The sequence below is a fragment of the Strongylocentrotus purpuratus genome, unplaced genomic scaffold, assembly GCF_000002235.5.
Source record: "Strongylocentrotus purpuratus isolate Spur 01 unplaced genomic scaffold, Spur_5.0 spur5_scaffold_4, whole genome shotgun sequence".
In the NCBI taxonomy this organism is placed as follows: domain Eukaryota; kingdom Metazoa; phylum Echinodermata; class Echinoidea; order Camarodonta; family Strongylocentrotidae; genus Strongylocentrotus; species Strongylocentrotus purpuratus.
In genome coordinates, this window is record NW_022145610.1 from 17,582,853 (window position 1) to 17,644,341 (window position 61,489).

The 61,489-nt window shown below is 37.1% G+C and overlaps 2 protein-coding genes across 5 annotated transcripts; one reads left to right on the forward strand and one right to left on the reverse strand.

The window, feature by feature from the left end:
- Positions 1-22,556: 22,556 nt before the first annotated feature.
- Positions 22,557-36,202, forward strand: LOC105439932. Of its 4 annotated transcripts, none has more exons than XM_030997445.1 (6): positions 22,557-22,969; positions 26,450-26,546; positions 27,897-28,050; positions 30,409-33,578; positions 34,066-34,176; positions 35,062-36,202. In XM_030997445.1, the coding sequence occupies exons 1-6, from the start codon at positions 22,937-22,939 to the stop codon at positions 35,337-35,339; spliced, it is 3,843 nt and encodes a 1,280-aa protein (XP_030853305.1). In that variant the 5' UTR covers positions 22,557-22,936; the 3' UTR covers positions 35,340-36,202. The 4 variants fall into 4 exon arrangements, with proteins under 4 accessions (XP_030853305.1, XP_030853306.1, XP_030853307.1 ...); XM_030997446.1 differs by having other exon boundaries at positions 30,412-33,578; XM_030997447.1 differs by lacking the exons at positions 22,557-22,969; positions 26,450-26,546; positions 27,897-28,050 and adding an exon at positions 28,912-29,245.
- A 7,798-nt stretch (positions 36,203-44,000) lies between these two features.
- LOC754955 (proteasome subunit beta type-1) lies at positions 44,001-52,736 on the reverse strand. Its single transcript, XM_030997844.1, has 6 exons — positions 52,454-52,736; positions 50,667-50,774; positions 48,901-48,982; positions 48,186-48,315; positions 46,932-47,038; positions 44,001-45,641 (listed from the first exon to the last, which is right to left on the reverse strand). The coding sequence occupies exons 1-6, from the start codon at positions 52,540-52,542 to the stop codon at positions 45,456-45,458; spliced, it is 702 nt and encodes a 233-aa protein (XP_030853704.1). The 5' UTR covers positions 52,543-52,736; the 3' UTR covers positions 44,001-45,455.
- Between the last annotated feature and the right edge of the window lie 8,753 nt (positions 52,737-61,489).

Consider the following 61,489-nt stretch of genomic DNA (forward strand, 5'->3'; position numbering starts at 1 on the left):
GGTGCCATTTTGTGAGGAACGTCTTTATTACGTCATCGTAGTTACAGGTCATATCACACGTAATGTTCACTACATTTTTAACAAAAAGAGACTTAGAGTGAAAGAGAGAGAGAGAGAGAAGAGTGACTTTGCCTGGTAACCACACAAATCTATATCCGATCCCCATTAGTCATACCACGACATACGGACTGGAACACTCTTTATATATGTCACGGTTTCGAAGGTGAATGATATATTCGGTGAATGATTCGGCTCCATGGGCTTGTAACAAAGGTAACAGAAGAAAGAAAAAACACATTTGAAAGGAACTTTGTAAAAAGAAACGTACCTTGATTGATACTATTCGTTATGATGTTAATGCTGGTAAGATTTACATAATAACAAAATCATTTTATGGTTATGCACTGATTGTAACCTGATGAGCAAGGGTGCTTAGAAGCTCAAAAACGTGTTTTTCGAATAGGTTCTTTAGAGTAAATTCACAATGGAAAAAATATTTGAAGTGTAAGCATGTACAAATGTGGGTACTACTTCGTTCCTCTTTGATACAAATACTCATCGCCAACAGGGGCGTACGCAGGATTTTTTCAAGGGGGGTTTTAAACAAAACAAAGGGGGGTTTTAGGGGGTTTTCTTAAAAATACACACATAAAAAATGCCAAAGGGGGGGTTTAACCCCCAAAACACCCCCCTGCGTACGCGCCTGATCGCCAATATAATACACGAGAAAACTCAGACAGACATAATAACTGAAGTGAAAAATGGAAAGAATATTTTGTAAAAAACACATTTGAAAGGAACTTTCTGAAAGGAAACGTACCTTGATTGAAATCATTTGTTATGATGTTCATGCTGGTAGGTTTTACATAATAACAAAATCATTTTATGGTTATGCACTGATTGTAACCTGATGAGCGTGGGTGCTTAGAAGCTCAAAAACGTGATTTCGAATAGATTCTAGTAAATTTACAATGGAAAAAATATTTAAAGTGTAAGCATGTACAAATGTGGGTACTACTTCGTTCCTCTTTGATACAAATAGTCCTCGCCAATAGAATATACGAGAAAACTCAGACAGACATAATAACTGAAGTGAAAAATGGAAAGAATATTTTGGCTTCTATTTATGACACTTACCTGATAACAAGATTTCACATATATATATGTATCATAATGTAATTCAGGAAACAAGTGAAAACCCTAAAACGTAAATACCTAACTCCATTTATGCTAAGGAATGCTATACTTGAATCTAAGATATAATAGGGCTTTTAACCGTTAAGCGGTGTTGGGTAGATTGAAGAAAAAAACAGAATTTGACAGACACATTTATTTTTGGAGCGTTATAACATTAGTAAAAGAATATCAGAACTAGACAAAGTATATCTAACACGTAAATAATGTATATGGTGAAAGACACGTCGGGTCCGTATTTTAACACTTCACTTGTTGGCACTTCAAATGATCACATTAGATTCCTCCGTCCCCGGTACAAAATAATACAGATATGTGTGCTTATTAATCAATTTTTATGAAATTTATTTATGCTCTGGCATACTCAAAAATAAAATACCAACGACATTCAAGCTACACTGTCGCTCATAAAGTTGGAATATTTTTGTTTTACCCCAATTTATGGAATTATTTTAAAAATAATTTAAAAATAATAGATCTAGATAATAGTATACATTCTCAGATTTTATTGTATAATAATTTGCCAATGTGTGTTTTGCGTGATTGCTAAAGCACGTGAAGGCTACTATGCTTATTAACTAGGGGACCTACGCCCTTAAGTCATAAATGACAGTAATGAGGATTGAATGCCCCACAAAAGGGCACTAATATAGCACATCGATACGGTTTTGATCCTGGGGCCTCACAGTTACGAGGCCATTGCTTTGTCACTGAACCATGACTGTACGCAGCGGGGGCTAGGGTAGGGGGCAGTTGCCATAAATTAAAAGAAACAAAGAAAATGCAATAATTTTTCAATAATTTATTGCATTTACACCGGTTCCCAACATAAACAAATCCTCAGTGTGCCCATGCCTTGAGCCATAATGCATGGCCGTCCAGAGGATTTTGTTATGTTGGGGACCGGGGTAAAATGCAATAAATTATTGAAAACTTATTGCATTTTCTGGCGTTTGAAGATAAAGGTGAGTTCTGGTCATCCGATAGGATCGTGAAAGAAAAGGTGTGGAATGAATCAGAAAAAGTTGATCGTGTAGCATGTAAGTATTAGTGTGTACTGCACAGTTCTGGAGTCATCAAAATCATAATAAGTTTGGCCCAGTCTTGGTAAAGTAACAAGCACTGTACACAGACAGATTTATATGACACTACACAAATGGTGTCGAGGCTACTAATCTTGATTTCCGAATCTGTCTATGCTTATTACTCAGCCAGTATACATTATCTACCAAAATTATTTGGCAAATGACATTTATTTGTTATCTTGAACATTCAGTGTAAGTTTCGTTTGATTCTGTGAGAATTAATTTTCTTTCTTTTTTAACCAGAACTCACCTTTATCTTTAATTACTATTTTGTCAATATTGGCCCAAATCTTGCCCGTGATCTTTCCTAGTCTGATATTGAATTTCACTCAGTTTTTAAAAGAAACACATGGTCGATCAATGTTTTCTTCTCCAGTTACTCCCAACGAAATTATTAAAGGGACTTGTAACATTGTTCAGATGAGAGAAACTGGTTCTAAGGTAGTGACTTCAATGCTAAATGTAGGATATTCAAAAAGGGTTGGGATATTTCTATTTTACTGTTAGAGGGTGTCGCACAGCCCCCTTTCAAAGAAAACCATAAATATCTTTCTGGTTTGAGAGTTTTTTAAAGGATTTTTAGCATGTTTAGAGGATTAGCACAATGGAAGGAATATAATAACTAACATTTCATACAAAAATTACACAGTTTTTTCGTCAACCTTCAACAATGTTACCGAGTCACTTTAATATTGCTAATAGTATGTAAACCAAAGTCCCGGCTACAACGGTATTTCGAATCTTCTATTGAAAAAAATATCATCGAAATTGCAAGTCCTATCACTTATAATTATATACAATTTATCTCTGACGAACGGAAATTTGCTTGAAAATTCCATTTCAGTAGCTTTGTGTAGTGTCTGTAACACCTACCACCCCTGTTGTGTTGCTGTTCATAAAATGATACCCAAGATAGTTTCCTCCAGGATATTGCAGGGTATTAACCCTAGGGTATGGATGAACAATTTGGGGTTGATGAAACTGCTGTTCTGCACACTTCATTTTTGGACCCAAGTGCAAATGGTTTTGCACCCTGACTGTGGCTATACCGAATAACTTATAATTCTAAATTTAAAAAACGAAGAAAGATATTGGAAATTATCATCTTTCTAATAAAATCTTTAAAAACATTGTATATTCTTGTACTGTCTTTTGTCAAAATAAATTTAATATTTTGTCTAGGTCCCAATTTGGTTTTCGGATTTTTTTTTTAAATTATCCATGCTTTACTGATGTTTATCAACAGAGTAGCCAAAGCCACATATGATTTATCCTATAGAGTCGGTATCTTCCTGGGCTTCTCCAAGACCTTCGACACGATTGATCACGATGTTCTTCTCTATAAATTATCTCATTAAAATACGGAACATATGGGAACATCTTAAAGTGGTTCAGCTACCTTACTGGCCGTCAACAATGTGTTTATATCAATGGCCATGAATCTCAAATAATATCGTTTCATGCAGAGTGTGGCAACTATATTTACTTGGCCTGTTTAATTTTATGAAAACGAATCAAGAAATATTGGAATTTTAGGCACTAATATTATGATTTCAATATTTTTCGATCAAAGTTCAAAGTACCTTGAGGTTTCATGTGTAATTTTTAGTGAACATCAGTCTAAGAAACGACTGCTGAATTTAGCGACATTCCTTCGCCATTGCTGCTCATTAATGCCACTTTGAGAAGCAGAAGCAAATTAATATCTCGGGACTTATGATAAACAGTTCTCTCCACTCTGGTTATTCTATTGTTCGGATTCTTTAGTAGAGACAGGCGCGCCGGAAGCAGTTTGGGACTGGGGGGGCAAACATTCCAGGGGGCTCACTTTCAAGGGGCAGTGACGTAATGAGACAAAAAGTTCGGAAGGGGGGGGGGCACACGAAAAATCTGCATCACCACCAGTCTTACACGTTACATGCAGGTCCCGCGGAACGTTTTTCAAAGTGAAGTATTATCGATCAGGTAGAGCGTAAATTGGCGTGGGGTCCAGGGAATGAGCCTCGGCAGGGGGTCAAGGGGCTGAGCCCCCGGAAGCTCAGGGGTTTTAGGTATTTATTTACGGTTAGATGAGCATCCAGGGGCCCTCTGTAAGGCTATTGACGTGTTCCAAGGGGGGGGGGGGAGAGCCCCCAGAAGCTCAGAGGTTTTGATATTTAACTACGGTCAGATGAGCATCCAGGGGCCGTCTTAGGGCCCTTGGTGAGGTCCAGGGGGCAGAGCCCCCGGAAGCTCAGAGGTTTTAGGTATTTATTAAGGTCAGATGAGCATCCAGGGGGCCGCCTTAGGGCACTTGGTGGGGTCCAGGGGGCAGAGCCCCCGGAAGCTCAGAGGTTTTAGGTATTTAATTAAGGTCAGATGAGCATCCAGGGGGCCGCCTTAGGGCCCTTGGTGGGGTCCAGGGGGCAGAGCCCCCGGAAGCTCAGGGGTTTTAGGTATTTAATTACGGTCAGATGAGCATCCAGGGGCCCGCCTTAGGGCCCTTGGTGAGGTCCAGGGGGCAGAGCCCCCGGAAGCTCAGAGGTTTTAGGTATTTAATTAAGGTCAGATGAGCATCCAGGGGGCCGCCTTAGGGCACTTGGTGGGGTCCAGGGGGCAGAGCCCCCGGAAGCTCAGAGGTTTTAGGTATTTAATTTAGGTCAGATGAGCATCCAGGGGGCCGCCTTAGGGCCCTTGGTGGGGTCCAGGGGGCAGAGCCCCCGGAAGCTCAGGGGTTTTAGGTATTTAATTACGGTCAGATGAGCATCCAGGGGCCCGCCTTAGGGCCCTTGGTGAGGTCCAGGGGGCAGAGCCCCCGGAAGCTCAGAGGTTTTAGGTATTTAATTAAGGTCAGATGAGCATCCAGGGGGCCGCCTTAGGGCCCTTGGTGGGGTCCAGGGGGTTTTAGGTATTTAATTACGGTCAGATGAGCATCCAGGGGCCCGCCTTAGGTCCCTTGGTGGCGTCCGGGGGCGGAGCCCCCGTAAGCTCTGGGGTTTTAAGCATTTAATTACGGTCAGATGAGCATTTTTTATACCTTATTTGTGACATTGGCAGGTCACTTATTTTTTTCTCCGTCTTTCTTTCTTTTTTTCTTTAACATACTTTTTCAAAAAGGAGGGGGGGGGGGGGGGCTCGAGCCCAGCCACTTTGCAGACCATGACATAAAGGCTTCTAAATTAGCGTATTTCGCCTGACTGTAATTTGGGAATTTCTTATTTTCCAACAAACGCATAAAAAGGTATGACTTACAAAAGAAATGGAGAAAAAATGCCGGAAAATCATGTCACAACATCAACATTTGTAAATCAATTGTTTCGAATAAGAAATACATCACCCCCCCCCCCCCCATCAGTACGCCAGCGTTCAAGGGCTCATGTCTTCTCACCCCTATAACAAAAAAACGGACACGCTTTCCCATTCTCGCACAATATGTCCACGATATGCGCGTATCGCTATTATAGACACCTCCATTGATAAATACCGTATAGGTGGCATGCGCAATGTTTATGAAATATAATTCCTGTGAACTTTCCGTTTCTTTGAATGGAATTGTATATGTGATTTAATTCAGGTTTTTATTGTTGTTACGTTCTTTTGGATTAAAAATACAAGCCATGTTTACTCCTTTACTGTTTTTTTTTTTTTTTTTGGAGGGGGGGGGGGGCGTTTTGGGGGGGCAAAAATGCGTTTTGCCCCCCCACTTTTTTGACTGGGGGGGCAACTGCCCCCCCCTGCCCCCCCACTTCCGGCGCCTATGAGTAGAGAGATATAGAAGTGAGCGTTCTCACGCTTAAAGCCCCTCTCAGTGTTGGGAGCCCCAAATTCGCCTAAGATGTGAGGTCCTTTAAGACACATTTCTGTGAAGATCCCCCTCCCCAATGTGTTTGAAGACAAATATAGATAAAAGAATGCATAATTTTGGTTTTTGTTGAACGCAGAAAACCTAAATAAATTTTGTATTCCTTAATCAATATCCGACTTCAAACACATCTGTTTTGAAAATCCTTGCAGAAATGTGTTTTGAATGACATTCTCTTTCACATTATTATAAAATATATGAGGAGTTTTAACGACGTTGTATTATTATTCTTATTTGTTCATCGTCTCTACAATGCTATTTGAACAATTTGTTAACATTAAACAACGCAGTGGTTCTATTTTTATGTAGCGTCACATGGCCATAACATTGCAGATAAAGATTATCAGTACCATTTTTATTTTTCTATGTCAAAATGCCGTTCATTCAAATCAGCGTCTGAGCATTCTTAGATTCATTTTAAAGCCCATCTGTACTAGTTTACAGGAGGGATAAGACCACCCTGCAAGGTCACTGCACAGGTGGTTATCTCATCAAATCAGCTCTCAGTTGTTATAAGATAATGAGGATAATGGGGGACCAATGGTCACCGATTAGGCATTGTTTGCTACATAGAGGGCGCAAGTAGCTATAAGTAGTACAATGGGGATTTAAAAGGTGCTGTATTTCAAAGCCCAAAATACTTTCTGTGTTTGTCTTGATATTCATTGTACATTAAACTTGTCTTTTACCATATTAAAGTATTTTATAGACTTTAGTTGTTTAAATGCTTGACAATCCCAATTATTATTAAAAAGAATTTTAAAAAATGGGGAAAAAAATCTATAAAAAAAAAAAAAAAAAAAAAAAAATGACACACAAAAAATGAAGTTAAAAAAAAATAAAAAAATAAAAAATCCGCCCGCCCGCCCCAACCAAACAATTTTTTTTTTTTTTTTGGGGGGGGGGGGGGGCCTTATGGGAACACCTTAAAGTGGTTCAGGAACTACCTTACTGGCCGTCAACAATATGTTTATATCAATGGCCATGAATCTCAAATAAAATCGTTTCATGCAGAGTGTGGCAACGATATTTACTTGGCCTGTTTAATTTAATGAAAACGAATCAAGAAATATTGGAATTTTAGGCAATATTATGATTTCAATATTTTTCGATCAAAGTTCAAAGTAGCTTGAGGTTTCATGTGTAATTGTTATTGAAAATCAGTCTAAGCAACGACTGCTGAATTTAGCGACATTCCTTCGCCATTGCTACTCATTGATGCCACTATGAGAAGCAGAAGCAAATTAATATCTCGGGACTTATGATAAACAGTTCTTTCCACTCTGTTTATTCTATTGTTCGGATTCTTTAGTAGAGGGATATAGAAGTGAGCGTTCTCACGCTTAAAGCCGGCCCTCTCAGTGTTGGGAGGGCTCGGTGTAAAAATGTCAGAGGAAAAAATGTCAGAGGTAAAAATGTCAGAGGTAAAATGTCAGAGGTAAAAATGTCAGAGGTAAAAATGTCAGAGGAAAAAATGTCAGAGGTAAAAATGTCAGAGGTAAAAATGTCAGAGGTAAAAATGTCAGAGGTAAAAATGTCAGAGGAAAAAATGTCAGAGGTAAAAATGTCAGAGGAAAAAATGTCAGAGGTAAAAATGTCAGAGGAAAAAATGTCAGAGGTAAAAATGTCAGAGGTAAAAATGTCAGAGGTATAAATGTTAGAGGTATACAATAAAAACAAAAGCATGTGACAAGCTTGTTATAATTACACCCGGGTTATATATTTAATTAGGCTTATCGAAAAAGAACAGCGAGGGATATTCTGCAGTCGGTATTTCACCGCTGCTTTATTTTCCACTTTCCCAGTTTAAATTTATTTACCTTTCGGCCCAAAATTGTGACTTTTTGCCCGATTATGGCCGAAGGAAGACGGGGGGGGGGGGGGGGGGGGAGGGTATTCTTCTTCTGGGGCACGGTGACCCGGCTGCTCTCCCCTTCCTCTTATATATACCCATAGGAAAGAAATGAGCCTGCCGCATACTCCTGCGGCAGACTTGCCGCAGATCTGCAGCAGACCTGCCGCAGACAGTCATCTTTTTCACATGCAAATTAGTTTTGCCGCAGACTTGCCGCAGACTTGCCGCATACTCTTTCAGTATGATGAAGAGTCTGCGGCAGGTCTGCCGCAGACTTGCCGCAGACTTGCCGCATACTCTTTCAGTATGATGAAGAGTCTGCGGCAGGTCTGCCGCAGACTTGCCGCAGACTTGCCGCATACTCTTTCAGTATGATGAAGAGTCTGCGGCAGGTCTGCCGCAGACTTGCTGCAGACTTGCCGCATACTCTTTCAGTATGATGAAGAGTCTGCAGCAGGTCTGCCGCAGACTTGCTGCAGACTTGCCGCATACTCTTTCAGTATGATGAAGAGTCTGCGGCAGGTCTGCCGCAGACTTGCTGCAGACCTGCCGCAGACTCTTCGTCATGAATATTCATATCTCATATAGACCTGCTGCAGATCTGCCGCACACTCTTTCATATCCAGTACGTGGCAATAAAGTATGCATGTAGAAGAACCAGTGATAAACTGATTGATACTTCATAATCGATATTACCAATTAGGTAATACCAATATATACCAATTAAGTATATTCTATTCTCAATTGTATTAACTTCATCACATTGATCATATGAAGTGTATTCAAGAGTAACATTTAAAGTGACACAGGCTCGTACACATATAGGGTATTCTTCTTCTGGGGCACGGTGACCCGGCTGCTCTCCCCTTCCTCTTATATATACCCATAGGAAAGAAATGAGCCTGCCGCATACTCCTGCGGCAGACTTGCCGCAGATCTGCAGCAGACCTGCCGCAGACAGTCATCTTTTTCACATGTAAATTAGTTTTGCCGCAGACTTGCCGCAGACTTGCCGCATACTCTTTCAGTATGATGAAGAGTCTGCGGCAGGTCTGCCGCAGACTTGCTGCAGACTTGCCGCATACTCTTTCAGTATGATGAAGAGTCTGCAGCAGGTCTGCAGCAGACTTGCTGCAGACTTGCCGCATACTCTTTCAGTATGATGAAGAGTCTGCGGCAGGTCTGCCGCAGACTTGCTGCAGACCTGCCGCAGACTCTTCGTCATGAATATTCATATCTCATATAGACCTGCTGCAGATCTGCCGCACACTCTTTCATATCCAGTACGTGGCAATAAAGTATGCATGTAGAAGAACCAGTGATAAACTGATTGATACTTCATAATCGATATTACCAATTAGGTAATACCAATATATACCAATTAAGTATATTCTATTCTCAATTGTATTAACTTCATCACATTGATCATATGAAGTGTATTCAAGAGTAACATTTAAAGTGACACAGGCTCGTACACATATATATACTAAATATGTATATTGTTTCTTGGTTAGTAATCATAATTTCTTGGTTAGTAATCTATATATCTATTCTATTGCTTAAACGTGAATGTAATAGTAACATGATCAGACAAAATAATCTATTGGTTAATAATGGCAAAAGGAAAATAGAAATCACAAAAATGATGTGCATTGTCTTAATTTGCTTAACAAATCATGATAAATGTATTTTTCTGTCACACGTGTAAAGTAATAATGAATATGCATGAGATGATTGTTTTCAATTGGCCCTATTAGACTTTAATGGGATTTCCTGTGGCAGACCTGCCGCAGACTGTTCCTGTGGCGTACTGGTATGCGGCAAGTCTGGAGCAAAGTTTCGCCCTGCCGCAGATCTGCCGCAGACTGTTCCTGTGGCATACTAGTATGCGGCAAGTCTGGAGCAAAGTTTCATCCTGCCGCAGATCTGCCGCAGACTGTTCCTGTGGCATACTAGTATGCGGCAAGTCTGCAGCAAAATTTCATCCTGCCGCAGATCTGCCGCAGACTGTTCCTGTGGCATACTAGTATGCGGCAAGTCTGGAGCAAAGTTTCATCCTGCCGCAGATCTGCAGCAGACTGTTCCTGTGGCATACTAGTATGCGGCAAGTCTGCAGCAAAATTTCATCCTGCCGCAGATCTGCCGCAGACTGTTCCTGTGGCATACTAGTATGCGGCAAGTCTGCAGCAAAATTTCATCCTGCCGCAGATCTGCCGCAGACTGTTCCTGTGGCATACTAGTATGCGGCAAGTCTGCAGCAAAATTTCATCCTGCCGCAGATCTGCCACAGACTGTTCCTGTGGCATACTGGTATGCGGCAAGTCTGCAGCAAAATTTCTTTCTGCCGCATACTTCGGCATACTCTTTGCCGCAGACTAAAAGTCTGCGGCAGGTCTGCTGCAGATCTGCGGCAGGTCTGCGGCAGGTCTGCGGCATACTTTTCACTTTCCTATGGGTATGCTTTGCTTTATATATCCTTCCGAACAGTGGTCAATGCCTAGGCAGAGCAGGCAGACTAATGGGACATGGTTTCTACTCCGAGTTTCGCGCCTTGCAAGCAGTCATCAGGCAACTGATAGCATTCTTAAAAGTACATGATTATCCTACAACCTTGGTACAAATACCTCTAAAAGACTAAAGACTTAACTAATAAAAATACAATTGGTATTACTCATGAGTATTCTTATTGCATTGTATTCAGGTATTGTAGTCTTATTTTTCATTTCATTTCATTTATTTTCATATTTCTCATAAACATACATTTATTTCAAATGAAGTACAAAATTGTTTTTATTTTAATAACAAATAATAATAACAAAGATAAGTGGTCAATATGAATTTGTGATTTAACTAAGAGAAATATGATGGGACCTACATGAAAGCAAGCTTGTAAGGCTGTAGGCCCCAGTAAAGTAATTGTGGTAATAAATGGAGGACGGATATACATGTATTGTATATATAGCTCTTATTTTGAGCGTATTTGTACCAAGGTTGTAGAGGAATCATGTACTTTGATGAATGCTATCAGTAATTTGTCTGATGATCGCTTGCAAGGCATGAAACTCGGAGTAGCAACCATGCATGTCCCATTATTCTGCCTAGTTCAATATTGATATACCGGTATATTATGCTTTTGTATAAGCAAATGGTACTGGTACACTGAGCAAACTTCCGGGGGGAAGATTTCTAAAATCGAGAAGTTTGGCCATGTTTTATAGGCTGAGTTGTCGCTCCATGGTGTAATCATTAAATAAAAAGAAAAGTCAGTACAGCCCACTAAATAGGATCAGATAAAGTACAAAATTGTTTTTATTTTAATAACAAATAATAATAACAAAGATAAGTGGTCAATATGAATTTGTGATTTAACTAAGAGAAATATGATGGGACCTACATGAAAGCAAGCTTGTAAGGCTGTAGGCCCCAGTAAAGTAATTGTGGTAATAAATGGAGGACGGATATACATGTATTGTATAGCTCTTATTTTGAGCGTATTTGTACCAAGGTTGTAGAGGAATCATGTACTTTGATGAATGCTATCAGTAATTTGTCTGATGATCGCTTGCAAGGCATGAAACTCGGAGTAGCAACCATGCATGTCCCATTATTCTGCCTAGTTCAATATTTATTTACCGGTATATTATGCTTTTGTATAAGCAAATGGTACTGGTACACTGAGCAAACTTCCGGGGGGAAAGATTTCTAAAATCGAGAAGTTTGGCCATGTTTTATAGGCTGAGTTGTCGCTCCATGGTGTAATCATTAAATAAAAAGAAAAGTCAGTACAGCCCACAAAATAGGATCAGATATCTATGAACCCCCCCCCCCCCCACTTCTCCTTCACTTTTGAAGATTGTTGGACATTTCAACTGCGTGGCAATGACTACTATTATATGTAATTTCCAATAAATGCATATTTCCGACAATTCCACTTTCTTGTGGGCTTGGTATTTTGATACTCTGAAAGTAGGGTCCATGCTGAAACAAAACAGAAAGCCATGTTATCAGTGCTAACCGCACCATCACATTCCCGAAGTGCGCACGTTGCAATAAAATATTGTCGATTACTATATTGCGGTATAAAATAGTCTGGGAAAAATCAATAAGCAGCTTTGTTACTCCGATACAAAGCAGAAAGCCGCCCACGTTACATCAATTAAAGAGAAAGTTGAGTTCTGGGGAAAAGTGAACAATAATGTGAGCGTTTGTTATCATTCTTATTATGCAAGTGTGGAAGAACATCAAAGAAAAAAGTTATTCCTTGAAAATCTATTTCAAATGACTTCATATCCCAGATAAGACAAGTAACAGCTTTAAAATGAGGCCCGATTTGTATGCCATATGTTTGTGTAGTCCCATATCAATATCTTTCTGTGTACAGTGCTTGTTGCTTTACCAAGACTGAGCCAAAGATTTTATCATTTTGATGACTCCAAAACCTTGCACTACACACCAATACTTACATGTTTATGCTAGATGATCAACCTTTTCTGATTGCTTCCACACCGTTTCTTTCACAATGCAACTTCGCAAGACCAGAACTCAACTTTATCTTTAAATGCCAACCGCACCATCACATTTTAGAGAAGTGCGCGCTTTGCAGAGGTTCGGTTTAAATGACATCGTTATTTATAATTGTCGGAGAGTTTAAAATGGGGATGAGCTTCTGAATCGAGATAGTCTTTTACTTTTTGGAGCGGGTTTTTAGTTTTCGGAGCGACTTTTTACTTTTCGGAGCGACTTCTTGATTTTCTTATTCTTACTCCACTTCCTTTGCCGCCATTAGGTGCTAAAGCTTTAGCAGAGTTCGGGGCGCCCAGCCCTTATATGTAACTTTTCGTGATTCCTCGGGATTATGTAACTATTTTGTACTAAATGCACTACTCACTTTAACACTTGACTTTTGTCGAGAATTTTCATTTCTTCGTTTGGACTTTGTTCGTCTCTGGAACGTTACACGGGCTATGTTGCAGGCTGCCACCGGCTAAACCGGTCCGTTTCACAAACATTAACACATCAACCAAATCAAAATATCAAAAAATGTTAGACATTCATTATATGCAAGCCTGATCACAACAAAATAAATTTCAAAATCTATTTTCCACATTGTATTATCCTCAGGACATGTACGAAACACTTTGCTAATTTTTTTGCTTGTACCTCTGACATTTTTACGACTGACATTTTTTCCTCTGACATTTTTACGACTGACATATTTACCTCTGACATTTTTACCTCTGACATTTTTACCTCTGACATTTTTACCTCTGACATTTTTACCTCTGACATTTTTTTCCTCTGACAATTTTACCTCTGACATTTTTACCTCTGACATTTCTACCTCTGACATTTTTTCCTCTGACATTTTTTCCTCTGACATTTTTACCTCTGACATTTTTACCTGGCACCGTTGGGAGCCCCAAATTCGCCAAAGATGTGAGGTCAAAATGTAACTTATATTGTATCATAATGTGAAAGATGATGTCCTTTAAGACACATTTCTGTGAAGATCCCCCTCCCCAATGTGTTTGAAGACAAATATAGATAAAAGAATGCATAATGTTGGTTTTTGTTGAACGCAGAAAACCTAAATAAATTTTGTATTCTTTAATCAATATCCGACTTCAAACACATCTGTTTTGAAAATCCTTGCAGAAATGTGTCTTGAATGACATTCTCTTTCACATTATTATAAAATATATGAGAAATTTTGCCATCAAATGTTTTGGGGCTCCAAACACCTTAGAAGAGTTTTAACGACGTTGTATTATTATTATTCTTATTTGTTCATCGTCTCTTCAATGCTATTTGAACAATTTGTTAACATTAAACAACACAGTGGTTCTATTCTTATGTAGCATCACATGGCAATAACATTGCAGATAAAGATTTCCAGTACCAGGTTTAATAGTTCAAAGAAAACTGAATTCGAACCCAGGCCACACTCTCTTTCTCTCTCCCTCTCTCTCCCTCTCTCTCCCCTCTCTCTTTCTCTCTCTCTCCTTTGTCACAACCTTCATTTTCCCTCACTTACTTCCTTATTAACACGGAGCATGTAATTTGAATGCGCATGCCTCAATCATAGATAATATAATCACTAATATCGCTAAAATGATTCTTCTCCTTACCCCTTCTTCTACCTAGTACACTGTCGCTCATAACGATGGAATATTTTTTTTAACCCTAATTTATGGAATTATTTTGACAATTATTTATTCCTAATAGACCTAGATAATAGTATACATTCTTTTATTTAATTGAACAATAATTTGCCAGTGTTTGTTTTACGTGACTGCTAAAGCATGTGTATGCTAATACTTGATAAGCATATTAAAAACAAAATGTTCAACTTCGCTTTATGCCCATGGTATCCCTGAACAGCAAAGTCTTTATGGAATTTTGTGACAAAATTGACAAACCATTTTGGTTGGAGCTGAAAATATATTTAGCCACACGCAATATGTCTTTTTTTTTACCCTAATTTATGGAATTATTTTGACAATGATTTATTCCTAATAGACCTAGATAATAGTATACATTCTTTTATTTAATTGAACAATAATTTGCCAGTGTTTGTTTTACGTGACTGCTAAAGCATGTGTATGCTAATACTTGATAAGCATATTAAAAACAAAATGTTCAACTTCGCTTTATGCCCATGGTATCCCTGAACAGCAAAGTCTTTATGGAATTTTGTGACAAAATTGACAAACCATTTTGGTTGGAGCTGAAAATATATTTAGCCACACGCAATATGTCTTTTTCTATTGATGATTAATAAGCATGGGTGGATCTTAAGTAAAGCTAACAGTTATCTGAATCATCTCCTGTATTTTGAATGAACAGTGCAATTGAAAACGGTGTTTCTGTAAACAATGGAGACCCTCGTATAACCCACTAGAACAATAAATTTATAAGATTGTAAATGGTTTGAATACGCTTTTTGGTTACTCCAATTGAAAAAGAAAATATAATTAAACTATAGTAGTGGTAATATAAGAAATATACTCAAAGTTGAAAAAGATGTCTCATTTTCCGTAAACACTTTTGTAACGTCCTAAACAATTTCCATTTTAAAGTAGCAGAAAATATATGAACTGCAGGACCTATCTTTCATTAACAAAAATTAACATCTCAAGGCAGCTACCCAACAAAACAAATAAATTTGCAATACATTATTTCATTACTATATCATAGTAGAAACCAATTTTCCGTTAACAGTTATAACGTCCAAAACCAATATAAAACATCCGAAACAAAAAATACCAATCTAATGGTGATAATTCATATTTTATGGTATCTGGAGTGAATAAATCATTATGAAATCAGTTATTGTAAGTCTTCACACAATTCAAAACGCAAATCAGGTCTTTCAAATCCAATAATTCTCTGTCAGCAAAACAAGGGTGTTTCAGACGCTACACAATTTCCTGTTAACACATAGTTTGCAAAATTGAATTAAATTGTGATCATATCTCCAAGTTACAATTTCACAATGTACACTCCTGTTAAGAAAGCTATGTTGATAATGCTATGATTTTTATCATATTCAAACGGTTTGAATATGAAAAAAAATCAAGGAATATGATGTTAGAAATCAATTTTTCTGTAAAATATCTAAACTTTCTGCAAAATTGACTAACAACACATACAATATTGAAGCCATATCTTGTGATGCAAAGCACTGCTGGCTGCTTCAGTATATCCTTAACTCTATTTTTTCTGAAAAAGTCTTTCAAAAAGTGACTTATACAAAATATTTGGCCATTTTAACAGCACTTTCTGGTAGCTGTTAGCACATTTCGGACGTCACATTATACTGTTAACAGACATTTTCATACTTTAATATATGAAATGGGAGGAGGGCAAAGATAGATGTAAGAATAGCAGATTTCAATTTTCGACCTCTCCTCTCCATGCTATTTACATTGTTGTGTTTTTGCAAATCATCAGGTTGTCATTTTTATAGAGGGTATTCCAGATGATGTCATATAACTAAAGATTGTATGGTCAATTCAAACTATTTGGTAAGTTATACAAACTCAAAATCACCTAGTTAAACAATACCCAGTGTATATTTACATGAAATGAATATGCTAAAGGCTTAAAAAGTTGATAAAATCAAGCAAATTAAATTGTTTATCTCAAAATATGGATTTTTCTCTGAGAACAAAAGAATAAAGGGCAGTAAATAAAAAAATCTGTGTAAAAAAAAGTATTCCTACTGATATTATTCAATACTTGAATTGGCATTTATTATTAATGAAAAAAAATGTATCAAGTGATTTTATGAAACGGGCTTTCGCGCTACAAGACATATTGGTTGCATACGTGTACCATTGATGAAGACGAGGGTTTCCAGTATTTATTTATAACACAATAATCAGTATCCTATTCGAGAGACTTGTAAAACATATGTTTAAATGGCTGTAAATCTGCCAAATCCACTTTAAAAGGATGAGTATTTATATAGTATAGTATTGAAAGAGAATAATTATTATGATAGGAAGTGAGATTCTTACCTGAAAATGTGAAAACAAAAAAGATTTGTTGAGAAGATCTTGAGTACGTGTTAACACCTCGAGATGAAGGAACGAAAAGAATATCCCTGGCCAAAATGACGGAGAAGATCATACCATTTCTTGCACCGGGAGGTAAAAGCTATGTTATTATCACCTATTTTGGGTAAGATTGCTAATAATTTTTAAGATACAATTGAGGCAAAGTTGTAAAACATAAAAGAACAACGATTTCTTAATCCAGAAAAGATAATCATATAAAGTAACAAAAAATATACATTTTCATTATTCAATAACGGCATTCCCCTTCTAAAATAATGGGATATGCCAAAATCATGTTGCAATAATGCTTTTCCCAATAAGTCCAGGTGTGGGAAGGGCCAGTTTGGGGGGGGGGTGATGAGGAGAAACATTTGCTCGGAAACGTTTTATATCAAAAAACATTAGTGAGTTAGACTATTACTGTTTCGTATTATGCATCTCTGCTCAAAATGCCGTCATCTCTGATGTATATCCGGATTTGCCCAACAAATATCAAATACTAACAGTGATAGTGATATCATGTGCCAATATATTTTAGGGTGCTGCTTATCTCTTTGAGAACAGGGTTTTATTTTATAGCTAAAGTGATTAATGAATTTTAGGTTTTGCATGGTGTTTTGCGGTTTCATTATATTTTGTTAGTCGTGAAAAGAAATGTTGGGTTTAAACGGGAATAGAAGATAAAAGAGAGAATTAAAGAGGGGTGTCCTATTTTATGCGACGCTGTTAAAAAGGTGCAACCATAAAATGTCAATTGTAATATACATAAATTACTTGACGTTAATAGAAAGAAAGAAGATAAGAAAGAAAAGAAAAGAATGAAATGTAGAGACATCTATTCAACTGTTCAATACGGGGTCGGGGGACGCCTCTCCTTTGAAAATGTCTGAAATGATCTTTATAAATGTTGCAAGATATCGAAGCGACCGAGGAAGAGAGACATTTTATTATCCTTAAAATTGTAGATCCTACAGAAATTAAATTTAATAATGGTTTTAACTCGATCGGGGTAAATCAGATTTTTTTTTTCATAAATAAATTTATATCACGGCACCCCAAAGGTGTAATGCGACATCCCAGTGTGCAGCGGCACCAACAGACGCTGACCTAGGCAACGAGCGAATATGACGTTATTTGTTAATTTACCACTTGAACGGCATGGGAGCGATAGGGGGATCTGAGAGGGAAAACCCGCCCGGCTTTGTAATATGTTATGTCGAAGTGAAATACAAAGGGCTCGGTGTAAAAATGTCAGAGGAAAAAATGTCAGAGGTAAAAATGTCAGAGGAAAAAATGTCAGAGGTAAAAATGTCAGAGGTAAAAATGTCAGAGGTAAAAATGTCAGAGGTAAAAATGTCAGAGGTAAAAATGTCAGAGGTAAAAATGTCAGAGGTAAAAATGTCAGAGGAAAAAATGTCAGAGGTAAAAATGTCAGAGGTAAAAATGTTAGAGGTATAAAATAAAAACAAAAGCATGTGACAAGTTTGTTATGGTTACACCCGGGTTATATATTAGGCTTATCGAAAAAGAACAGCGAGGGATATTCTGCAGTCGTTATTTCACCGCTGCTTTATTCTCCACTTTCCCAGTTTAAATTTATTTACCTTTCGGCCCCAAAATGTGACTTTTTGCTCGATTATTGTCGAAGGAAGACGGGGGGGGGGGGGGGATTCTTCTTCTGGGGCACGGTAACCCGGCTGCTCTCCCCCTTCCTCTTATATGCTTTGCTATATATCCTTCCGAACAGTGGTCAATGCCTAGGCAGAGCAGGCAGACTAATGGGACATGGTTTCTACTCCGAGTTTCGCGCCTTGCACGCAGTCATCAGGCAACTGATAGCATTCTTAAAAGTACATGGTTATCCTACAACCTTAAAGGGAAAGTCCATCCCCAAAATTAGTTTGTTTCGATAGATGCAGAATAATAAGAAAATCAGGTGAGTGAAAGTTTGAGCAAATTCTGAATGAAAATAAGAAAGTTATGAATTATTGAAGTTGTGATCAATCAAATACAAATTGGCAACTCTGTGACTTATTATACGAGCTCTCCTTCATTTGCTTTGTGCATAATATTCCATAAAATCATGTTTTCTTTGTTATTGATGACGGAATATATATTTGTTCCTTGCAGGGGGGTATAGAAACATATTTGCAATTATTATATTTAGGGTGCATGCATGGTTGAAATTTTTCTTGAGGGAAAATGAAAATTTTAGATTTTTTTAGTACTGAGCAAATGGAAGTTGAGCTCGCATGATACGTCATAGAGTTGCCAATTTGTGTTTGATTGATCACAACTTCAAAAATCCTAACTTCCTTATTTTTAATCGGAATTTGCTCAAACTTTCACTGACTTGTTTCTCTCATTTTTCTACTCCTATTAAAACTAACTTAATTTCAGGGTGGACTTCCCCTTTAAATCGGTACAAATACCCCTAAAATAAGACTTAACTAATAAAATACAATTGGAATTACTCATGAGTATTCTTATTGTATTGTATTCAGGTATTGTAGTCTTATTGTATTGTATAGCTCTTATTTTGTGCGTATTTGTACCAAGGTTGTAGAGGAATCATGTACTTTGACGAAAGCTATCAGTTGTCTGATGATCGCTTGCGAGGCGTGAAACTCGGAGTAGCAACCATGCATGTCCCATTAGTCTGCCTTATTCAATATTGATATACCGGTATATTATGCTTTTGTATAAGCAAATGGTACTGGTACACTGAGCAAACTTCCGGGGGGAAAGATTTCTAAAATCGAGAAGTTTGGCCATGTTTTATAGGCTGAGTTGTCGCTCCATGGTGTAATCATTAAATAAAAAGAAAAGTCAGTACAGCCCACAAAATAGGAACAGATATCTATGACCCCCCCCCCCCCCCACTTCTCCTTCACTTTTGAAGATTGTTGGACATTTCAACTGCGTGGCAATGACTACTATTATATGTAATTTCCAATAAATGCATATTTCCGACAATTCCACTTTCTTGTGGGCTTGGTATTTTGATACTCTGAAAGTAGGGTCCATGCTGAAACAAAGCAGAAAGCCATGTTATCAGTGCTAACCGCACCATCACATTCCCGAAGTGCTCACGTTGCAATAAAATATTGTCGATTACTATTGCGGTATAGAGTAGTCTGGGAAAAATCAATAAGCAGCTTTGTTACTCCGATACAAAGCAGCAAGCCGCCCATGTTACATCAATTAAAGAGAAGGTTGAGTTCTGGGGAAAGGTGAACAATAATGTGTGAGCGTTTGTTATCATTCTTATTATGCAAGTGTGGAAGAACATTAAAGAAAAAAGTTATTCCCTGAAAATCTATTTCATATGACTTCATATCCCAGATATGACAAGTAACAGCTTTAAAATGAGGCCCGATAATAATGTATGCCATATGTTTGTGTAGTCCCATATCAATATCTTTCTGTGTACCAAAGATTTTATCATTTTGATGACTCCAAAACCTTGCACTACACACCAATACTTACATGTTTATGCTAGATGATCAACCTTTTCTGATTGCTTCCACACCGTTTCTTTCACAATGCAATCGCAAGACCAGAACTCAACTTTATCTTTAAATGCCAACCGCACTATCACATTTTAGAGAAGCGCGCGCTTTGCAGAGGTTCGGTTTAAATTACATCGTTATTTATAATTGTCGGAGAGTTTAAAATGGGGATGAGCTGCTGAATCGAGACGGTCTTTTACTTTTTGGAGTGGGTTTTTAGTTTTCGGAGCGACTTTTTACTTTTCGGGCGACTTCTTGTTTTTTCTCATTCTTACTCCACTTCCTTTGCCGCCATGAGGTGCTAAAAGCTTTAGCAGAGTTCGGGGCGCCCAGCCCTTATATGTCACTTTTCGTGATTCCTCGTGATTATGTAACTATTTTGTACTAAATGCACTACTCACTTTAACACTTGACTTTTGTCGAGAATTTTCATTTCTTCGTTTGGTCTTTGTTCGTCTCTGGAATGTTACACGGGCTATGTTGCAGGCTGCCACCGGCCAAACCGGTCCGTTTCACAAACATTAACACATCAACCAATTCAAAATATCAAAAAATGTTAGACATTCATTATATGCAAGCCTGATCACAACAAAATAAATTTCAAAATCTATTTTCCACATTGTATTATCCTCGGGACATGTACGAAATACAACACACAGCCATTTATAAAATTTACATTATGGAAGAAAGGAATATAATAGACTAGCCCATGCAGTAGCAGTACGTCTCAACATTCTGTGTGATAAAAGTGTTGAGATATTATGACGGCACTCATTTTTTTGCTTGTACCTCTGACATTTTTACAACTGACATTTTTTCCTCTGACATTTTTACCTCTGACATTTTTACCTCTGACATTTTTACCTCTGACATTTTTACCTCTGACATTTTTTCCTCTGACATTTTTACCTCACACATTTTTACCTCTGACATTTTTACCTCTGACATTTTTACCTCTGACATTTTTACCTCTGACATTTTTACCTCTGACATTTTTACCTCTGACATTTTTACCTCTGACATTTTTTCCTCTGACATTTTTACCTCTGACATTTTTACCTCTGACATTTTTACCTGGCACCATACAAAGAGATATTTTCCACGATCCACTTAACCCTAGGTAATTTACACAAAGAAGGGTGTAACATCAAAAATTCCTCGCATTCATGAAAAAACATTTGGTTTACGCCGTTTTCATTTCTAAATTTTTACACACAAAAGAACACTGGTGGAAACAGAGCGAAACAGATTAACATGCACGCACAGTAGACTTATATTGAATCAATACTGTAGCTGAAACAAAAACAAGTTTCATATCCAAGTTTACAATTCTACCAATTGTGATCATTTCAAAATTACAGGATAAATCTGTGCTTTTACCTAACTAACTAGTAAATCTCTCTGTTATAGTTACGCACGTTCCCATGTACATTATATCTCTTTACATATTTCAGGTTTTTGCGCATATATTCTGTTATAATCTTAGTCATGTATAATTGGTAAATTGTACTGTTTGTCCCTGTAAAGGAAACTTTGTAATTTAGTCTGAAATTTATAATCGCTTTCCCTTTGTCGTCTTACATTAATCATCATTCTTCTTCTCCACGTCTTCACAGTTCCATCTGATCCATTCTTCCCCTACTGCACTACCTCTCTATCTCTTCTATCTGCATTTCTTCCTTCTTCTTTTTTTCTAACTTAACCCTCTCTCTTCAAAGTTTTATCTCCCTAACGCTTTCTCTTTCTTTCAGTATTGTTTAATTATGTTTCTATGATAAATCCTCATATATTGTGTGTGACTGTTGAATTACATTATGTTGTAGCATTATAGATAGGCATCCAATTTGCATTTTATTTTGGTCCAAAATCAAACAAATCTTCAGGTATTTACTTTTCATAAACTCAATTGATCAGCCTCAATTTTTAAAATATGAATATTCCTCACTTAACAATAATAACAAAAATAATAATAATGACGAATCTATTCTATTTGTATCATCAATTTGTTTGTGAGTAAGAAATATGTAATAAGCTGTGATAATAATAATAATAATAATAGTTCGTCCTTATCAGCGCATTTCAGGCCCTCTCACTGCGCTTTACAAATATATATTATTACCCCGGTCATCGGATTCATGCTTACCCGCACACAGGGTATGCTCGTTCTCCACTCCCTGGGGAGCATTCAAGCTAGTCGCCATTTTACAAGCGCCATTGCTAATAAAACCACATTAGCTTTCGCATTCTATTTTACTGTGTATTATTTGTACTTGTCTATATCTAAGTTTTGTTGAATTGCTTTTTTAAACTGGACTTGTAAAACTTGCAATGAAATTTAACTCTCGGGCTACCATTTTCCAGTTGTTCTAATAAAACCATTTTACCTAGCTATCTAGCTACATGTACCTACTATCTTCAAAACGTCTCACCTGCTCACAAACTTTTCCAATGTCCATCACTCCTTTTTATCACTACCGTACCCAATGGAGGCGCGGTGGTGTGTGTGTGTGTGTGTGCGTGCACTTGTAATGACCGTCAATCGGGGAGGTTCATATGAATACACAACTTCCAACTGTGGAGACACAGCAAACCGTGGAGCTCCACAGTTGCAGAATCATTAAAACGAGATTTAAATCAGCTTTGGGACATCTCAGTAGTACCCCATCAACGTTCGGCTGCGATTTAACTCCATCCCCGGTTTCCCACTTTGGAGTCATAGCTTGCAGCCTGAATATGTGTATTATTTTCCGATCTCAAGAATAATATCAAGTGAAGAGCGCCAGCATGAGGATACACACTGCACAGTCTGTATCTTATTAGATGCAGCGCATGCGCAGTGCTGGTGCAGTGCACCTTGCGACGTGCCTGTTAACGTATATGGACATGTCATGGCGGGATTAGTACAGCCACAACTGGCAAAAGTAAGTAGAACTAGTCTAGATCTAGAAAGTTTACTTTCATTTTTAATCCAGTCTAGGCCCATTAATATTCTATCAACTTTTTAAAGAATTCCTTAGGCCTATAGATCTAGTTCTATTCATGATATTGGGTACAAAAAACTCATACATAGTCTAGATCTAATCTAGATCTAAGTATGTAGATCTAGGCCTAACGTTAGGCCTAGAACCTAGACTAGTACTACTAGTCTAGGCTACTAGTAGTAGTAGATCTAGGTCTAGTATAAGTTCTTCTTAGGCCTAACTTTAGAGTTAAACTAAAGGAATATCTAGTAACGTTAGATTCGAAGGTCTATTTCACATCAGCCAGATTTAGCCTAAGTGTGTGCATGGGAAATGTGGAGCCATAGGTCTAGGCCTATATGTAAATAACTCACATGGGCCAGATGTGTATAAATGTGTGCATGGGAAATGTGGAGCCATAATAATCTGGGTCAGATGTGTATAAATGTGTGCACGGGAAATGTGGAGCCATAACTAGATATAGATCTACATGGGCAATATGTGTTTAAATGTGTGCATGGGAAATGTGGAGCCATATATATATATATAGATCTATATTACACATGGGCCAGATGTGTATAAATGTGTGCATGGGAAATGTGGAGCCATATATATATATATATATATACACATGGGCCAGATGTGTATAATTGTGTGCATGGGAAATGTGGTCCCATGTTTATCTCAACTATTTAAGGTGGATTGAAGATTTATAAATGTGTGCATGGGAACTGTGGAGCTATTATACATGGGCCAGATTTGTATAAATGTGTGCATTGGAAATGTGGAGCCATATCTATATATTTTATACATAGGCCAGATGTGTATAAATGTGTGCATGGGAAATGTGGAGCCATATCTCTATATACATATATATATATTACACATGACCCAGATATGTATAAATGTGTGCATGGAAAATGTGGAGCCATGTTTAACTGAACTATTTAAGGTGGATTGAAGATTTATAAATGTGTGCATGGGAACTGTGGAGCCATTATACATGGGCCAGATTTGTATAAATGTGTGCATTGGAAATGTGGAGCCATATCTATATATTTTATACATAGGCCAGATGTGTATAAATGTGTGCACGGGAAATGTGGAGCCATATATATATAGATCTACATGGGCAATATGTGTTTAAATGTGTGCATGGGAAATGTGGAGCCATATATATATATATATTACACATGGGCCAGATGTGTATAAATGTGTGCATGGGAAATGTGGAGCCATATATATATATATATATATACACATGGGCCAGATGTGTATAAATGTGTGCATGGGAAATGTGGAGCCATATATATATATATATATATAATGGGACAGACGTGTATAAATGTGTGCATGGGAAATGTGGAGCCATATCTATATATATATATATATATATTACATATGACCCAGATATGTATAAATGTGTGCTTGGAAAATGTGGAGCCATGTTTAACTGAACTGTTTAAGGTGGATTGAAGACTTATAAATGTGTGCATGGGAACTGTGGAGCCATTATACATGGGCCAGATTTGTATAACTGTGTGCATGGGAAATGTGGAGCCATATATATATATATATATATATATAATGGGCCAGACGTGTATAAACGTGTGCATGGGAAATGTGGAGCCATATCTATATATATATTACACATGACCCAGATATGTATAAATGTGTGCATGGAAAATGTGGAACCATGTTTATCTGAACTATTTAAGGTGGATTGAAGATGTATAAATGTGTGCATGGGAAATGTGGAGCCATATATATATATATTACACATGGGCCAGATGTGTATAAATGTGTGCATGGGAAATGTGGAGCCATATATATATTACACATGGGCCAGATGTATAAATGTGTGCATGGGAAATGTGGAGCCACATATATATATTACACATGGGCCAGATGTGTATAAATGTGTGCATGGGAAATGTGGAGCCATATATATATTACACATGGGCCAGATGTGTATAAATGTGTGCATGGGAAATGTGGAGCCATATATATATATATATATATTACACATGGGCCAGATGTGTATAAATGTGTGCATGGGAAATGTGGAGCCATATATATATATATATTATACATGGGCCAGATTTGTATAAATGTGTGCATGGGAAATGTGGAGCCATATCTATATATATTATACATGGGCCAGATGTGTATAAATGTGTGCATGGAAAATGTGGAGCCATATATATATATATTACAAATGGGCCAGATGTGTATAAATGTGTGCATGGGAAATGTGGAGCCATATATATATTACACATGGGCCAGATGTGTATAAATGTGTGCATGGGAAATGTGGAGCCATATATATATTACACATGGACCAGATGTATAAATGTGTGCATGGGAAATGTGGAGCCATATATATATTACACATGGGCCAGATGTGTATAAATGTGTGCATGGGAAATGTGGAGCCATATATATATTACACATGGGCCAGATGTGTATAAATGTGTGCATGGGAAATGTGGAGCCATATATATATATATATTACACATAGACCAGATGTGTATAAATGTGTGCATGGGAAATGTGGAGCCATATATATATATATATATATTATACATGGGCCAGATTTGTATAAATGTGTGCATGGGAAATGTGGAGCCATATCTATATATATTATACATGGGCCAGATGTGTATAAATGTGTGCATGGAAAATGTGGAGCCATATATATATATTACAAATGGGCCAGATGTGTATAAATGTGTGCATGGGAAATGTGGAGCCATATCTATATATATATTACACATGACCCAGATATGTATAAATTTATGCATGGGAAATGTGGAGCCATATATATATATATATATATATTACACATGGGCCAGATGTCTATACATTTGTGCATGGGAAATGTGGAGCCATTTATATATTACATATAGGCCAGATGTGTATAAATGGGTGCATGGGAAATGTGGAGCCATGTTTATCTCAACTTTTTAAGGTGGATTGAAGATGTATAAATGTGTGCATGGGAAATGTGGAGCCATATCTATATATATTACACATCAGCCAGATATGTATAAATGTGTGCATGGGAAATGTGAAGCCACATTTATTATTGCATATGGGCTAGATATGTATAAATGTGTGCATAGGAAATGTGGAGCAATCTATATCTATTGCAAATGAGTCAAATATGATAAGATGTGTGCATGGGAAATGTGGAGCCATGTATTTACATGACCCCCTTGATGTACATCATAATGGATGTGTTTCATAATACCTCATGATTTTAACAAATAATATAATAAAATTGAGCATGGATATGAGTAGCAATATTTTGGCAAATTCCAGTATGATAAGGGGGAGGATGTGGGGGGGGGGGGGGTGTAATATTTAGATATTTTCTTCCAGCTTGCTCACAGCTGTGTTTCTGCATAATATTACTAATATTTACTTGACCTGTTTCAGAATCGGATTCTCAGAAGTCAAACCAGACAGACAGTTCCAGATATTTTTAGTGAAGTTGATCCTGAAGGATTTACAGTGAAACAGCTGCCTGACAAAGGTGAGTGAGGTTACATACATGTACATGTAGATTGTATTAATAGTGAAAATTCACTGTAGCATAGATATCTAACATTAATATGCTCAATAAAATATTGATTCAGAGCTAGACTATGCAAGGAACGCCTGGTATGGTTCTTTGATCACACCTCATCGCCTATTGTCTGAAAATCACCAGCTCTTTTCAGAGTAACTTTGATACCCTTCGCAGTTAAACAGGTCAACTTCTTTAGTAAAATCTATACCCTTTCTGTATATTTTATTAATTTCATGCAGTAGAATATTTGATATGCTTTCCCTCATATTTTTCTGTTTTTATAATCTTAATTCAACACTTAATTGCGTGAAGCAGTCTTCAATGGCAAAGTGTTGAAAATAGAATCAATTACCACTATTGCATTTTCGTCTACAAAATACTCAATAATCTAGCCCCTTATTTAGAATCTTTTGGTCATAATCGTCCAGTTTACTTTGTTACTTGTCATTCTACCTTAAATCCCTTATTTATCCTGAAACCAAAGACTGAATTTAAAAAACGTTCTTTTTCTTTCACTGCTCCAAGCATCTATAACAATCTACCGACTCATATTCGCACGGCAACTTCACTCCAAATGTTAAAAAACCAAATTAAGTCACTCCCTCTATCACTTTAATGCATGCACTGGTACCTAATGTTATATCATGACTTTTACCATAAGTTAGTTTTGTTTGTTTGTCTGTTTGCAGTTGTGTAGTCTATTTTTACGGCATGTGTATTTTTTAAAATATTTTTTTGGTCATTTTTCTTTGTATCAATAATATCTTAAATGTTTAATATTTAAGGCCTTCTGTTCATTTTGATCTAGTTTTTATTTTTTTAAAGCTTTTTTTAAAATGTTTTCTACAATGTATTCTATTTTTTTGTAAATACTTGTATGTACAGGGCTCTTTTATAAAGCAGGAGGTATTAAACTTGATTTGGTTAAGTGTTTAAAGGTTAGACCTTGAAATGAATTTTAATGCCTCCTCATGGGGTTGAATGTCAAAAAGTTTTTAGAAAATCTAGAGAAAACGTCATGTTCATCATGACATGCATGACATTGTAATTTAATATCTGCAGCATACTAATATTAAATACAATGTGTTGCTTACAAGTCTGCTTGATGGCAATGTGACCAAAAAGACACACAAATGTTATTTAAAACTCAACCAATTTTGAAAATAAGTGCCTTCTTACAAGTACGAGTCCGAGTTACTTATCACACCTGAGCATTATCTTAAATGACAGACAAATATACTTGTAACATCATATTCTCAATGTTCAAACTCGCATGATTGATCTCATGAAGATTATGTATTTCTTCAATCACAGGTAGAGCAGTCTTTACCACCAAAACGTTTGAAGAGGGAGAATTCCTTTTGTGGTACAGAGGAGATCTGGTAACCAGAGATGTGGGGGAACAAAGAGATGCAGACTGTGAAACTTGCTTCAGATACTTTTTCACATGGAAAGGGACGAAATGGTGGTAAGTCTACATACTATGACGACTTGATTTATTGAAAAGTATATTTTGTAATGATAGGTGTTGAAAACAAACCTAAGGGTATATGCTTATGACGTAGTCGTAAACATGTGGGTTGACAGGGCAACATATTTTCTACCAGTGGTTTTTGTTTTTTCCCTAGAGAAAGATCGAAAGCTAGTCATATCTGTCAAATTCTATTCCGTGCTTTTGAATAAACCCGTGGACTGACCACATACAGTACACATACATTTTTCTGCAGAAAGTATCAATACGGCAAGGACAGCATAGAACAAATATGCAACTTATATTCTTCTCTATCTATTCAAACCTGTTTTAGCTATCATACAAAAAAAAAACAATCTTACCAATGACAATTATTCAACCTTGTCAGTCCAACAGATCATATTCCATTTTGGAGAGCATAAAATGAGAATATAAAACAATATTTGGTACAAATATTGGATATAAAAGAAAGGTGCATTACACTGAAAAGTCCATGTTTTTTTTTTGTACACTCCACATTTCATCTTACAGATGAAACAGATTCGGAAATTTCTATGCAACTTGCACCACCTCCCTCTCCCTCCAGTGAAGTTTTAAATGATGAAACAGATTCGGAAATTTCTACGCAGCTTGCACCACCTCCCTCTCCCTCCAGTGAAGTTTTAAATGATGCTGGTTCATCAGTTCCCTGCAATATGTCATCGGAAGACTCTTTTTCTACTCCCCCTTTCTTCTACACCTCATCTTCACTTCAGTCTGATATTACTTCATCTGTTCATTCATTACTTCCCCTAACACCTCCCCGCACCCCCCAATCAACCCCTCACACAACCCCTCCCTCAACCCCTCTCCTAACCCCTCTCCCAACCCCTCTCCCAACCCCTCCCTCAACCCCTCTCCTAACCCCTCGCTCATCAACTCCTCATTCAACTTCTTCATCTGCTTTGTCTCCTCCTCTCCCTTCCCATCCTCCTAATTCATTTCTTTCAATGTCTGTTGTCCAGCGTCATCCTCGCATTGTAGCTGGATTTCTCATTTCGCTACTCCTGCTTGTTGTCTTTATACATCTTCTGCTTTTAATTTCTGTTATCCTTCTTTGTTAAATGTTCATCATTCATTTTGTAATTTCCCAAATTTCCTCTTCTTTATAATCTGGGAAGATGATCTGAGATGGGCCAACATATGTCAAATGGTAAGATTTATTGAAAAATCATTTGAAAACTTGAGAACAAAAATCATACAGTTGGTAAACATAATCTTCATTGAGGATGTAGTTTTCAATGCACAATTCAAACCCTGCATTGGATTTCCTGCTTTCTTTGCTCATTCTAGAATAATATAACACTGCATACATGTTTGGTCCGTTTGATATGAATTCAGGTTTGTGCTAGTAGCCACTTTTTATATTGTATTCTTTATTTGCTTTTTGGAGCTACGTTCCACTTTTAAAGATTAGATAGATTATTTTCTTCTTTCCCCCCTCATTCTACACGTCTGTTCTTGTTTATCATAATGCTTTTTTTCCTTTTTCCCATGCTATTTTTTAATCTTTCCTCATCTCTCCCTCCCTTCTTCTCCTTGGACTCATCTTTCTTCTCCGCATGTTCCTTCTCCCCTGCCGAAGCCTTCTTCCATCTCTCCCACCCGGTGTAAACATCTTGTGGATAGATATGTCCGAAATTGTACATTTTCCCTTTAGTCTGTTGCCTCTCCTTGCCCTTTCCCCAATTTGGTCGCTTCTCTCTCTTTTTTGTTATTTTTGTTATACCATGTAATGTCTTTGGCTCTCGTATTTCAGAGGGTCTTGAGAGGATATATTTTGTTCGCAATGCTGTTGCCCGTGGCTTGTAGGGCGTGTCGTTATTCGACCTTTGTGTTTTTTTTTTGTTTTTTTGTTATTTGTATTTATATTGAAAAAATCTTCCACGGTTAGTTCGTCGTCTTTTTTCGCCTCGGTACTCTTGTCTGATGCACGGTGACATTTTGTAGCATTACAATTTTAAGGCAAATCTTGTTTTATGAAAAGTAAACATATGCATGTTTAATGTTCATGATATTGGTTATGATTTCCAATGCCTACATGTAATGTTACCTATTTGTTTCCTATGTTACTTGTATTTCAAATTTCCTCCTAAAATTAACCATGCGTTAACAAAAATCATGACTGTAACGATTCTTCTTTGAGTGATACCCTACTTGAAAAGTAACAGTTAATCAAATAATATCTGACAACAGAGAAAACCTAAAGTGAAATCACAAATTGTAACCCACATATACTTGTATGTTTCAGTGATTCATTGTAATTTTAAACATTGATGAATCTAATGTTTTCATTTTTTTCAATTTCATTTCCAGTAGGGATGCATCAGTCGAACCAACTAAACAACAACTGGGACGACTCGTCAACCATGGTTGGAGGGGTGAAGTCAACAGCAGAATGAAGATTAGAGAGAACCCTCACAATGAACCAGAACTGGTTCTCTTCTCATTGAAGAAAATCAAAGAAGGTGAAGAAGTGTTATATGATTATGGGGTGGGAGATAATTTTGTATTCCCAAGTCCTACTCAATTACACAGTGGAGTCCAAGATGAAAAACCTGAAATTCTGCAAAATTCTGCAAACCTCCCACCAGACCCAGAAAAAGTTTGTTCACCATTCTCCGAGCCTGCCACACAAGAACTAGTGGAACCAGATGGAAACTTTTCACAGTCCAATGTTCGAGCTGATGATGATGAAACATCTGAAGATCGATGCAGAAACCCCCCTAATAACGAAACAAATTGGGAACCATCCCCTAAGCCTGCCACACAAGCTTTAATGGAATCAGATGGTAAGATTTCACAGTTCAGTGTTTCAGCTGATAATGATGACACATGTGATGATCCATGCCGGAACCCCTCTAATAACCAAGAACATTGGGAACCATCCCCTGAGCCTGCCACACAAGCGTTAATGGAATCAGATGGAAAGCTCTCCCAGTTTGATGTTCCAGTTGATAATGATGACACATGTGATGATCCATGCATAAACCCCCATAATAACCAAGTGCATTGGGAATCATTTACTGAGCTTGCCACACAACCTTTAATAGAACCAGATGGAAACCTTCCACTCTCCAATGTTCTAACTGATGATGCTGAAACATCTGATGATCTATGCAGAAACCCCCCTAATAACGAAACAAATTGGGAACCATCCCCTGAGCCTGCCACACAAGCTTTAATGGAATCAGATGGAAAGATTTCACAGTTTAATGTTTCAGCTGATAATGATGACACATGTGATGATCCATGCATAAACCCCCCTAATAACCAAGTGCATTGGGAACCATTTACTGAGCTTGCCACACAACCTTTAATGGAACCAGATAGAAACCTTTCACTGTCCAATTTTCTTGCTGATAATGATGACACATCTGATGATCTATGCAGAAACCCCCCTAATAACCGAGAGCACTGGGAACCATTCCCTGAGCCTGCCACACAAGCATTGATGGTACCAGATGGAACCCTTTCACAAAATATTTTTTCAAGTGATAATGAGGACACATTATCTGACCATAATGATGATAGTGATGATGATCCAGACTATGTCTGTGATTCTCAAGGAGATTCTGACTCTTCAGGGAAGACTTCATTAAATAATTCTCAAGCATCATTGCCTAAGGCTAAATGTACATCAATAAATGGCATCACTCGATCACTGAAATCTCTGTCATCAGATCAGTCATTGGAGGCATCATCAAGATATGGAGGCATTGATGCTGACCATGAGGGGATAACTGTGATGAAGACCAACAATCAAGGAGGGCGAAAATATGACAAGGTAGCTTATTGCATGATGTGTGAGAAGCCCCACAAAAAACTTCCTGATCACCTGCGGTCACAACATTCCAATGAAATAAAGGTGGCTCAATACATGGCAGCAACGAATCGAAAAGAAAAGGATAAGCTATTGACATTGATAAGAAATAAAGGAAATCACATGCACAACTACAGGGTCTTCGAAAAGGGTCATGGAGAGCTTGTGGTCGTATATAGACCTTCTTGTGAAGCAAAGCCCCGTGATTATCAGCCTTGCAAAGATTGTTTGGGATGGTTTGCGAAAGCCGAATTGTGGAAACACCGCTGCATTTTGAAGCAAGAAGAGCCGGCTAAGGAGCAAAAGAAAAAACGAAGAAGACTATTAGCACAAGGTCGACTCTTGCTTCCACCAGTGCCCTGCACATCAAGAGATTCTATAACACACAAAGTACTGAGTGGTCTCAGCGATGATGAAATCAAGGCCTGCATTCTAAATGATCAGTTGATTCTAGAATTGGCCAAGGTGTACTCTAAGAAATTGGGCCATGACGAAGAACAGCACAACCACATCAGATGCAAGTTACGAGAACTAGGAAGACTTGTACTTCAGTTTAGACGTTGCAGCTGCAATGGCAAGGCAAGTCTGACTTCCCTGATATCACCAAATGGTTTTATGACTGTCTTGAGTGCTGTCAAGAAAGTGGCAGGCTTTGATGAGGAGAACCACTTGTTCAATACACCAAGTCTAGCACTTAAGCTGGGACATACCTTAAGAAAGGCTGCCTTTGTGCTCCTGAGTAAGGCTTTGATGGACAGAGATGGGGATGACATGCAGAAACTTGTAGAAAAGTTCATCAAGCTGCTGGACACTTGTTGGGGATCTGAAATCTCTACTCATGCTCTACGAACTTTGTACCAGAGGAAACGAAACCAGCCCAAACTCCTACCCCTAACGAGTGATGTTGTGGCTTTGTCAAGACACCTAGAGGTACAGGCTGAACTTTGTGTAGACAAACTGTCATCTGGGACCGCAATCGAAAACCATAGCACATGGAGAGAACTCAACAAGACCATGCTGGCTCATCTCATTGTGTTTAATAGGAGGAGACAAGGGGAAATCAGCAAGATGACTCTTGATGACTACAATAAAATCAAGAAAGGTGAATCTCATATGGTGGAAGGACAACTAGAGATGCTGAAAGACTGGGAAAAAAATCTTGTAAAGTTTCTCTGGAGAGTTGAGGTAGTAGGAAAACGTGGCAGGACAGTGCCGATCCTTGTGACAGACTCCATGAAATCATGTGTAGACACCCTTGTATCCCACAGGGAGGAAGCAGGTGTAAACCCAAGCAACAAATACCTGTTCGCTGTAGCCAATAGTGACACTACATCTCATGTTCGAGGGTCAGATGCTCTCCGTGAGCTGTCAGAAGCATGTGGAGCACAAAATCCTTCAACACTTCGATCCACAAAATTACGGAAGCATGTAGCTACCATGTCACAACTAATGAGCTTGAGGGACCATGAGATGGACGCCTTAGCAAACTTCATGGGCCACGATATTAGGATACATAGGGAGTATTATAGACTGCCAGATGCTGCTATGCAGGTGGCCAAAATATCAAAGATCCTGTTCGCCATGGAGGGAAAAGCTGGGAACCCGGTCCAGCTGATTGGCACTGCAAAAAGTCTGGATGAGCTTCAAATCAAGTTAGATGAAGGTAAATTTGTGATGAGGGTAGAATTATACAGTGGGGATCTCAATCCAAACCCTAATGAGATGAGAAACATCATGGCGAGGGATGAGTGGGATGAATAACAAACCATGTAGCATGTACTAATTTTAAGAATCAAGTATTTCTGATTTCCACTCAACTTGACAATTATCAAATACAAAATATGTAAATTGATAAACATGCTGCAACATTATTGAATTAATGAAAAGTGTTGTTTTCAAATGAACCATGCAGTTAAATATTCCTCACTATATTGTTCACTTGTTTGTTTCAATTTATTTAGATTAGGGGTAATTAAGGCATTTGTTTGACTCGATCCACACATGTGGCATATACCTGGTGCCAATTCTACCATGTTGTATTTAGAAATAATTGATTATATTCTTTTGTTTTAAATTACAAGTATGTTTTCTTTGCAGTTGACCCAGATTTTCTTTTTGGTGAATATTATTGATTATTATTTTATGTACAGAGATCGACACTGGAGAACAGGGACCTGAATCATGTGATGACAATTGTGACAGCGATGTTGATTCTGGTGATCATGATGTCGAACGTCAGCTACCTGGATGCTCCCAAAAAGGTATGACTTTAAGTCCAATGAGAGCATCTAAAAATTTCTTTTTGCAAACCTAAATGTTAATTTTGCCTATTGTACCGCACTCTCAATCATCCTCAAAAGCCAAAGTGAAACCAAACTTTTTCCTGTTGAAATCACCACGTACCAATATTTGTGCATTTTGAATTGTTAAAAATTATAGCACAATTATAATTGTAATGTAGCCTCACAAAAAGGCTGTTGCCAATGACGGAGAAAATCTATTAGTGAATTTAATTGGTCTCTATATCTAAACTTCTCTAAACTAAAAAAAAATTGTGTACATACAATAATATAGACTCAGAAAGTATTATGTGATCGTGGCCCTTTTGTTCTAGACTGGGAGTCAGGGGTTGTCAAGGTAATACAAAATGTACTTTTTTTCATGCACACAGCAATCACTACAATATACTAGGAAATGGATGAAAATGGAGGCAGCCAGGAGCCCCTCCCAAATAAACCCAAAACTGAGCTAGATTAGCAAAATAAATGACCAATAGAAACCGGGTAGAATATGTGAAACATAACCCCATCTGTCATGACACTGTCAGATAATTTAAAGACTTGTTTGTGCCCGACTCCCCTAAACGGTAGATGCCCATAATTTCACGAAATATGAGCTTTACAAAATTATATGATGGCTTTCTTCCCGCAAAAAAAAATCGTTTAAGTGTATTCCTCCCAGGATCACACTCTATTCTGCATCACTGCAAAAGAGGATTTAAATATTCTTCCTCTCCTTCCATCCTCATAACAGTAATGCACTCTTCAAGTTCATGGGTCAGAGACTCAGAGAAACAGTATGTGATACTGCATTTATTATTCTGCATAGTATAATTGCAACATTTTTTTGTTATTGTCTTTCATTAGGTACCAAAAGGCAAAGGAAAACGCAACATGTACTGGAAGAGGTTGATGAACAGCCAATAAGGAAGAAACGAAAGACAGCATGGAGCGATGCGGAAAAGTCGGCTGTCCAGAGACGTTTAGGAGCCTTTATGACTGTTCATTCTAAGCTACCTGGCAAGAGAGCGATAGACGAATGCTTGAAAGCTGAAGCTGTGCTGAAACACAGAACGTGGGTCAACATCAAAGACTACGTAAGAAACTCGAAGGTTACCAAAAGCAGAAAAACACAGCCTTGGTAAAAACATTCCCTTTAATATCAAATCACCATTTTTATATTGAATACACACATGCTTTTGTTTTGAGTCACCAAACTGCTGAAAATGCTCATAAATTACAAGGCATGTTCTTGTTATTACAGTCTAAAATGTGTATTCTTTTATATTTGGTTTCTCCATGTATTCATAAAATGTTTACCCACTCTACTGGCAAAGGAGTTGTTATTTTGAGGTTTTATTATCATTTTTGTAGGCATCCGGCAATTTGTAATTGTGTTAGGGTCTTAGTGGACCTATGCTTGGCCACTCCCAGATATCAATGACAGGGAGCATATCGTTTAGGCAACATGTACTGATTACAATGAGAATTTTGCAGCATGAGTTGGAAATATCCTATTTGAACAAGAAAAAAACCCATAGATTTTTTAACGAAATAAATCAGTGGAAGTTGTAATCAAACAGTCAAGTATTTGTATTTACATACCATAATGGCAGCATAAGAAGGCAGTAGGGGAATTGACTAGTGTAATGCTTGTACATTTGTGACACAATTAAAACTTAAACAACATTTATTATGAGAACACGTTCAGTATAGTGTATTAATATCATCATCAAGGGAGAGTGCCCTTATTATGTGTAAAGGGTGCCCCTTTTCATTTTGGACAGAACTTGTGTTGTTTCTGATATTATTATGGGGTTGTACTAAACACTCGGGTCGCGGCGCGCTGAAAAACACTCGGGTCACGGCTCGTTTGGCCATCTTTTTTTAAGTGTCTTCAAATCGGCTTTTTAATATAAGGGGGAAATCTTATTTCAAATTAGCGACTGTTTTTACACTCGGGTCGCGGCTCGCTGGGCCATTTTTTCAATGATGTCTTCAAAGGGGATGCGTGGAGAAATTTACTTTAAAAACGAAGTTGTAAGTTGTGATTGTTTTTTGTTCAATGATAGACAAATAAGAAGATTATAATTAAGGCTGACATCGGGAAAGACAAATATACTAGGTGGGTAAAGTGGATTTTAGATAAAGTGTAATAGTACATAGGTATATGATCTATTAATATGATAGAAACAAGGAAGAATGGATACAGTGAGAAGATGAATTGTGGGAAATTAAGAACTACCAAGAGAGGAATACAAAAACAAAGAATGAAAGAATGAAATGAATATTTCCATCATTCCTTGTAATATCCTATCAAGTTTTATTCCTCGCTTTATTTTCATATTTGTCAGTCTTTAAAAAATATTCTTTCTAAATTTTATTCTACCCCTTTATTTCTCATCTTTTTTCTATCATGTAAATCTTTATTTCCTCCACTCTTTTCTTTATATCTTTATCACTGTTAAATCTGGCCAATGAATTCTTTCAATTCCCTTTTTATTAAATATTTGTTTTCTTTCATTCTTTGTTTATGTAATCCTCTCTTGTTAGTTCTTAATTTCCCACAATTCATCTTCTCACTCTATCCATTATTCCTTGTTTCTATCAAATATACAGTTCATTTCCCTTGTAGTATTACACTTTCTCTAAAATCCACTTTAATCACCTAGTATTTTGTCTTTCCCAATGCCAGCCTTAATTCTAATCTTCTTATTTGTCTATCATTAAAAAAATAATAATCACAACTTCCAACTTCTTTTTTAAGAAAATTTCCCCACGCATCCCCTTTGAAGACATCATTGAATAAATGGCCCAGCGAGCCGCGACCTGAGTGTAAAAACAGTCACTAATTTGAAATAATATTTTCCCCCTTAAAAACCGATTTGAAGACACCATTTTGTTTAAATGGCCAAACGAGCCGCGACCTGAGTGTTTAGTACAAGCCATTAATATGGGATAGTGTAGAGATAGAATTTGTACACTTTTGTTTAATTAGCAATGCAGTAGTTTCTGCAGATTTAGTATAATTGTGGCAAAAAATAGAGGGGGAGTCAATGATCAGTGCCCCCTTTAAAAAGTAAACCGAATGTATGTTTGTTGTGAATTAATAAGAACAGATCTGAATATTATTCTCATATTTCCCACATACATAAAATATGTCAATTTAGTGTTTAAGCACTAGACTATAGATGATGGTTGTAATGTGAATAATTAGTTGTGATGGGGGTCGGGGACCCAAAACCTTTTTTTTTTGTAATACCTTTGCAACAAAACAAATAAAAAGGGCTATAATAAAGGGTTGGTTCCAGTATAATCATATAAACCTACAATATTAATATGATTCACCTTACTTCTTGCTGATTCAATTTCATCCCTGGTCCCTTTTTTTGGGGGGGGGGATTTGTGATGTCAGTGAGTTCTCCTTCATTCTTCATCATTGTTCAAAAGTTGGCTTCTCCAACAAATTTGTATGCGTCAGATTTGTGTTAAATGTATAGCACACAACTAATGATGATGCTATGATAGGAATGTAAAAAACAGATATGCTGTGTAGCTTTTTTAACCTTAGGTACTGTTAAACTCTACGTAATTATGTTCATCAAACTAATATCTGGAATCTTTTACATCCATTTTGCCCCCAAATCAAACTCCATCATGTTTAATGGTATCTTTGGAATGTAATATTGTTACCACTGACAAATATTCATATATAATATTTGAGAAACTTGGAAAAATGGATATTATTAATTTTGTCAGACTGAAAAGGGAATTATCCCTCAAATACTAACGCATTCATATTTATATGTATCACATGATTTTACAACAAAAGAAAATAAAATGGTATATAAATCAGGACTTTCTAGCAAACTGTGTGGTGTGCTAGTACTCTACCTAGGGGCTGCTATTTTCTTAGAGAGCAGTAGTGACTCTTGACCTTCAGTTTCAGTTTAGTTTCATTTATTTCACACTAAATAATTTCGAAATTACATGTGAAAAAAGGAACTTAATCAAAAGCATATAGCTTGTAGAATTTAAGTTCCTCAAAATAATGTTGACACAGTGTCATTCATTATAAGGTAGAAGTATGATGATACAAAATCAGAGTATACAGATAAAACAATGAAATGATATGGATGATGGATGTAAGAAAGAAGAGAACTAGGAAGGGAAGGTAAAGCATGGGGATCAGGAGAAGAATGAGGAGAGAGAAAAGGAAGTTTTTAGAATAGAATATTCAAGGTCGGGAGTCACAGTCCAGAAAAAAATAGTATACCTGTGCATTACATGTACAAATTTAATACTAACAATTTGATATGTTTTTTAAAGCTGCAACAGTTCTTAAGCTATTTGAGATTCGGATCAATGGTGCTTCAGTAGTTTGGTCCTGTGTATGAAATAGTTTTTATGGCGAAAACTGCCCTGGTTAGGGAGGATGATAGTTTGTACGTGTTGCATGTCGTGTTTGGTATGTGTGTAAAGCATCATTTTTTGTAAAGCGTTCAATTATGGCTGATGGGAGTATTGCTAAATAACATTTAATTATTTTTTTTGTTTAATATTCAAGGAGACTTTGTTTGCCTGGATCCAAGAGAGGGCTTTTGGCTTTCTTGCTGTGTGTTTACAGCAGTGGGCTCTTTTTTTCTTCATTTCTAGTTATGAGTTATGTTGTTCAAAGTTGTTACAGATGTTATCTTTTGTTTTCATTAATTGGTTGCTTAATTTCTTGTTATGGTTTGAGGTGGGTTTTGTTTTTAGGTTTTAGAATTCTAGATTTTTTTTTAGAATCCCTGGGGATTTTGCGGTAGTAAACCCCATTTATTTAAGTGGCAGAATTCATTTTATGCCTCAACCTTTCATATCATTCCAAACACACAAATATACTATACATGTGTATAAATTAAGGATGGCCGGCCAAGAATGAACAGTAATATGATCTGTTATTTTAACAAGACCTCAAAGAAATCATGAAATATGCGTAGGCTGAGTTGATCAATTCTCCAAGTAAATGATATCAATATAATCTATTTTGCCTTCGTTTGTATTCTTACCTCATTTTCTGTGGCAATGTCAACTTCACAATATTGCACCATTCTTTTACCCAGGTGATGTTAGAAATAATTCTTTATTCGTAATCACAATTATAAGACATTTTTCTACTACATGCATGTTTAATCTGTAGATTTTTGCAAATGTGGTGCAATGCCTGTGGTTCAATTGTATTGATTGGTACTAATGCCCTTTTTATGTACACGTTCGGACTTAACTCCTAATTGCATATCATCGCTGGACGTGTTTAACTTGTCTCTTGTAAATTTCATGATTTGCATGTGCCTTTGAAGACTGTCAAATAATTGTATCGAAATAAAGTATATTTTACAGAAATTCAAAGAAGATAAACTATTGTTTATTACAATTGGCATTTATTTGATTCTATCTCGTCTTTTTCCTCTGTAGTACAATACACCTGCTGGTGTATGAGATATTTATAGAAATAACATGATAATTCTGTGATTTTTGTTTTCCCTCTTTAACATAAGTCATATTTTAAAATTAAGAAAGAAAATGATTTGCTAGATAATACTGCATAGTTTTAAAACTGTAATTATATCCAATTTTTTTGTGGCAAGTATGTATATGTTTGCAGGAGGTGTGTTAAAGAATTTAATAGAATTCGAGGATGAAAGGAAAGAAAATATTCAGGGAAAGTGGTTTGATACCACATTGATCGAGGAATTGTTAAAACATGTTGAAAAAGATGACAGTTTCGTCCTTAAATTGAATGAAGATATAGTTAGAGAGAGAGAAAGAGAGGAGCACAGGAGAAAGTTTTGCAAACTTTTTGTGTGGTGGTGTCATTAAGTTCCGTTGGTACGTACAGTGGAATTATTAAAGTTAATTTCCTTCATTATATCTTTCCCAGCTTATCTATTAATAATTTCAACGTGTGCAAGCACTGTAACATCATTTGCGATATAGTGATTCCTTACAGTTAAAATAATGAAGACATATCAGTACGCAATATAGTACAAACAAGCTCAATCTTTATTTTGTATATGTGTCTTCTTTCTTCAAAAGACATAAACGTTATTCACAAAACATAACATTTTCACAAGTCGATACGTCAAAATGCAAACATGTATAAGAAAAGAATAAATGTTACAAACATATTTTGATGATAGTAAGAGAACAAAAGGAATCTCATACAAAGAAGCAATGATATTAATCCAAACTCTATACCACTAGTGATAACGATTAATTTAAAAACATTTACAAATATGAATTGTATTCTTTCCTTGAATTGCCGAAATCTTCCCCCTCCCCCCGAAAACAAAAATAAAGAAATATAAATATCCCTATGATAGAATAATGGTTTTTATATACATGGGGGGGGGGGGGCTAGAAAGAACGGAACACCTGGGATCTACAATTACAACTTCATCATTGACCTAATTCTTACTTCATTAAGAAGATCATTCTTTTTCGAAATGATAAAAAATGATGTCAAGATCATCAACTTTGAGTCATTATGTCATTGTAATTGGAAATATCCGGTTTTCTTTCTTTCTGAGCCACACAATATAGTGTGACAGTTCATGGGCAATCCCTTTAAATTACCTTGATCTCTTGACACTGATAAAAGCTAAGCCAACATTTTTATTGAACCTGAGTAAGTGGAACTGATGTTGGGATTCCTAGGATTACATTTGTAATGGCTTTCATCAGGGGCGGATCCACGTAGCGATTTTTCCGGCCCGGCCCCCCCCCCCCAGCCCCCCAAAACGATAAAAAAAAATAGGATAATAACGTAAAGTTAACCTTTATAAAACAAAAAACAAAAGCGCCCCATCCCCCCCCCCCCCGCTTATTCGCCGGCCGGCTGAGACGGCACTAAATTTTGTATTAAGATTTGGCTACCCCCCCCCCCCCATTGACGCCGGCTGGATCCTCTGCAGGCGTGGATCCACGGGGGGGGGGGGGGGTGACGGGTCAACAACAACAAAATCTCACGAATTAGGTCACACAAAAAAAATAGTGGTCTCATCCCCCCCCCCCCCCCCCCCGCTTATTCACCGGCTGACTAAGTCGGCGCAAAATATTTCCTGAAAAATTGCACCCCCAAAAAATGCTTCCTACCCCCCCCCCCCCCCCGCTTATTCACCGACGGCTGAGTCGCAACTAATATTTTCTCACGGATTGGGCCCCCCCCCCTCTTCCCGCCGGCTGGATCCGCCACTGGCTTCCATACAGTAAATCAAGATCATATTTATCAAGACTTTTTACATGATACACAACGGTCAACTGTTGACCATAACTCTTGTTTCTAAGATTGATATTATATTGTGGAAATTAAGATTTGAAAGACAGCATTGCCTTCATTGTTTTAAATACAAGCAAACATAATAATATCCTTTTTTGCATGAGTTAGTTCGAAGTTTACAAGGAAAAGATAAAAATCGACAAACTCCACGTTTGCTAGGTCTTATGCCTACTTCCCCGATTGACAATGACTAGATGCAGACACCGCACTTTCATAGCTCAAATTCAGACGAATCATGTGTAAGAAGAAGTAAACGTTTTTTAGTATCTTTTGACATTGGAATGGGCTTATTGTGATTTTCTTTCCTCAAATTTGATAAAATATTGCTTATAAAGCCTATATTTATTACCTCCACAGTTTCATGGTGTTTTGCCTACCTCCCCGATTGAAGGCGTTTACATGTCTGCGTGTGTGTGTGTGTGGTGTTTGTGTGAGGGATGGGGGCAGGGAGGAGCAGGACTTTGTTCCTAGCAGTAAAATAACTTCCAGTTTGTTAATTTTTTTTATATAAAGACTGAATAACATTTACAATTGAATTACAAATTATGTTTATGTACTTTAAGTTTTCTTTTGTTGCTCAGTTATATATATACCGCAAATGAGTTTTTTTTAAAATATGTTTAAGCAATTAATATTGAAAACGTTTATTCATTTTGTACAGTTGTATATGTTTTTTGTTTTTGTATTACATTTGGAGGAATAAAACAAAATTACTTTTACAAAAATATTTAAAAAAATGTGCGGGGCAGTGTTTTGTTTAGGATTGGGTAGTAAGGGAAGGGGTTATAACTTGTTTGTATTATAACTGGATTCTTTTCAAGATGGGAGTTCCTACAAGATTTATTATGATATTTCAGTCTGCCAATGACATTGTGGGCAATAACTTTCATGACTTTAGTTGTATAGCGGGAGGGTCATACCAAAGTGTCATATTTAGAGCGGTATAATAATTTGTTAGAAAAGCAAAGAACTTGGAATTTAGATATGATATGAACAATACTTATGGTTTTTCAAAAATTTCCAAGTCAGCACTTATCATAATTCTTTAAATATAGATAAATATGTATTTTGGGGAAATTCATATTTTTGGAAGAAAGTGTAAAACTCACATTTATTGCTCAAATTGTAATGCAAATTATCCTCAAACCTATAAAATGGGATATCATCTTGAGAGAAATTTAATTTCCTTTCATATGACCTGTCATGCATGGTTATATGAGTGATGTCCAAAATCGTTCAACAGTACATGGCGGCCATTTTGAAAAATTATCAGGCATCCACCTTTTCACTTTTATTTACAACGTATAGTGTCCATTGATTATACTGCACTGACAGTCTTTTACCTGTTCTATTTGAAAACAATTTACAAGCTTAGGATTTTAAAAGCAGTTAATTAAGATAAATAATATATATATATATATATATAATATATCGCTTCAACACTACAAAGTCCTGCTTTGCCAAGTTTTGTATAAATGTTAGTGATCGAGCAAACTTTGCTGTACTTGTAGCACATGAAATATTTGCGCTAAAATTATTTTTTTAACGGATGAGGCATAGCATGTAATAAACTGCATTTGAACATGTGCAAGTGGATGACTGCATGAAATCTTATGTAACAATGACAATATACACTTAGTTCATTTGATAAACAAAGCTACCTCAAATTATTGTTTCCATATTCCTGCACATGTAATTTTCTCTTCTGTAAATCCTTTCAACCCCTCTGTTTCTCCTTTGCATTTAGCTGGGTTTTTTCTCTCCGTTTCTCTCACTCTTTCTCTCATCTTCTCGCTGGCCTGTTATTCACTTCCTGGTTTCCTGAATTCTTTCCTTCATTCCATCCTCTTTTCATTCCCTCACTATCCAGTTCCTCTTTCTCCCTTTCTTATCCCCTTCCCTTCCTCTTGTTCTCTCATCTTTCTACCTATTATCACTCTCAGTTTCACTCATCTTATCTCCATCTTGACCAGGCTCTTTACCCTCCTCCCCTTGTTTTTATTTTATGCTTCCAATGGTATACGACAAATAGTTTGAATAATATTATATATGAGGGATGGACTCTTGCAAAAGGACTATACTCCTTTTTTAGCTCATCCTTTCACTCTTATTATTTTATGTTTTTTGTTTGGATGTACGATATTATTCTGTATTTGTAAATATTGACTATTTTTTATATATTCTGTATTTTTAATGATTAGTGTTAGATAAATGAACTTGAACCTTCTTGTACTCTTCCTTTCTTCCCTCCCATCCTTTATCCTCTCTCATTCATGTCTTCATATTGTCTTGTAATTGACCATATTTTTCTCTTATCCTATTTCTTTCCTCTCGCCCTCTTTTCACTCTCTCGTCTCTTGCGTATTCTTTCCCCTTTACTGCCTCTGCCTATTGTCCTATTTTCAACAATATTTTTCCATAACATCTGATACAGTTCTCGTTTGGTATGTTTCCGATGAAAACATATCAAGCGTACTATGCAGTCTGTGTGTCATACACAAATTCTTTTTTATTCTCTCATTACATACAAAGATTGTATTACTTTCTACAATGTAACTTGGAAAAATTGTGCAAACTCTTTGTCAATACGACTTTTTAATCCTCCACTGTCGAATTACTACACTCCCTAAGGTAAAATAAAGGAATAATCCCCTTCCAGCATGTGATGGATTTCCATTCATGTGGCGGTGCTAGCTTTCAGCTGATCATTGCTATCCCTGAATAGCATATAGGTTTAACAGTGGATGGAGACCAACAAGTATCTTTCGAACATACAACTCTGCAGAGTTACATTTCAAAATAAGATTTGACGTTACAGGCTTTTATGAATGGCCAAGGTTTACTGTGTGTACATGAAGTACAAAGTCTGTAATATAAATCAAGGCATGGACATTGTACAATCTTATTCCTCCAAATGCATCCAAATGATAGGTAATTTTTCATGAAAGAATATGCAAACAGCCTTTTGACAGAGGTGACCAAATGATGATACAAAAATCTTGAGAAATATCAAAATGGAAAGGGTATTAATTTGGCTTTGGATTCCCGCTTCATTGATACTTGTATTCCTATGATACTGAATATAAAAGTAAAATAAGATGGTACATAGTTTCAGTTTGTCTGGAAATTTTCACAGGGTTGCCCTTTTCCTTCCTATTACTAATGGCTAAATCTTATCCAAGAAGTTAAAATCTATCTTGCAAAGGCCCTCAGATTGAACATTAATCAAAATATTCCTGTATCGAGAAGCAATGCTGTGGGATACAAAACTTGCAAAATACATGTGCTGCATAATTTATTTTGTTTTACCTAAGCCATTTTGAGAACAAAATCACCTAATGTGGAAACAAGCCCTGAATAATTACCAATATTTTCACTTAAATGTGTTCTGATTACACGATTGCTAGGACTTGGTCCTTCTAGCGCCAGTAAATTTTGATGGGCAATACTAGAACAAAACTGTGACCACAATTAAAGGGTCAATGTGACGACTTGACAAATCTTATTGATGTATAGAGTAATTCAAACTACATACCAAGGACAAAATGCACTAAACAATCTGACTATGACAGTGCACAGGAAAAAGTCACACTTGGAATAATGGACAATGAATAGTGTAAAATATTGTACATCTAGATTTTAACTGGTCATACCACATTCAAATGCAAACAGACGATTAGTTCAGAAAAATCATCAAAATAGAGGACCAAAATAAAACGATGTTCATGGCAGTCTGTGATTTGTAGCGGACTTCGCGATTTCTCTTTTGATTGCCATTCCAAGCTTTGTATGCCTACTCTGAAACCTAATTCAGAAAGATTCTTAAGTTTGATATTTCAACAACAAAGAACCAAATGTAACTTTTTCAAAAATTCTGTCATAGTCAGACAGCATAGGATGCTGAGAGCTTTACACTGTACAAACACGAGACAAAAAACGGTTAATCTCGTCTAAGAGGGAATCTCTCCTCCTTGCAGCCGTCTTTCGTAAGAACGTGAAGAACGATCCCGTCTCCGGTGTAGATATCACGCTCAGCTGCCGAGATGAAAACATCTTTGACTAGAGCGACGGCTTTATCGACAGGAATTGGCTCCTTCACCCAACCTTCCTGGTTCTTGCCACCAATCTATGAGGAAAAGTAAGATAAAAGTTCAAGTTTTCTAGTAATGTAAATGCATCAGTTTGATTTAAATAAATGATAGGGCTCTTTAGATTTTAAATTAAATCTTGTCAAAATGCCCCCCCCCCTTTTATGACTCTGGTTGCAGGATATCTTCATGTGCTTTCTCATTATGATTGAAGCAACATATTGCTTTAAATAATCTGTGCTTACATTTGTTTACTACATACAACAAATGTTCTAGTATCTGGATTATTAAAGCCAGCAGGTCCATACAACAAAGGCCCATTGTTTTGCATGCCATGCAAACAGTGCCCATGGTGTTTGACTCAAAGAAGCATACGATTTTATCGCCGGCCAAATCAGACATATCGAAACCTCTACTATTATCATCAGTAAAGATTTTGATTCTTTATCACTGATATGTGACTGGCCCTGTAGGGAGCCTGGCTGGTTGACCTTCTCAAATGAACCTCCAGGGGGGTGTTTCACAAAGATCCTAAGTTTAACTTATCTCTAAGTTGGACTTAAAAATTATGGAGAGCCATTTGAAGCCTTAAAATAAAGCATATTTAAAAGCGGAATTTCAAGTATTTTAGACTTTTTATAAATTCCACATCAGGAACATAAAATCTCCTTGATAATAGAAAACATGAAGAATTTGAATCAAAATTTTAAGCCTTTTCAAATAACTTTTACAAAATATTTTCATAGATGCTAACAGCTTTCCATAATTCTCGCTACCCCAAATAGCGATTCTGCCGAGATCCGGGGAAAATCCTGAAAACGCGCATTGCATTATGGGATAGCTTTTCGACATTACAGCTTCCTGTGCAGGCGCTATATTACTAGGCGCGATAGCGCAAACGTAAAACGCCGTCGCCACACAACGTGTATGCACCGAATATGTCGTCTGCTCGGTCTTGTTTTTTTTTCGCAAATATTTCAACGTTTATTTGAACATTTCATTCGTTGTTTTTTGCGTCTTTTGACATCAGTGACGATGGTTTTCTTTTGTGAGGCTGCACAGTGCTGGGCTCATGATTCCAAGCGTAAGAACCCTGATTTTAGCGTGCGTGAAAACTCTGCACAGCGAACACAGGCGCTAGCGCCAGCGGGATGGGACTCTATACCGGAAGTTGTAGTGACGACCCGAGAGAGTGAAAATTACCTTGTCTCGCGAATTTCGAGATTTTCGTACCTATTTAGGGTAGCGAGAATTGTTGAATCCAACTTAGAGTTAAGTTCGACTTAGGATCTTTGTGAAACAATCCCCAGTTTGACATATCTACTGACCTGGTTGTCAAGGAGAGGCTGCAAGAGGGCGCTAGATGATCCCGCAGCCCTGTACGTCTCACGCTCGTAAGAACCCACAGGGTCAAAACTGTACACACAACCTTTACCTGCAAGGTGTGAAAGAAGGTAATAATATAATGATAATAAATACAGCATTTGAAATATGCGCCATTTACCTAGTAAACTATTCTGAGGCGTAAAGGGACAAAATTAGAACGAGTTACATAGAGAAATGAGAACAAATATATGCATAGATGTACAGTCAACATATAATCAACTAAAATAACATGTGAACATATATGACTTAACATTCAATGTTGTCTCAATAACATTCCTTACATGTTTCTTCCCTTTGGTCTCATCATGGTTGCCGGCCATAATCCGGGACAGAATCAAGATAGTGATTTTACACATCTTAATCTACATGCGCAGAAGATAATTACTTGCCTAAATCATGGAAAATAGATGTGCAGTTCTGGCTTATGATCGGAAATTGTTGTTCCGTGTACTGTACATGTATTTTTTTTTTGAAAAACATGTTGATATTACCATAGAGGTTATTTTTGGATTTTTTGGTTGTGATTTCAAATCCAGTTTCCCCCTATTTCCTCATAATATTCCAGAGTTACAACACACAGGGCTGATACAGATCATGGCCTTCTAATTGTTTTATAAGGTCATAGGTGTGTGCGAAAGTTTGCGAATCAGTAATAATAAATTTCATATCACCAAAATCGTCTGCTTTTCAACTTCGATGCTCCCCATTAAGGATGCTTTTATTTAAGACACACTCTTACAGAGCACACCATCCAACAAAACCCAAGAGAGGGAAATTGCTCCTTTGTCAATGACCGAAAATGCTTACGCAGTCGTTATTGTTAAAACAGCTGAATGTTCTCATTAAGATGCACATAATCAGAAGGCAGCGACTATGATTGGATCAAAGAAAGAATCACGTTGAATGTCCATCCGTATTAAGTCCATGGTCACACCGATGAGACTGCCGACAACTAATCAAACGGTCGGGAATTAACATTTTGACAAATTTCCCAAGAATCGGTCGGTTTGGAGTCGATTAGGCAGGTTGTCTGAATATCAAACGTAACACTCATCGGATTAGGCTGGTTCTCTCTAACTCCGCATTCATTTATTACACCCCCCCCCCCCCTTCACGTGCCACCCTAGGCATCTGCATGTACCACCCCCCCCCCCTCCCCAGATAAGACACACCACTGGAAACAGTAGGTAACTCACCCTCTTCATCAAGCCCTGCTAGAATGTTGTAGGTGTAATATGGAAAGAATCTCCTGTAGTAGAGGATTGTAGAAAGCATCGCTGCTATGGCTGTAGTAGACATCTTCTTGTGGTGTTCATGCTCGTACATCTAGTCAAATTTAAATCAGATTAAAAGACAGAGATTGATATAGTCTATAGATTAGATTAGCACTGGCATATATTTCACATACTACATATCAATATGTTGGGAGGTGGTGATTGCATCATTATTCAAAAATCCTATCAAAAGATAATCCTGCTTTATAATGGAATTTCATGAGCACTATTGATAACAAAAATTTCTAGAGATAGATTCTTGAGATTTTCCGGAATTATCTATAAATCTCTTTGTTCCAACTATATCAATGTATTAAAAGAGAAATTAAAAATTAAATTCTAAAGGAACTAAGAAAACTCCACTTAGAAAATGTAATTTGCTACCTACAGATATATACATGTAGCTGTAATATTTTCTTCTGGGGGTTTGGGGAGATAAAGATATTGCTTCCCACAATTATTTTGCTGCTGATAACACTATCATTCAATTTTCTTTTGTCACGAACCATGGAAATACAGACTTATATCACTAAACTCAATATTGAAAAGTGGGAGCACCTAAAATGAATTATTAATTACACATTTGGAAAACAATTATAAGAGCCATTGATATGTCAAGAAGTATAAGAACATCTACCTTTAGTCTGGCAGTAAGAACTTTTGTCAATGTAAGCACGTCACCATGGAAACCAGCACATCCAAGAACTGTACCATCGGTTCTGAAGAAGAAAAAAAAATATATTCATCAATTTCATCTCTAATGAATGAATCTCATGTAAAGTGTACAGCTCTATATTTGACAATAAAAAAGGTTCAGAGTGGTTTCCTTGAAATACTGTTTAACCCTATTTTAACTGGGCTATTTCAGACCAGGTTTTTACTGGGGGGGGGGGGGGTCAATTTGACCCCCCCCCCCCCCCCTAAGATCTCGGCCGTTTCACCGCCGATCGTCGCGAAAGTTTGCATGCATGTCAAGTGAAGTGTATAGATTACTATGGTAACTTCAAATTTTTGAAAAATTCACTCATTTGCATATTTATGGTAATTTATGCAAATAAGGTCATCAAATTCACATTTCTGCCCATAAATCATAGATTATTCATGTTTACGTATTCTTTTTCACTACATATATTTATTAGACCATTTGGAATAATAATACAACACAAAAAATTGGAAGAGCCATGTTATTCCTTATGTTATCTCTTGTTTTTATAATTTCTTATGTATTTCATTGTTTTTTTAACTTATGTATTTTATTGTTTTTGTTGTTTTATTTCATTTATAACTACAATTCAACTATTTTGACACCAAAACAAACATCTAAACTTTAAACAAGACTGAATAACCAATGTTTTATCTATTTTTAAGAAAAATGACTTTTACATATGTTTTGTACACAAATCACGAAAATGAGCGATTTTCGGGCTGACATGCAAAGACAAAAGGTCACGTGACCATGTAACCGTAGGTCCGATTTTCGAAAAAAATCGTTTTAAAAGATGCGTAAGACTCGAAAGTAAAAAGTCATGGAAGGAAAAATTTATATCTGCCGCGGTTTCGGAGTAGTCGCGAAATTTCTACAGGGGGGGGTCAAATTGACCCCCCCCCCCCCCCCCCCCAGTTAACATAGGGTTAAGCTGCATCGTCTCAAAGATAGAGACAAAGATAAGTAAGTTATCCCTGAAACAAGCCAAACTGCCCCTATTTCAAAATTGCATCATTCATTTATTTTCCATTTCTAAACTTTGAATATTCATCTTTCAAAGTTATATCTCTTGCATTTCTCAAAATTTCCCTCCCAAAAAATAAAGTTTGGTCTCAGGCTCTTAGCTTAACACCAACTTTATTCAATTCAAATGATTTCATACTCGCAGTTCTAATGAGTCCAAGTATTTATGCCTTCAATTATTTTCATGGAACACTGAAGTCCAACACAGAAAATAACTTCAATATTTAATGTTGTTATTGTTTTTTGTTTTGTTTTGATTATTTTGGTCAGTAGTTACTATGTAAATATGTCATACATGTATGTGTATTGGGGGAGACCTTTAGAATAATACAAATGTACATGTAGAATCACAAGAAAATATACAACGTATCATCTGCTGAGAGCCACAATTTCAGGCCGAGACGGGTGTTCAGTTTGTGTTAACGTATTGGAGTAAAGATCCTTCTGTCTCTCAAACCAAGATATCAAAGCTGACATTTACTTTCAATGTTCTGTATTCTACTTTAATATTCAGTTAAACCCCTATCATGTTTAACAAAACAAAAACAAAGATCTCAGATCGACTAACTTCCTAAATGTTAAACCTGATTTTGAACAAGAGCTATCCCCGGGCAATGTTTACATTTGTGTAAAATAAGGGCCAATCACTACAAATGTGAATACTTATTACTTACAGCCGATAATTCTTTGGACTATCCCTGGTGTGTATTGAGAAGCCCTCACTCAGCCTAGTGTCCGAAGCAATGATTGCATAGTCATCACCAGCCATGGCCATGATAGTCCTGGGAGAAAAAAAGGGGTAATAAAATATCATCAGATATACAAGATATTTTCTATTTGCATGATGGTCTGATGAACAAAACAATAATTTTCAATTGGTTGCAGACTTGCAGATTCACTGTTGAGAGGAAAATAAAACATTAATTGCAGGTGTGCTCGTGTATCCATTTATTACCAACATTTGCAAATTGCAAGTATTGAAAACATCGGAGAATGGAGCTGGTTACAAATGATAATATATATTATACCGTAATCATACATGATACTTTACAATCATAGCAAATAGTGTAATAAGGCTTGAGCGCTAGAGTCGCTAAATTCAGCAAACTTGTAGATGCCTTAGTATAGTAAAGTAATCACTATTATTGTAAAGTATCAAATTGGCAAGGTGAAAACTTTCAGGATTCAGGAACATGTGGAAGGAAGGAAATTACTAAAATTTTGCAATCTATATCAAGCTTTCACCTTTTGGGTTAAATTCTAGACCAATTTCAAAGTGCTCTGAATGCAGAAGAAGAGTCCACTAGCAAACTCCAAAGCCAGTGTGCAAGGTTCGTTTGGTGCGGAAATTGGTGCTAATTAAGGTAAGTTGATATCAATATCAATTATCATATTGTCACCAAGTACCACTGATCAGAGACAGAGTAGGCATCTCAGAGTCAGAGGAAAATGCATTGAACTTAAAAGAAAATCTGGTGCTTGTTCACAACTGTCAACTGTGACCATACTTTGGAGTCTCCTCTGAACCCATAACCTTATTATAACGCACCAAAAATTATATAAATCTTCTACAATTGTTCAAATAAATGATTTTAAAAATTATTATTAGCGACTGTCTGTAATCTCAGATCCTCGTTAAATTCATGCAAGTAATTCAATTTAAGAATTGATGATGATCATTACGGTTGCTAACTTCGGCGCTAGTTAAGAAGTCTATTCAAACTTTGACCCGTAACTCCGGCGTGGAGATGCCCTACTAAAACATACCCAAAATGAAGTAAATATTCATCACCCGAACTTCGGACCTTTGGTCATTGACGGTCATTACAGCCGCAAAGCGCCGCAGAAAAAACGTGGACGATCTTTAATTTGCGGACGTACATTCTTGATCCTCAATCTTGTACCAGCTCCCCTTATGATCACGTCTTCATGATCATCGTTTTGCCATTTCGCTGTGTTTTTTAATTCATCGACATTGTTTTGCCATTTCCCCATTTTTTTTACAGCTTTTAAAAGTTTTATAGATCTAGGTCCTACAGGGGCACTTTTTGCATAAGCTTTTGATGAGATTTTGCACATGATTTACCCATTTGAATGCAAGGAATACTATCAAATTAATGATTAAAGGAACATAAGAGAATTTTAAACATTACGTCAAAACTAATAAAGAGCGCAGGCTCCCAATCGGTGACACGACATTTGCTCCTGCGACAATTGCTCCGAGCTTTATTTCGTCTAAGATGTAGACCTAGGGTTAGGGTTAGGGTTTCAATAGGGTTTTATGTTAGGTTTAGGGTTAGGTTTAGGGTAGGGTATAGTGTTGAATCCAGGGTTGAAGTTAGCCATTCGATTAGTGTATGAAATTTACAGCGCAGCAATTGTCGCCGGAGCAAATGTCATGGAATCTCCCAATCATTCATTTCACTGAGCTACCTGCTGACCGGTTATGCCATAGCCTTACCCTCCATTGAACGTGTACGGATTGAATCTCTGTTGTTCTACTGGATGGTAACTCGGGACGGTCTCGTGTCCATGTGGAATTCCCTGCATGTTGGTATCCTTTTGATTTTGATCCAAACTATTAGCAAAAATTCAAAAATACACACAGTTAACCATGGAACCCTATATAGATCTAAATTAACTTTTGGGGTTCCGAACTGCTCCTCTCACTTTCTGTTTTTGCCAGTCACTCACTCGCAAACTACACTAAGCGCAGTGTTATAGAAACGTAGATGGCGCTATACTACGAAAATCACGGTACGCTCTATTAATTTTGTTTGCTTTGTTCGCCGATTTGCACGGACGTAGGCGTGCCAACTTCGCATTTTTGCACAGATGTATACGAGTCAATTAGACATTCATAATACCGCTCGCAGTGTGTAGCCACGCGTTGCGTTTACTATTGTTTACATTGTATACATCGCACACTTTCCGGTAAACTGTTTTTCTTCATAGTGTTACATTCGAAATTACCGTGTATTTAGCGGTTTTCTTTGGATTTTTTTTACTGATGTTACGATGGCACCTGCTGGAAAACGTCAACGTGTGTTTAGTGTAGAGGAGGCTCGAGATCTTGTTACTATGGAAGCATGGAGCATGGACTCTGATTCCGACGAATCGAGCAGTGACGAAGACTCTAGTGATAAAAGTGTTCCCTGAGAGTAGACTGATAGAATAAGAATGAATAAAAATTAATGAAAGAGCTAGAGATGACAGCAAGAAAGAGAGTAGACTGATAGAATAAGAATGAATAAAAAAAATGAAAGAAGGAGATAGAGATGACAGCAAGAAAGAGAGTAGACAGTGATAGAATAAGAATGAATAAAAATAATGAAAGAAAGAGATAGAGATGACAGCAAGAAAGAGAGTAGACTGATAGAATAAGAATGAATAAAAATTAATGAAAGAGCTAGAGATGACAGCAAGAAAGAGAGTAGACAGTGATAGAATAAGAATGAATAAAACTAATGAAAGAAAGATGTATCCTGTCTTGCCGTCATCTTTATATCTTTCTTTTATTATCTTTATTCATTCTTATGCTATCAGTGTTTACTCTCTTTCTTTCCGTCATCTCTATCTTATTATTATTATCATTTTCCTATCTATATGTACCCTATGTCTTGCCGTCATCTGTATATCTTTTTCTTATTATCTTTATTCATTATTATGCTATGAGTGTAATACTCTCTTTCTTGCCGTCATCTCTATCTCATTATTATTATCATTTTCCTATCTATATGTACCCTATGTCTTGCCGTCATCTCTATATCTTTCTCTTATTATCTTTATTCATTCTTATGCTATCAGTGTTTACTCTCTTTCTTTCCGTCATCTCTATCTTATTATTATTATCATTTTCCTATCTATAATTATGTACCCTATGTCTTGCCGTCATCTCTATATCTTTCTCTTATTATCTTTATTCATTCTTATGCTATCAGTGTTTACTCTCTTTCTTGCCGTCATCTCTATCTTATTATTATTATCATTTTCCTATCTATTATGTACCCTATGTCTTGCCGTCATCTGTATATCTTTCTCTTATTATCTTTATTCATTCTTATGCTATCAGTGTTTACTCTCTTTCTTGCCGTCATCTCTATCTTATTATTATTATTATTTTCCTATCAATATGTATCCTATGTCTTGCCGTCATCTCTATATATTTCTCTTATTATCTTTATTCATTCTTGTGCTATCAGTGTTTACTCTCTTTCTTTCCGTCATCTCTATCTTTTTATTATTATCATTTTCCTATCTATATGTACCCTATGTCTTGCCGTCATCTCTATATCTTTCTCTTATTATCTTTATTCATTCTTATGCTATCAGTGTTTACTCTCTTTCTTTCCGTCATCTCTATCTTATTATTATTATCATTTTCCTATCTATATGTACCCTATGTCTTGCCGTCATCTCTATATCTTTCTCTTATTATCTTTATTCATTCTTATGCTATCAGTGTTTACTCTCTTTCTTTCCGTCATCTCTATCTCATTATTATTGTTATTTTCGTATCAATATGTATCCTGTCTTGCCGTCATCTTTATCTCTTTCTCTTATAATCTTTATTCACAGTAAAGTCCTTTCATTTCATATCACTATTTCTCTCTCATAATGTCTCTCACGTCCGTTCTCCATATTTTATTCATTGCATACTCCACTCGTCAATCATTTCTGATAATAAGCTCTCTCACAATAAAGTAAATGGAAAACAATGCAATATAGTTTATATTTTAAGATTGATTCATTCTTTCTTTGTATATCTATGGCTGTGATAAATGTACTTGAAATCAATTTTATTGAGGGGTAAAGAAGGTGAGAGAACAGATGCGGTGAACATTCATAATGAGACATTTCAATAAGATGCTGATTATGTCATGTATATCACATATAATATATTATGCCTATACCATTTTTACATGCTCATACCAGTGGGCAAAATCAATAACATTCTCTTATTTCTTATTGACTTATCATGGCACAACAAAGAAAAACATCCCCACGACGTCCCTTTTCATGCCCCGCTAAACCGGACATTGACAATAACCTGGGGTAATAGGGATTTCAATGGGCAGATTAGCCCATTGTCAAGGGTGGCTGAGCGGGGTACTTTCAAGTCTCTCCCTATTGAACTTCTTTTCTTCAACAACCTAAATACTAACCTTCTGAATTGTTAGAATACTTGAGCAAGGTATGTAAAGAAAGGTAAGAAGTCCACCTTTCTAATAGATTCGATTTGAAGATGTCTTATCATTGCTAAATAAGAAATTCTAGAGGGATAAAAAACTGCCGTAAATAAGAAAAATTAAACATTATATAATTATGATTATTATAAAAATGATAATTCAAAATATAACAAATGACGGTTCATCGAAAAGCACGTTTTCCGGTCTACAACTTTGCTGCACAATATTTTTCATCATGATCATCCAGTGAAGAGTTATAGCCTCTTGATTCAGCAGAGTCAATAAAGATTCCCTCGAAATGTGTGACCCTAAAAGAATGTGGCACAGGGGGGTTTTTTAAGTGGCGCATAAAGAGTTAAAGCTTAGTCTCTCAGGTCGAAAAATCGACTGATCATGCATGCAATCTTTTATCATTCATCCCGTTTTCTCTTTTCAATGCTGGCATTTCATCTTTAGTATTAGGGTCGGATCCAGGCTTTGCTTATAAGGATGAGGCGGTAATTTGAACATCGCGTAAGTTTGGTGTCCTTATAATGTAGGCCTAAACTTGAAACTTGAACTTGGATGGAATCTAGGATGGTTTTTTTAGGGAAGGTAGGAGGGGGGGGGGGGGGCAGTGGCGGATCCAGGGGGGAGGGTCAGGTAAAACACGTTAATTTTACCTTTATTTGGAAACGGGCCCCCTCCCCTGTTGCTCAAGGGGGAGGGGTGCGATTTTTAAATCTTCGAGGGCAAAAAAAAAAAAAATTGCTCTTACACTGCTGTACACACCCGCTTCGGTCTTGTTGACGTTAAATGACAACGATGCCTCCAAGCAGCAACATCTGTAACAATTAGAGGTCACGGATCCCGCTTCAGAGCGATACTGTGTACCAGCAAAGTGTACATCAGCTCCCTCTTCCCCAGAACTACCAAGGACTGGAACAACCTTCCAGTAGATCCAGGGGGAAGATGCACCCCTAATTGCCTCAATGGATTCAAAGTTTTTACTTGCACCCTGTATATATATGCACAGTGATCCTGGCCAACAGGCTCCTCACATGCACCCACAGAGGGAAATCTTAAGTCCTTGAAGCAGCACTTTCTTGGAAGAAGAAGAAGAAAGGTGGTCAGCTTGACCAATTCCATTGCCAATGTTCCAGATCAGGGGCGTAGACAACGGGGGGGGGGGGGGATGAGGGGGATGGCATGTACAATCATCCCCCCCCCCAGGTTTTGGGGAATAATAATAATTATGATGATGATAATAATAATCCTCATCATTATTGTAATTGTGTTTATTGTTATTAGCCGCATTCACACGGTGAAAGCCAATTCAGACGGTAAAAAAAAGAAAATCTTACAAGTATTTTGTGGTTATCTACTACTATCTTTACTATCCATACTATCCACACTATCCATACTACTATCTTTATAACAAGTATTATTCAAACAAACATATATAATTATGTATAATCATGAATTGTTCAACTTCATGCTCCCACTATAATGACTATTGTTACACTAATACTGATATCAGGACTGACTGGTATACATTAGTTTGTTGTTAAGCTTGCAGCAGCTACATCTTTTCTGTATTGTTAACTATTTATTTATTTTTGTTTTATTTAAGATGCACTTTGTTTTGTATTCATTTAAAGTATGTTGATTGATGCATGAAGACATAAGTTTGAAATGTTTAAAGATGTTTGTTTCATGTAAAGCGCAGTGTGAATTTACCCTGTCTTGAAATGCGAGATAAAAGGAACCTATTAGTATTAGCATTATTATTTGTATTCGTAATATTTTTAATTTGTATTATTATTATTATTATTTTTATTATTAAAAAAAAAAAAAAAAAAAAAAAAAACACCGGAGTGTTGGCTCAGTCAGTAAAGCGTCCGCCTCACAACCGGGAGGTCGTGGGTTCGAACCCCGGCCGCGTCATACCAAAAGACGTTAAAAGATGGGAGTTGTTGCTACCTTGTTTGGCGTTCAACATTAAGGGATAGAGCAACGTCGATCTGGCGCTGCTCAGTGGCTGCCGGGCTCACGATCAATTGGGCAAAAAGAATTTCCGTTTCGGTTTAATAAAATTTGGAGTGGACTATTAGGCTATTATCATCATTATCATTATCATATCATTATCATTATCATTATTATCATCATTATTATTATTATTATTATTATTATTATTATTATTATTATTATTATTACTATTATAAGACTGAGATCAAATAGAAGTAAATAATGCCCTAATTTGAAACGATGCAATGCCGTTATGGTTCCGATTTCTTCACAAACTTACAAAGCAGTATTGTTACTCCATGGATCATAGTGATACTGTTTATGTTTTTCGTATCTGTATGTTAATGAGCCGCCAGCCAATATCCATCTATGGATACTATGCCTGTTTCTTTGAGGTGAAAAAAAAACATAGTATGTACGTATTCATTATGCTTTATAATGAACAGACATATTGTTCAAAGTTTAATCGTTATTTGTTTGTTGTTTATGTGTTCTATTCACAAATGGCCAGAGAGGCTGTTTTCATTCATAACCACATACCCCTATCAAGACAACAAAGACTATACCTGCGTGTACACAGTTGACATTTGTTTTTTTTCTGAAGAGGTGTAACAGCAAAATTCACAGAGATAAATAAATACGTAGTGCGGTTCAATATGCAATACTATGTGTCAGTCCATTCACTGTTAGAAAAAAATTAAACAAGTTGTTTAAAATTTTAAACAATCCCAAGTTAACCGGTGAATCGCTCAACTGTTGTTTAAAAATTAAACAAATTGTTTAATTTTTTTACATTTTGAACACTTAGTTGTTTAAAAATTAGGAAACCTTTTAAACAACAGTTGTTTAGTAATAAAATTGCACAACTCGGTTGTTTAAAGCAAGTTGTTTAAATTTTAAACAATAATGTTTAAATTACTAAGCAACTGTTGTTTATTCAGTATTACTGCACAACTGGGTTGTTTAAAAGGAGTTGCTTAAATTTTAAACAGAACTGTTTAATGGTTATTATCTGGTTGTTTGAATTTGTGAATGACCTACTGGAACCACTCCTGCAATAATCACAACGATTTATACCCTGTTACATGCAGAGCTTGTTGCCAATTTACTTCAACATTTTGTTCATCATATTCATGGCAGTGACAGACAACATTTTTATTTGTCTCTATAACTTCACCTAAACCCCATCGGCGAAGCCGAGAAGAACCAAGTCGTCGCCTTGCCCTTGTTCCGCCATTTTCGTCTGCACTGCACTAGCACAGCACTGCATGCTTGCATGCATGTATTATGTACGTACTTTGTACGTGCATATCGCATGTGTGTGCGCAAATTGCAATCGCGTATCGAGAAAATATCAACGACGCCCCCGGGACTTTTTAAACAACTCTGTTTAATTAAATCTTTTTGTTTTTTAATAGATAGTTGTTTAAGCCAATCGAGCACTGATTTTTCGATTTTGAACAACGTTGTTTACTTTTTTAAACAACATTCTTTTAAACAGTGATATTTTAAACACCGTTCTAACAGTGTTCTGTATTCGTATGCCACGGTGTGTAGATCTTGTCGATGTATGTCTGTCCATTCAAGGCGTAGTATGTGTGTGTGTGTGTGTGTGAGTATGTGTGTTTGTGCGTGCACGCTTGTGTGTGTTATTTACCTCATTAAGTATGCATCAGATTGCACGATTTCACGGTTCAAAATTGCAAAAGCTCCCTACCGTGGGAGGTGGGACACCCCCTCCCACACCCTCCCCCCGCTCGGTCGCTTCGCTCCCTCGCTCGGGCGCTTCGCGCCCACACTAGCGTTGGCAGCCCGGTCACCCCCCCCCCCCCCAGGTGTACGAACCTGTCTACGCCACTGTTCCAGATTAATTCTTAGTGTCCTAAGAATGAACGGATGGGCGAACCTTTTCAGATACTCCCCACTACAAGACTATAGAACATTGCTACACTTACTGTCAGTGGCTCAAAGCAATGTTACTTGCATGCACAAGCTCACCTAGAAAATTGTTAAAAGTAGGCAAACAAAAATCACCAAAAGTCATCAAAAATGTTCCTGTTTGATCCTTGCACCATATAAAAACACTAGGTCAACAAATCAAAATCATGGCACTTCCAAATATACCTACACAACATAGGAATGAAGGAGAACAAATGAGAGTGCTTCTGACCAGTTCGACAGCACGTTCAAAACGACTGATAGTAAGATGTAAAATACCATTACACAAAGCTTTAGAATCTGTTCAATACTATTTTTATATGTTGCCATATTGATACCGGTTCTTTTTCTAATGAACAGGAAATTACTCTCCCTGCTTTTTATTTTCTATTCTTTGGTAACCCCAGGGCCCCGTCCTACAAAGAGTTTATATCAATCGCAACTTATATGCGATTGATATCAATCGCGACTATGTACATAAGAGATAGGAGACTGCAAACTTCCAATTGATTGGAGGACTGAGTTGCGAGTGGTTTGGATCAATCGCAACTCTTTGTAAGACGGGGCCCTGAACTGTTAAGTTCTAACTCACACCAATTATTTCTCTTATAATATACACTTTTGCTCATGTGTGCTTTTTTTTAATGGTAGTCACTCTTTAAAGGTAAAAACCAGTTTTGGAAACGCCCCCCTCTCAAAAAATGAAATTGAAGCTCTTATTACCAATCATGCGAACGAATATGTTTTGACTGATACGTGATCATACAAATTTTGCCGAGAAACCGCCTACTAATTGATATATTTGGTAAATTATTATATCTATTTGGACCTGATAGATATAACGCACGTGTCGCGCACGTGTGCGTAGTCCCATACAGGCGCGGATCCAGGATTTCTTAGGGGAGGGGGCCCAACTTTTTTTTTTTTTTTGCTCCCGAAAATTTTAAAATCGCGCCGGTGTCATAGGCGATTTGTTCCGTGCAGGCGATCGGTTCCTCCTGGATATGTACCCGCCGATTTGTTCCGGATTCGTAGATTCGTTCCGCTAGTCACAGGCGATCGGTTCCGGCCAGGCGATTCATTCCGTGGAACCAATCGGCGGGATATTTAGCCGCCGATCCGTTCCGAATCTCATCGGAGAGCGTGCGTGCTCACGTATTATTGAATACACGCCATGGTACACCCCTAAAGCAAAATGAACTATTCTGGTCGGCCTTTGCAACCAATCAAACTTCTCCAAATTAGCTACACCAACGATTGCCAATTTGAGAACTTTGTATAGAAATGCAGATTCCCGTTGTTCAAATATGTTGATAATTGCGGCCAATGATTGACCACAAACAGTAACTATAGACAGCGCCGTCGCGAAGCGACGGGGACTGGGTGGTCTAGCAAAAAGGGCAGTTGTTGCCATAGGCTTAGTTTGCCTGTAAAAGCAGATGTCGGGGTGTTTTCTAATCAGGCCTTCTAATTTGGTTTGAATGCTGCTTATTATGATATCGTGTTACGTCAACCACCTATTACCGGGCTTCATCACAGAATCTAATTATGCATGTGGGCTGCATGCATGATGTACATGTAGTTTAAATGAAAGAGATGCGGGGTGGGGTGGGGGGGGGGCGGGGTCAACACAAAAAGAAATGAGTGGTCGAGCTGATAATTAAGAAGGACCAATAAAAAAAAAATAAAAAAAAAGAAAAGAAGAGAAAGAAAATTCCTCAAGTAAAAGACGTGTCCGGCAGAATAAAAAAAAAAGAAATAAAAGAAAAACCCGACATATTTTGTTGAATTTTCAACCCTTGGTACTAGCCGACAAAAGTTAGTGTTAAACAGAGCCATAGCATAGTGTGTCTATACCCCCCCCCCCCCCATTCCGCTACATACAGTGGCAGATCTGTTGCGCCCCCTTGTTTGGAAACCACTAATTTCACGTACATTTTCACGTACATGTAGGCCTAATATCAGAAAACTATCGCCTGCCCCCCCCCCCCGTTTTTCAAATTTTCGGGCTGCGCCCGGCCCCTATTTTCGAATCCTGGATCCGCCGCTGTAGTGCGCACCCTTTCCTTACTTATTCCAAGTGCCATTTTAATATCAATTGTCACAGTTGCTACGTGCACCTTATACTTTGACAAAGTGGCCTTTGTACCTTTTATGCATTTCCCTTGTAAGCATGCCCTTTGAATCTGTGATGGGTGTCCCATCTGTAAGTTACACTTTTTTTTCTTTCCCTTTTTTTTTAAAAATTAGAATACTTTAGTCTCAGAAAGGCCTCATTCTCTGAAATTTCAGATAATTTTCTCATTGCCCATGTAACTGGCCTGCATGGAGTGGTTATCTTTATTCTCATGTGCTTTCGATGT

Coding starts and splice junctions, on each gene's coding strand:
- LOC105439932 (XM_030997445.1), top strand. CDS start 22,937: ATGGCGGGATTAGTACAGCCACAACTGGCAAAA. Junction 26,547..27,896: donor GAAACAGCTGCCTGACAAAG/GTGAGTGAGGTT, acceptor CTTCAATCACAG/GTAGAGCAGTCTTTACCACC. Junction 34,177..35,061: donor ACCTGGATGCTCCCAAAAAG/GTATGACTTTAA, acceptor GTCTTTCATTAG/GTACCAAAAGGCAAAGGAAA.
- LOC754955 (XM_030997844.1), bottom strand. CDS start 52,542: ATGCAGGGAATTCCACATGGACACGAGACCGTCCCGAGTTACCATCCA. Junction 47,039..48,185: donor AGCAGGGCTTGATGAAGAGG/GTGAGTTACCTA, acceptor CACACCTTGCAG/GTAAAGGTTGTGTGTACAGT. Junction 45,642..46,931: donor AGCCTCTCCTTGACAACCAG/GTCAGTAGATAT, acceptor TTTTCCTCATAG/ATTGGTGGCAAGAACCAGGA.